The 72,089-nt window shown below is 36.4% G+C and overlaps 2 protein-coding genes across 3 annotated transcripts; both read left to right on the top strand.

Moving 5' to 3' along the window:
- The first annotated feature begins 857 nt into the window (after nucleotides 1-857).
- On the top strand, nucleotides 858-18,242 carry LOC126367203 (netrin receptor UNC5C-like). 2 transcript variants are annotated; one of them, XM_050010626.1, is made up of 10 exons: nucleotides 858-1,156; nucleotides 3,527-3,979; nucleotides 10,618-10,796; nucleotides 11,353-11,431; nucleotides 13,160-13,330; nucleotides 14,425-14,583; nucleotides 14,853-14,987; nucleotides 15,508-15,643; nucleotides 16,395-16,510; nucleotides 17,185-18,242. In XM_050010626.1, the coding sequence occupies exons 1-10, from the start codon at nucleotides 1,078-1,080 to the stop codon at nucleotides 17,349-17,351; spliced, it is 1,674 nt and encodes a 557-aa protein (XP_049866583.1). In that variant the 5' UTR covers nucleotides 858-1,077; the 3' UTR covers nucleotides 17,352-18,242. The 2 variants fall into 2 exon arrangements, with proteins under 2 accessions (XP_049866583.1, XP_049866584.1); XM_050010627.1 differs by having other exon boundaries at nucleotides 14,425-14,568.
- A 3,738-nt stretch (nucleotides 18,243-21,980) lies between these two features.
- LOC126367200 (peroxidase-like) lies at nucleotides 21,981-30,246 on the top strand. The gene is made up of 12 exons (XM_050010623.1): nucleotides 21,981-22,276; nucleotides 22,845-22,984; nucleotides 24,242-24,406; nucleotides 24,942-25,129; nucleotides 25,538-25,733; nucleotides 26,705-26,902; nucleotides 27,356-27,500; nucleotides 28,115-28,271; nucleotides 28,576-28,743; nucleotides 29,090-29,288; nucleotides 29,794-29,899; nucleotides 30,021-30,246. The coding sequence occupies exons 1-12, from the start codon at nucleotides 22,149-22,151 to the stop codon at nucleotides 30,130-30,132; spliced, it is 1,902 nt and encodes a 633-aa protein (XP_049866580.1). The 5' UTR covers nucleotides 21,981-22,148; the 3' UTR covers nucleotides 30,133-30,246.
- Nucleotides 30,247-72,089: the final 41,843 nt, after the last annotated feature.

Genomic DNA, 72,089 nt, shown 5'->3' on the forward strand with positions numbered 1-72,089 from the left:
GTTATTAATGGATGATCTTTAGATAAAGCGGCGTTAGTAATACCTACAAAACGCAAAAATAAAGAAACATTTTATTTTTTAGAATGAAGTTAAAATTGGAACAAAAGCTTTATGGAAATAATGACTATGAGAAATTTTTTTTCTATTCTATCTAAACTTAAGTACAAATCCAGATCAAGAGTGCTAATATTGATGTAGCGCCATCTGTAATGCAAAAGCAATTATATTTAAGAAAGCTTTGCCCCAGATACAAGTCCTTGTTACTCCATGCCCCTATAATATTCAACCCTGTTGATGCAAAAACTTCTACTCGTAAACTGTAGATGGACGACCGTTGCTTTTGTTACCGCCATCTAGCGGAATCAGACTAAACTACGACGGGAGTTTACAAGCTAAAGACGAGCTTTTACAACGGCTGCAAAAGCTCCTCGCTCTAAGCGTAAAGCTTTGATTCTTGTTGTAACTAAGTGTACAGAGATGGCGTTAGTAGTACTGAATCGTTTAAAGAAATAGTTCGAGCTTCTAGGCTGGTATGACTTTGTAGGAATTCTAAAAATAATTGTATTCATTATGATAACTTGTATCTTCATACGAGGTAATTTCTTTTAATTAGGACATCTTTATGTTATTACGACATCTTTCAGACTTCTATTTTAAATAATTCAATCAAAAACATAATAAAACAGCGACAATTGATCAACGCACATAACTCACTGACTGTAAAGTGTCACAGTGTTCCTATAAACAGCTTTTTAGCGTTTCCCTGTGATGTTTACACATGACTACACCATAAGAATAGGATGCCCCATAACTACGCTATGCAATATACGAGGGGTCATTCAGTATAGCGGGAGCGCTCGAGGCTTCCACACGCGTCCATTCATTCACCCCCATTCATTCATTCTTTAAATCCCACACCACGTGTTACGAATACGAAACGTAACTTGAGAAAAACAATTCTAATTTCAAATAAATTTCTCAATTATCAACTGAATGGTTACTAAATTAATGTCGTTAATGAATGAATGATATTTGTGAGTTTGAATTTGGAATTTATAATTGGAGTTTGTGGCAGTGATGTGTGTGAAAAATTGTAGTGAGATTGTTATTTTGTTGATAATTATGGCAGTTGGATATGGAAGTAATAGTAATAGAGGTAAGATATAAGTATCTTTATTTATCTTTAAATATCTTAAATTAAAGGGAGAAACTGGTAGACCAGTTAACGCATAGACTATACTGTCGGGACTAGAAAGTTGTGGCACAATATTGACTAAACTTTTGTGTGAATCAAATTACTATTATTAGATAATTAAGTAGATGCAACAGCCTCCGTGGTCTAGTGGTTAGAGCGTTTGGCTCACGATCTGGAGGTCCGGGTTCGATTCCCGATGGGGACATTGTAGAAATCACTTTGTGAGACTGTCCTTTGTTTGGTAAGGACTTTTCAGGCTTAAATCACCTGATTGTCCGACAAAGTAAGATGATTCCGTGCTTCGGAGGGCACGTTAAGTCGTTGGTCCCGGCTATTAGCCGTAAAAATACCTCCACCAACCCGCAATTGAAGCAGCGTGGTGGAGTATGCTCCATTATCCCCTTCGGTTGATTGAGGGGAGGCCTGTGCCCAGCAGTGGGACTTATATAGGCTGTTTATGTATGTTATGTAAGTAGATGCAAATTACGACACATCTATCTGTACAAACGAAACTAGTTTTGCATAAAGACTAGTCCAGCCTAAGTCTGGTTTTGTTTATAAGTATTCTACTTTGTGCCTAGCCATTACTTAGTCGGTACTAATACTACATAGCAACATAACATAACAAATACTTTATTGCACAAACAGGAAAAAACAAAATACAAAACAAAAGAGAAATGACTACTACTACTACTTACGTGCCTTACACGCAAGTAACTTGAAACTTACCACTATTCCCCCTTCATCACGCTCCATCAATGAATAGGAACATCCGTTTGAGGATTATATTTCACGATACTGGTTATTATTGTATAATTACATTTTGCATCGGTGAAACAGGATGGGCGGAGAAATAAAATTATACGTACTTGAAACTTACCATTATTCCCTGACTTACGAATTCATTTGTAAGTAAAAATTACTAAAAAAATATTCAAAAAGCCAAAAGGCTGATTCTAAAAACTATAATATAAGAGAAAACTATTCAATACGAATAATTTTAATTAATAATTTTGACTTACGGATTCATTCGAAATTACTTACGAATTAAAAAAATACAATAAGCTCGTAAGAAATTAATCATCATCATCGTCAACCCATTAACGTCCCCACTGCTAGGGCACGGGCCTTCCCTATGGATGGATAGAGAGATCGGGCCTTAAACCATCACGCGGGCCCAGTGCGGATTGATGGTTATTAACGACTGCTAATGCAGCCGGGACCAACGAGAAGAAAACTTTTTTTTTGTGGTCACCCATTCTATGACCGGCCTTTGCAAAAGTTGCTTAACTTCAACAATCGCAGACCGAGCGCGTTTACCGCTGCGCCACTGAGCTCCTCAAGAAATTAATAATTTTGACGAATTAGTTCGTAAGTCAAAATTATTAATTTATTACGAGCTTATTGTTTTTTTTAATTCGTTTTAAAAACTTGATAGATTATCATCTCCGTGTACCTACCCTAAAACTTGACTTAGGGCTCTATGACACTACGACACTATGGTGACGCCACGTCTGTCGTGCTGTATGCAGTTGTATTAAAAGTTACACATTGTCCGTTGCATAACTAATAAAATACGCGTCAACTGCATACTGCTTTGGTAGCGTCACTGTGGTGAAATTACCATGGTGTCTTTGTGAGATATGGCCCTAAGGATCTTGTCCAATATTAACTACTATAGGCAATATGTTGGGAGCGAGTTTGTGGGGTTTTTATTGTATCAACAATAATACATTTACTTACTTACTTATTTAACAGCACTACACTACCTTATAGGTGCTATTAGAAAGAAAGAAAAATGATTTATTCAAATTTTTTGTCATCTTCTTCTGTCGTGTGGATTGTGAAGTGAATTACCAACCTCATTAACTCTGGTGTTATTATGGAGTCGCCAAACGTCCCTGACATGACTCATGTAACGATTATTTACATCAGTAAGTAGTAACCAGGACCGACAACTTAACGCGCCTTCCGAAGCACGGATCATCTTACTTTCGGACACTTAGGTGATCAGCCTGTAATGTGCTAACCAAACTAGGGATCACAAAGTGGTTTTTGTGATATGTCCCTACCGGGAATCGAACTCGGGCCCTCCGAATCGTCAGCCCAACGCTCAAATACTGGACCACAGCGGCCGTTTTGTCATTTATCATTTTTTCTAATCATTTTGTGGTCTATCTTTATCAATCTTCTGTCGACTTGTAATTCTACTTACCCTAACATTACGAATAACAGTTAGTAATTGACAATATATCATCGCAACTTTTCTTTTTTTCTTTTTGGCTTAGTAAGTCGAAAATTTAAATTACGTTACTACCAAACTTGTTTCAGGTGCAGAACACACAACTGAGAAAGAAACTCGGCCAGAATACATCCACCCTGATGACCTCCTATCATTTGACCCTTACCTGTCAGACTTCAAGCCTGTCGAAGCTGAAGACGACTATATACCTCTTCCAGAAAACGATGAAACCATAGACGGACAACCAGTGTTCCTAGCTGAACCCAAAAACTCATACGTGCTTAAGACCAAACCAGCAACTTTATTATGCCGTGCTGCTAATGCCTTGCAAGTTTTCTTCAAATGTAATGATGTAAGGACTGACAAGACTATACAGTTTGAACATGTAGATCCGCAGAATGGAGTAAGAGTTGTAGAAGTGGAACTCAATGTGACAAGAGATGAGGTTGATGAGTATTTTGGAGGGAAATACGGGTGCGAATGCTATGCGTGGAATAGCAAAGGCAAGATACGAAGTCAAGCTGTTTTTGTTGAACTAGCTTGTAAGTATCCGTAGAATAAATGTTATTACTTAGAAGTCACTGCAAAGAGATTTCTGATTCCAATGTGATCTGCTTATTTCGAAAATGTTCCCCAAGAAGTCGAAATAACAAAAAGGTCGTCATACTGTTATTGGAAGCATTATAAAAAATATTTAAAGACAATGCTACTCATATTTTACTAATCATTTGGTACTAATTAACTATACCTACCCATTGATATATTACTCAACTTTGTTAGAATGCATGACGCGTCTATTGACAATAAATGGCAAAATAGGTGATTGATAGCATACATTATAATCATAACTCAATTCATCGAAGGAATTTACGACGTGCCAAATATAAAATTCAAGGCATAATCTTTTACGATTGCACTTAAAATACAAATAGGCACTACATTTCATTAGAAGCAAATAATGACTCTTATATACCCATCCATACATCCTTTCTCAATAAAAAAACAAATTCCTATCGAAGCGGATGTACAAATGATGAATATGTAAATCGTATCATTAGGGAACCGCAAGTTTTTATTATGTATGCGTACAATTTATGTATGGGTTCATTTCATGTATGGGTATGTTGAGTGGATTTCAATTTGCTGCTTTTAAAAGCTTTATCTTTCTTATTTATGGAGGTCGAATAATTGGAAATCTTTATCTAAAATGTAAATTGAAAATGTTGAGGTAGCCGAATTTGATCATAATTTTATTCATCTTTTGAAATGAGTTTCGTTATAACTCTTTCCTAAAACTTGATTTGTTGTTTTTACTACTGTGAACTAAACAAACCTTATTACACCTATTAATAATCTGAAAATATTTGACTCTTAAGTTATATGCTATGCCAAAAACGTAAACCTGCAAAAGTGACTAATCAGGCCATTTGGCCTTTCACTATGTCTGTTTTTTATAATTATTCAAAAATAGCGAACAACTTTTCTATATATTTCTCATAAATTTCACCTTCACACCAAAATGCCAATTCTATCTAACATATTAAAAAAACAACACGATTTTAATAACTAAACGCCGAGTGCTGAAGAATCCACGTGAAACGTCAAGGAAATGAAAAGAAAGCACTCGAAAATAATCGACGGCAGGAAATTAACGAAAATCCTCAGTACGAAGACAAAAATAAAGGAGGAGTGAGGACAATTAACGGTCGCACCCATTGTCCTGAAATAGAAGACCCACGCCGAGGGAGTGATTCAGAAATGATAGAAAAAGAAGCCAACTTTAATTTTACTGTGACTACTTATTTTCTTATCTCCAAATTATTTGGTAGGCGTTGAGCTAAATATAGAAGTTGAGCGGCACAAAAATGTATTGCTTTAACACATAACATTTTTAGGGATTTTCTTAAAAATCCAATCCAACCACGTAGTGGATATAATAAGAAAACAAACAAAGAATTAAAATCCTTAGATGCAATTTACATAGAAGGTAGATACAATATTGAAACTGCGGTGACGAGGACTATTACAGAAAAAAGTTTGCTAATTACCTATTAAACATTGTACTAAAATTGCCAAAGATTCTTATACGAAGTTCCCCTTTTTACTTAAATAAATAAATATACAGGGTATTAGTGACATCGTAACGAATACTAAGGGGGATGATTCAGACCATGATTCTGAGTTCATATCAAGTAGAATTTCCTGTCAGAAAATTTATGAAAATTTTGGCGTTTTTTTCAAATTAATTTCACTTCTATAATTTTTTGACGGAAAATTCCACTTGATTTCAACTCAGAATCATGACCTTAATCATCCCTCAAAGTTTACGATGTCACTAACACCCGGTATAGATAGCAACATTGCTAGTAGATTAACGCACATACGTAGAGCATAAATCTGAACATTTGTATCGATCCAAACCAGTTGGGTCCCCTCTATGGATTCGGTTTCATTATTGTAACTGTATCAAATATCGTGACTAAGAGTTCCTGAGTGGCAGGATTCCCGTTGGCCAAGGTTCCAATCCAGTTTACTGGTCGATGAATATTGTTATTATAACGTACTGGCTTTTGTATGGCTGCCGTCTTTTATACGCTCGAATACCTTCTTAAACTCATAGCCGTAATCCCTAATAGGGTGGGCAGATCCACAAGTAATCAGAACACTAGACGCCTTCTATATTTTGTATTTGCTCCCAATCTTGCTAGGTAATCTGGGGAACAGAAAATACAAGGTATTACACATTTTGCCTTCTCTCGGGGACCAGGTGGTGTAATGGTTAACACGCTCGTCCCGGCTTAAAAAGAGCTGCGGGTCCAGGTTTCGTCCGAGTCAGATTTCTTTTCATTTTAGTCATCATTTACAAGGCTAGGCGTGTTAGATTATCATTCTTAAGGTGATGCATTTCAGTCAGCTAGGTAACGCTGCGTCAGCAGATGGCGTTACTTCTGCAGTTTTCGTATTTTTTTCCATTTATTCGTTTAGTGTTGAGTTCTGACCCAGTGAAATGTTAGGTGGCGAAATCTTACATACATTATCTTTAAGTTAAGCTACAATTTTAAAGTATTTACTGCAGATATCATATTAAAACATTGCATCAAAAGTTGGTGTCATTTCAATTTGTGTACAAACACGAAGCTGTCACACACACATGCGAACTAGGTTAGCTATTAAAAGAGATGCATAATTTGAAGTCTACTTCTAACTTCTAAATGGCGCATTTGGTAAAGCAGTCGCCGCCATTCTTAAGTTTCACGGTTCAAACCCAAGTGCATGTTTTAATTGTTTTTACTTTATGTATTTTTTTTTACAATTGAATTTGGCGAACCCGTCTATTTGTTACGGAATTTTCAAAAAGTATCACTTTTACCAATAATAATTATAATTATACAATAATGTACTTTGCACTAAAGTACCTTCCGTAATTTCCGTATTTTTTATTTTGTAAAATTCTAACAGGCATTAATCGCATCAGTGAACATGCGGCTAACTAAAAAACTACTGAACCGATTTTCATACGGTTTTCACCAATGAGTAGAGTGATTCATGGGCGTGCTTTAGGGTATATAATTTATACAAGTATTTTTTTTTGTATAAAATGGTTCAAAAATGATGATGAATGTCAAACATAATTATCGTTACAAATATAGCCGACTTGGAGCTTTCGGCGAAAACGCTGCCTGAGCCCATTGAGATATAACAAAACAATGTATGATTGAATTGTTCCTTTTTTGTAGGTCTACCGAAAAGTCCACAATATGTCATAATAATTATATTGTGTATAAAGAATTGTGTATATGTATTGTATGATTTTACAAATAACGATCACAGTACAGTAATAATAAGGTAGATTTTTCCTAAATTGCGTCGGTTCAAACTTTGACGCATCGCGTTTGAAAGATGTAATAGCGCTTCAGGACGTCCCGCAAGCACGGCGCTGATGTCGCAGTATCCGCATATAATTATTATGACTTGTCATTTAGTTCCAATAAAATCCGCGGGACTTCATACGTATGTCAGTGACAGCTGGTTATAGCATGCGGGACACTTAGCAGCTAATCGAATTCTATGTTGTTTTCGCGCCCAATCCAGACGACTTGCAGCGCATTTCTGGACTTATATTTGCGCGTGGTGTTTATTATTAGGTTAGTTAGTTCAGGTTAGGACGTCTTTTTTAACGAGGACGTTAAAAAAAGACGAGGCTGGGACGTATTGAAGTAGTATTTCCATATATACGCGGCCTGAAATGGGCTGTTTCGGGGACCTGAACTGGTTGCTGTCGAACTTATTATCACGTTTTCTTGATTAAAATTCATAAATAAGTCAAATAGAAAAAAGATTTTCGTTAGTTTTAGATCTGTCATGATGTCTGTGATGTTTGTTTATTATACATAAGAATTTCAAAATTTATCTTATTTTTTTTTCCCAAAGGGCAAGGCAAAGGGAACTATGCCCATACAGCCATGTCTTGTGTTTTTTTTTCTTGATGATGATTAATGAAATGATGAAACCTAAGCCCCCACACAGACTCCTACTCCGAACCCCAAACGAAGTAAGCGGCTTGTTGGCGCAACAAGCCGCTTACTTTGTTTACACGGGGTACGGGGTACACTTTGTTTATTGAATATTCCGATTTAATAATACTATCGGGAATGTTTTCCGACTAACTTAATGTGATCATTAACCACAAAATACCACTTCGTATTGATTATTTAGATTATTCAATGAAGAAAGCAACCTTCCCATTCCCGGTCCCACCAAAAAGTCCGCGGCAAAGAGAATATAAATAAATCTGTATGTTGGATGGAAAAACAATTAATTATAAATGACTACTATTTAGGCCGGCAAATGCAACAACTTTTTTTTTGATTTGGTTTTCCCCGAAGGGTAAGGCAAAATGAACTATGCCCATACAGCCATTTCATTTTATGTATTGATTTTTTATTATAATATATGTCCTCTTTTAAAACACGGTACTTACCCATTATTTAAAATGTTTAAATAATATGCGTTTCTCAGATTGTAGTATTTTTAGTTTTTATTTATTCATACAAAATCTCTTTATAAATTGTCACTGACATTCTAATTACACTTGTCAAGTAGTCAAAGCCTTTAGAGAAAAAAAACTATCACGCACACAAACTAACATTGACACCACTACACGCTCAGCAAATACACTGTAATCTGCACCACTACAAATGTAGAATTGATCAAAATTGAGGGTCTGAAATATGGTACTTCTCGTATTCGGATCCAAAATTTTTGTTAGTTTGCGAAAATAATACACCAAAATATTACTATTTATCGGTTTTATAACAATATTCCTCTATCCGTTTTCCTGTAGCACTGCATCAACTTTTGTATGGAAAACGAATCACCTTAAGTAACATGACACTTTTGCTTTCCGCTTCGACTACCTTTTTAAGCTAATCGCTATCGATGCATCTATCACATATAGTCAAACAATGTGTCTTATCTTTCCATCTATATGCCTTATACTCTTTGTATTAAAACTGCTTCCATTTATAACTATCGTAACTAGATGAGGGTCTTCACGCATCAACGGTTCTCGAAGGGTCTGTCGCTGTGTATTATTTAAACTGACGACATTTAGTTTTGTCGCTGTGGCATGTATCTTTCGAAAATAAAACAACAGAGGTAAATTATTTTGGATGGTTGAGAAAAATTCCTTAGTGATCTGAAAGGAACGGGAGTTTGACAAAAAAATGATAAGTAATTAAATAATCATCATTATCATCAGCCCATTAACGTCCCCACTGTTGGGGCACGGGCCTTCCCTATGGATGGATAGGGAGATCGGGCCTTAAACCATCACGCGGGCCTAGTGAGGATTGATGGTTATTAACGACTGCTAACGCAACCGGGACCAAAGGCTTAACGTGCCTTCCGAAGCACGGAGGAGCTCGAGATGATTTTTTTCTTTTTTTTAGTAATTAATAGCATTCGTTAATGATTCTGTTATCGTAAATGAGAGTGATAAGTTGCAAAATAACACGCTCGTAATCCGTATTAGGATAGACAGATAAATTTAGTATTAACGTCCTAATATCAATATAATGAACCTTATAGCGACATTGGTATTAAGCCGTAAATTAGTGAGAACGAGCAAAAGAGTATCCTAGTTTTTTTTTACCACTTGCTCGAGAAGGAATAAAAGTATCTGCCTAAAGAAACAAAACAAATTCATAAAGAAAGTTCCAAACGAACATACATCAACAATAAAGGTGAACTAACGAAAGTAAAGAATAGATCTAAACCAACCATAAAGTACAAGCCAAGCTTTAAACCCAACGAACCGTTGCAAGTAACACTTGAACACAATAAATTGCATCCCCACCGTACAGAAAAATGGTAATTTTAATGAGTGCACCCCAAACGCCTCGTTATTTGGAGGAAGCGTTTCCGCTCGTTAATTCGAACTTGCCATTTGATAAATGCTTACCATCGGTGGTTAGGGTGTCATGTTGAAACTGGTTGGGAGTAGGGGAGAACATGTATTTTCATCTATGTGTAGATGTATTACACTAGATATTCAGGTGTATTAGACTAGATATGTGTAACTCGGAAGATGAATAGCGATGTTCGTTTACATTGTTCTTGCCTATAATTTCATGTTTCTTACAGCACTGAAAGTAAGTTTATCAAAATATACTATCACAATTGAGAAAACCCTATTCAACATCGTTTCATTGCAGTTTCAAATAATCTTCGACATCTCCGTAAAATTAACCTTATCATAACTCCGTTTTTAGACGATTTACCATGAAATAGATATTTTATAATTGCCAATAACATAACTAACCTAGCTTAGATCTAGCCTACTGTTAGTCCAAAAATAAGTGATTAGATACATTATTGTTATAGATACCTACTACTATAATTAATGTTATCAACAATTTAAGATATGTGATTTCTTGCAAATCTGCTATAGATTTCAACACTTCACTTCAAGTGTTCAAAATTTGTAAAAAGTTTTTTTTATAGAATTCAAGTTAATGTAATTGGGGCACATATACAAAAAATAATTTAAGACTTGCATTTTATAACTTTACAATATGTGTACTGTTGGTATACCTATCTAAATAAATAAAAAAATAAAAAAGTTAAGATATTACACTATTTAGAAAACAACACGTTGATAAACTATTTACCCCCACAGATATAAAGAAGCAATTCAGTCAGCAGCCCCAATCGGCGACTGTGGAAGCAGGCAGGAGCGTCAGCCTAAGATGTTCCCCTCCCCCTGCCGTACCCCCCGCTACCCTCAAGTGGACGAGAAACGGAGTCACTATCGAACCTAGTGACGAAGTCTTGGTACTGCCCAAAGTGGGGCTACAAGTAAGTGCTGGAACATTTGACTAGAGTATAGTTAAAGTGGAGATGGCAAATCAAAGAAATGTAGGAAAGCCACCAGTGAGATGGATTAATGTAGGTACTCTTAACATTTTCAAGGATAGTACGTCTATAGCCGATGCCCCGATATCAAAATGTCAATCACAAATTAATAAAAGATCAGTGACCCGTGGTCATTGTCTTTGAAAGTGTTAAATTTAAGTAGAATGACTGAATGAAGATTAATATGAGATAGAATTAGAAAACATAAACTCGAATATATCTTTATTCAGTTGGTTATACCAGGAATGAAATAAAAAATAAATAAAAGAAGAAGTATATGAAGTATAAAGCTATGAAAATTTTCTCCGGAAGAAGAAAATATATTTGTTTGTTCAAATTGAGGAGGTAGTGTGTCTAAACTCACGTTTTCTATATAAGTAATAAACACAGCTAACATACATATACACACAGCACACACACACATACAAAAGCAGCTAACACAACACGCACACACACAGGTAAGAAAAATAATTTAACTAATGAAATTTGTGGTGTTCAGGATATGGCCAACTACACATGCGTAGCTGAGAACATTGCAGGAAGACGGGAATCTGATGTTGCTGTTCTATCCGTCTATGGTAAGTTAATATTTAAGCTTGAGAGCGAGACAAAAAACAACTCAAACAAACTGCCCATTCAATGTATCATATTGGCAAATCGTACTAAAGAGATAAGATAAGCCAACGAAACGTACCTACTCGTAATAATAAAAAATAATAAAAAAGTTTATGTGTGGTTGTGTTTTGCGTGTGTTGGTTTACCTACATAAACTGACACCCGTAATTCTTAACCATCAAGTAGCAACTCTCAATATTGATGTCCCATGTCCTTCTAAAGCATCTAATGAAGGGGGATCTCCCCCTTTCATTGAAATGTAAGCTCGTCGACATGTGTATCCTGCTGATCCTAACCTACGGTGCCAAAATATGGTCACTGACAGCATGTCCAAAGTCCAAGCTCAAGGTCTGCCAAAGAGAAATGGAACGCAGTGTCCTAGGCGTCAAACAAATCGACCGTGTGCGAAACACTACACTGCGCTCCAAAACGGGTATCACTGATGTAGGGAAAACGTCCGCCAAACTGAAGTGGGACTGGGCCGGACACGTTTGTCGGATGCATCCGGAGCGATGGGCACGGGTCGTTACTCACTGGATACCTCAGGGCGGGCATAGATGTGCGTAATTGGCCGGAGATCGCGCAAAGTCGAGAGGAGTGGAAAAGTCAAGGGGAGGGGAGGGTTGCCCAGCAGTGGGATTGAACAGGCTATATAAGATAAGATGTCCTTCTATAGTGTTAGCTGTGTGGTAGATGACAAACTTTATCAACCCTAACTCAAAAAGTAGTAACCGGGAGCATTTTCTTTACGTACCTTCTGAAGCATGAATCATTTTACTTTCGGACAATGCGGCGATCAGCCTGTAACGTTCTAATCGAACTAGGAATCACAAAGTGATTATTGTGATACAACTCCACCGGGATTAGAACCTAGGATTTCCGGATCATCAGCCCAACGCTCGACCAGTGGACTACAATGGTATTATTACACAATATGACAAACTGTGTACTGATAGCCTATTAGGTCATCGCCTGAAATAGCCAATCAATTATTGATCGATGTTGTTCTGGAAATAAGCATTTGACGTCTTTTCTAAGTTAACATAAATTAAATTATCGTTTAATTGACACCTATTTAAATATTAAATAAATTTAATTTAAAAAAATACCAAAAAGATTCTTTATAAAAAGAGTTTGCACAAGTGTTTAGAAGAAGTTTTATTTGCATTTTATCATAAAAACACGAATTACTTGAATCGGAATATAAATTGGTAATTTCTACCCCACAGTTCCTCTATCACATATTATTATGTTGTCCAAATTAATTGTTCGTCTCAAACCTGGCACCTTAGTGAACTGTCATAAAATATTATATTGTTCATTTTCTTGTTGTCATTATACGATCGTTCAAACGTTCAACTTATTACTACTATAGTTAGTTACGTTGAGTCAATAAGTAATATTTGCCTTTCTTAGTGCTCTGTACCTGTACCTTATGTGTGATTAGTTTTTTTTTAATTTCAATTCAAAAACAAGACCGAATGAAACCTTTTTATTGACCCTATGTTATCTACCGCTTATGGTCTATGTGGTTACCTCTTAATACACAGGCATTTAATTATTATCTTGGGATCATCATCTCCCTGCCGATATCTTGTCTTTTTCACAGGGTTCGCTTACCTGACAAGATTTGACATTATTATCTTATGATGCCTAAAAAATATACAAGTGATAGAGAATATTCCCAACAGTGAATGGGGGTTGGTCGCCGTGGTCGCCATGGTTACCATGCCGATGTGGTACTGAAAGCAGAGGGAAAAGACGAACCAGATCCTGTACAGAGCCTGCCCCAGCTAACGGTGGCGCGCCTTGCAGAGGACAATCTGCGCAGACTGATGGAGAGTGCCTTAGCTGTCAGAATGGTAACTATATAATAATTTAATGCACACAGGATAAACACTAAACACAATTTTATAGTGAGAATAATTTTATAGCCCGTGGATCTTGAAGAGAAGTAAAGTAACTTACGGAAGGCAGCATCATCATCATCATCAATTTAAGAGCCACGCTCTTGTCGGTGCAGCATTTTCCATGCTACTTTTTAGGGAAAAATAGGGCAGTGGTTTCCCTCTTGCCTTCCGCTCCGCAGTACTCTGTCTGATGCAAGTGGGATGGTGCCCAGAGTAGTCTATTACAAAACCATACTAGGACTCCTGTCCTCCGCCTCAAAAGTCCTCTTAGGGAAGGCAGATGGATAGATAAATAATTTATTAAGTACTCTAAATTAGTTTTAGTAAAGTGATGGGTAGAAGGAAAAACAACGGAGTCATGTTTTTATAATGTAAAATACAGAAACTATTTATTATTTTGCTTTTGGTATAAAAATGACCACAAGGGAATCCAAATTCAAAAATTTCTTTATTCAGTAGGTAACATAGTTACACTTTGAATCGTCAATTTTACACAACGAACGTCTCATCCGCCTAAAACTACTGCAGCTTCTCACAACCTGTATAGCCGGGGAAAAGAAGCTGCAAGAAAAACCTCAAACCTCAAACAAACGAGCACTCTTCCATGACTTTTAGCGTTAGACATTTCTTAGCTTTGCTGATTGGTATCAATAAACAAGCACCATTACGCTACTGCAGAAGAATCTGTCAAATTTTTAAAATTAATTTAATAGTTTTGATCTTTTCAAATGATTTGACTAATTTGATCCAATAACGCCGGGAATTTGGATGGAGTTATTTCCTAAATTGCTTTATGGTGATGCATTATATTAATCTTAATTTGATTCTGTGATTTGGTCGAACAACTTAACTTGCTTGGGAGGTTAGGAGTCTAACATCTTTATTTAAATACATTCATTGAAACAATATTTTTTATTTTATCATGTCCCCACGCTATAGGTACGTTATAGTACAGGATGTTAGTACTATCGCCTTTTAGGTACTTATAGACAATCCATCATATAGAAAGGACGTAAGTAGATAAATGTTTTTCATTGATCTATTAGGTAATTCCTGGTCTCCGTGGGGTGCATGGTCATCGTGCAGTATAGATTGTTTGAGGATCCGTAGAAGACAGTGTACAGGCAGCTGTTCTGGAGCCACCTTTGAACATGCTCCGTGTGTTGATGGCATGTGCTCTTCTGGGATGAGTAAGTCAAAATTTTGTAAGTGTTATGAATCTTTTGCACCATATGACCCATTTTAAAATTTTCGTATATCTTCGAAGCAATGAAAATAGCAAAGAATGAAATCCGATGCCTTGTGAATCCATAAGTGCTTAAGCGGTAGCTCTCCATCGTTCTATAATGCACAAAATGTTTCACAATACGCGAATTTTACAGCAACCCGTGTCAATTTTAGAGCTTTATCGCTTTTCAGAATAGTTTGATTAAATTCGTTTTTAATTTCCCCGTGTGGTTTCTCTTCACTTTAGATATAAACAGAGATGATACAACTCTCTACGTTGGTGTGGGCATCACAGTGGTAATGTTGATCGCTGGAGCTGTCATTCTGTTCGTCTGGTTCAAGTACAGAAACGGAAGACCTGGATACAGTTCTGCTAGAATTGGTAAGTTAACTATGTAATATGGCTACAGAAGATAAGAAAAAACTTAACCTAGCAAATTTTCTTTTCTATTTCGTAATTTCTTGGAAATCTTTTTTTTGCCTTTTTTTTGAAAATAATAAATTTAGCTTCACAATTTTACTTTTACTTTTAAGTTTTTGGAAAATATATATTTTTACCCTTTTCATTATAACTTTTGTTTGGTTTAGTGGGTTTTGTTGAATAGAAAAAAAAATATAATTAATTTATATATGCTCAATTGGACTGTAATTTACTCAAATGAAGTATTTTTTTCAAGGTTTATGAAACCAACTTTAATCGTACATTTTAATGGGTTGAAACATTTTAGTACATTTAGTAATGATGTATTTCAGTCTAGATATATATATATAGCAAATAACATTTATTGATATTTTTATTGATTCATTTATTTTATCATTGCGAGACGCGATCTCCTACCTATAATGGGCTTCAGCGTCGAAATGTATGATTTTCATGTTATATTTGTACAACATTAACACAGGTATACCAAAGACATATCCAGGCACAGGGACAGCAAGAAGTAAAGGGAACGTAGCGCCAGACCTTACAAGAACTTGCAACGAATACTGGATGCAGGGCCCTGATAATCATTATGACTTGCCACATGTTAGAGATAGGTAAGTTACTTCACAGTGTTATTCTAGTAAATAAAGATCTGAAGAAAGGTATATTTGAATAGTAAACATTTATGGTAAGGAACATTTGTGGTAAGATACAAGTACTGAAGAAGTTATGAATGAGGATGTTTTTGATTTATTTACAGTAACTATAAAAGCCATATTATTTACTTTTATATCTACTCGTACGTCATTGTTCACGTGTGATGATTTTTTGACTGTTCAGTTTATAACAGACTCAACACCTTCTTTTATTGTGTGGGTTATGAGATGAATTACCAACCTTATCAACCCTGTTGTCACGGTTACTATTGAGCCACCAAAAGCCCCTGACATGACTCATGTAAGACTCTGTACTTACATCAGTAAATAGCAACCGGGACCAACGGCTTAACGTGCCTTCCGAAGCACGGATTCGGACGGCACTTTCGGATAATCAGGTAATCAGCCTGTAATATTCTAACCGAAATAGGGATCACAAAGTGATTTTTGTGATATGTCCGGGATTCGAACCCGGGGATCCGGATCGTGAGTCCAACGCTCAACCACTGGACCATTTCGGAAGGCATGTTACGCTGTTGGTGCCGTTTCGACTTATTGATTTAAGTACGTTGGCTCAATAATAAGCCTAACATCAGGGTTTATGAAGTTGTTCATCCACCCTTGCTATAGAGGATTTACATACGTAATTACACTTCTAGTAGGTATTAAAACTTGTGCAGTATTCAAACTTGATTTCATTCTTTCCTAGTTACTCATCACCATTTGGCAACAGAAGTAGACAACAGTCATCGATTGGAAGTAATCACTATGAGATGAAACCATACAGTCCATCTGGTGATTCCGCGTCCAGTTGCTATACTAATTGTAAGTATCACTGTACGAACATTCATTATTATCCCTACACTCTCCTATAATTCTGACAAATTATATACCTTCTTCATTGTCCTCATTTGCGTTAGTGTTATCGCCACGTTCTTAATTGTCCAAATTATAATAATTTTTAAACGGGTCTTTCATTAGATGTAGTGTTTTAAATGCCTTCATGTATTCGTAATGGATGTGTTAAAACTGTGAATTAATGATTCATGAATGTGAACTATCGTTTGTTTGTTCGTATGCCTTAATAGTTGTGTCTAGCTCTTTGAAAATGTGAATGACGAATATCGACGTCAGCTACATTGATTTTGATTCAAAATTCAAATATATACATATTCGATTTTTTATGGAAATGATATAATTTAGTTCTTACAATGAGAATCAATTCGCATCTTACGAGAAATTAAATCAAATCACATCTCGTGTTAAAACTATTGCAGAAGATAATAATTTAAATTATACCCATCAGTATTTGTTATAATATGACATTAAAAACGGTTTTTGGTTGTCTCAAATAAATACCTACAGTAACATAGTACAGTAATAAAATGCACTTGGGATGTTAATACAGTAATAAAATACACTTAGGACGTGAATAAACAAATTAAAAACATTTCCTACCTTAAAAACTTCATTGTAATATTTTTTTATGTATATTTTAGCAAGGACGATGACGTCACGGTCCAGTGAGTGTTCGTCATCGCAACTAGCAGAGTTGGTGACAGCTTCGCCGTCGCCTATGTCCAAAGTGGACGTCGCAGTCACTTTGCCACCAGGTTCTTTGGACAGCAGCTATAGAGACAAAATTTGTTTGACTATTGTTAAATAGTTCTCATCTAAGTTATAATACTTTGTTTTTAATTAAATTAATGACGTCTTGTTTTCGTTTTTTGAGGACGGTTCTAGAAAATCGAATGAGTTCTTTTTTCGAAACGTTTTTAAGACTAATAATGTTAAATTGCATTCTATTATTAAAGACTGGTTAGGCATGATTTTGGAAGCGATTGTACATTGTTTTTAAATGTATAAAATTCGGCAGGGTTGGAATAATTTCAAAATAAAAAATCTATTGTAACTTGCCAGAAAGCGCCTTACGTTATTGCTTTGTCCGGCCAAGTTATGCATCAAGCAAATAAGACATAATTTACGTGGTGAAGTATATATCTAGATTCTGGTTTTACAGCCAAGAAAAATACGATGATGTGTCTATATCTGTTTCTACATCAGTTACTCATTCAGTTTTACTTTTTTTATTCCTAGAACTAGTAATGGCCAGTTTTAGGGTTGTAGTTCACTTATTGAGTCCGAACATCACACAGTTGAAACAGTCACACGATCTTACATTCTTAGATCGAGATTAATGACTAATCCTCACCCATTTTAAGCTTGCAATTGGAAGATTCAGTCACTTGGCCTACATAAAATAATTTGTTCAATTGCTGTTACTTCGTCATCGTATTTACAACCACAATTTTGTTAGTTTTTATTCATTTACTATTGAAGATGATTCACACATGATCATTGATATGTATAAGGTTACTTCTAAGGTCAATTTCTATGTCACTGCCTATATCAGCTAAGACTGAATGTTCATCTTTGTCAGTTCACCATATACTCAATTGCATTTAATATTAACTAGTATTTATTTTAGTTCTCCTATGACTACTGTTTGTTATTACTTATCATATAAGATCAACGATGTAAATATTGTAATTAATAAACTGTGATATTTTATTAACATTAAAATTGTGTATAGAAACTTCTGGATTTGAAATTTTCTTAAAAAAATTATCAGCTAGTGCAGCGTTTTTGAGTCACTTGATACTCTATAGTTGATTAAGAGAAGATTTATACTTATAAGTGGGTAGTAAACAGTCTGTTGAACACAAATTAATATACCCATTTAAACATACATTCGCTTTTCGACTTTTCGCTATCTGCCGTCATTTGTTTTTTCAACTCGTTATAATCTGAGACCCTTCAAGGCTAGAGTGAATAGGCATTTGCTAGGTAAGTGTAATCCACCCTTGGTCTTACCTTACTTACCATCAAGGGAGATATTATTTAAAAAATAGAGTCGTAAGCAACCACAATATAATACAATTTGCAGTCACATTTAGTAGGAACTCTCGCGATATATCCAATGACAAAACCAAAAAGAGAACATCACAAGATAATAATTCTCAAGCAATCTACGAAGCAGTGTAACACAACGAGTTCTTTGTAACTGTAAAAGTTGGAATTTTCAAAAAGGAAAAAATAACGGAAATGACTTTGTGAGTTACAAAGTGTCCCATAATAACAGCATAAATGTCTCACCGAAGAACGTTCATAGTTATTTCTGAACAGGTCATTAGTCAACTGAAAGTAAAACGGGTACAAAGACATAAAACTAAACACATTTGTCACTTAGCTAGCACTAATTGGCACATTTTAACCTTTGAGATAATTGCAGGAACTATTGCGGATAGTGAGGGGCTCAGCAAATAAGTTCGTAAGTACATATATAGACCATAATGAAATATGGTACAATCAGAATAGTAAAAACAAAACTGCAGACTGTTTATCTATTTTTATCTGAAATCAGAAATTATTTTACAATTTATTTGATTATGTAACAAAAATTTGACATAAAAGAGAATTCATTAAATTCGGGTACACGATTAATAGTTTCGATGAAAATAGCTCATGGTTTGATGCTTACATTCATAATTCGTGAAAATAAGATAAAGAATTTGATTTTTACTGTGTCACATTAAATTATTGTAGAAGTACGTGACGAATCTGGGGGCACAATAGTGCCCCCGCCAAGACGAGCAAAGCGGAGTGGAAGGGAAGGTAAATATTAATAATAGGTAGGTACTTACTTATTTGAATTTTGAGAAAGTACCTAAACCCTAAAAATAAACTATATTATTTCCTTGTAATAATTATCTGAACATTATTTTAAGTTACTCTGATTGTGATCGTGTACAAAAATGTTCTGTCAAACTACTTAATGATAGAATTAATTTAAAACTAACCCTTACGCAAGCCACCCTAAAAGTGTTATCTTTTAGAGTTTATGACATTCCTTTAGTAACTGCAAATATTATCAAAAATATAAAAAAAATCGTTAACTAGGTAATATTCATTCGACTTTTTGGGTTTGAATTAATATTTTGACCATAGATAATTGATATCATTTTGATTAGTCATAATATATGTAGGTTTTCAGGTTTCCCCTATTGGGACTTAAACATACCTGATGAAGGGAGGGTATGTACTTTACACCTCTGCCTACCCTTTGGGGATACAGACGTGATGTTACAGACGTCACTTAACCAACGTAGTTACAGTCGTATGACCGAATGTTCTTTTAAAATCCAAACGCCCTGTTTAACCTCTGTGGTTTAACGGCATCATTCAAACCATGTATTTAGTTTAAGGATATAATGAAAAAAAAAAAACTATCGCGTCCGAAAATCGCGGCCTTCGTAGTTATTGTGTCTCAAGATTTCACGAGTGACGTCATACCACCTATCTAAGAATATGAAACAGGCCATAATGATCCTAGCCTTTTGTTTCTAATTCAGTTCATATTGAACACAAATAGATCTGTTCACTAGCAAATATTATTGTCTTTGCGTGTGCGTCATACCAAATCCTTTGAATAATAAATGAACGAATTGGGAGATTATTTTAGGAAGAATTTTCTTCCTCCATTCGGTTCTTTATTAGGGTGTTGCCACATTGAGGCAATTCATTTTAAAAACCAATATTGCTATTTCACATAATGTCGACATTGTGCACTTGCTTTTCGCAAATATGACATAGCAATTTATTTTTAACATGAATTATTGCTTCAATGTGGCTCTTTTAGACCCCCTGATTGCACTCTCGTTCGAAGCTTCATCTTAAACTATAGGAGCCCATAAAGAAGTAAGCAAGCGTTAATTGAAAAGTTTCACCGTATCTTAAGCGTTTGGATCATCGCGGGTAATTTACGCCACAACTTGCTTCGGTGATTTATTATGTTTCACAACTTGTATATAAACCTTAAACATGAAGCTTAAATCTTGAGGGGAGAATTTTATGCGGTTGGTAGGAGCTCACGATGCGGAGGCCCCGGGTTCAAATCCCGGTGGAGACATATCACTAAAATTACTTTGTGATCCCTAGTTTGGTTAGGAAATTACAGGATAATCACCTGATCGTCCGAAAGTAAGATGATCCGTGCTTCGGAAGGCACGTTAAGCCGTTGGTCCCGGTGACTTCTTACTGATGTAAGTATGTACTCGATACATTGGGTCATGTCAAGGGTTTTTGGCGGCTCAATAATAACCCTGACTCCAGGGTTGATGAGGTTGGTAATCCACCACACAACCCACACGATAGAAGAACACTCGAAGTGGAAACCAGCCCAACACTGGTTAGGTCGCATACCTTTGTAACCTATTTCTCGGGAGTGTAGGTAGGGTTTCCTCGCGATGTATTCCTTCAAACTTAAACTGATTATTATGTCGAATGTACAAATACTACGCCTTACTGAAAAGTTACAAGGAAACAATAAAGTATGGCTTATTTACATTTACAAGGCTGCGACATATGGATAAAATATTAACAGTATTATATATTTTTTTAATGATTCCGTGATTCGAAAGGCACGTTAAGCCATTGGTCCCGGTTATTAGCCGTAAAAACACTTCCACCTAACTACTTTGAAAACTAATATGTAAGGAAATATTTACTTACTTTATGACACATTAAAATCACGCCCGTAAACCCTAATGGGGTGAGCAGAGTCAGCTTACAGCCACTATTGATACAGCCAGCTTATGTCCTATGATAGATATGATGAATATCATGGCGACAAGGGACCAGCCTATTGCCCTTAATAATTGTCCATCAAGTTAGAAAGGACATAATCCCTCTGTCGGATTTTACGACATGCCCGGGAAGACAAGCAGTCGAACGTGCTCTATGTTTTTATTCGCTCCCAAAACAGCTAGAAGCACTTATTTCGTCGCTGATGTCTCTAACTGGCGTATTTGAAGTTTTTGGCGATTTTTGCTACCTTTTGCTATTGTCAAAAAGACATTATTTTAGTAAGCTACTGCAGATACGTCAGTTTGCAAAATAAGCCACAATTTTTGATAAAGTATAATATTTATATAAAGTTATTCATTAATTTTGAAAAAGAAAATTACAGGTATAACTTAAAATAAAATTAGTATGTGTCTGCAGGAATCGAGACCATTAACTTAAATTAAATGGAATGTGAGTGTGAGTATGTATTTACTAAAGCTAAAAAATAGGGAATATTCTTGTTCCTCCGTAGTCTAAGTAAAAAACGAACAAAAACATTAGAATTTAATTTAGTGTAGCAGTGTGAACACGTTCTTATAGCATTTTTTTATTTAACGCGAACTATCTTAACGATAATGTTTTAAATATAATCAGTCGCTTCAACGACATCATAGGGTTAACTATATTAATATAACTAAATTACAAAATTTGCAATTACAATTTAAAAAGCAAGAAATGTAGTTTAGAAATTTACCAAATTATTATATTCGTAATAAATAAAATAACTTTGCTTTTTTAAATATATTTTTTAATTAAAAACATTTTGAAAGGAATAAAAATGTTGTTAATATTGCTATTGATGTTTTGTGACATTTCGCTTGGTAATAGGAAGTTCTATGACACTTATTCTGGAAAACCTATAACAATGGAAGAATTGAGGACACATGATAAGCAGAATAATACATTGTAAGTATAAAACAAGTATATAACTTATCTTCTATTCAAAAATCCCTTAATTTATAATGTAACATCTTCTACACGTAATATGATTTTAAGTTGCAACTATTGAACAATACGGTTTACTTTTTCTATATAAAAATATAAATCATATTAATAAAAACTTTTTAAATGGTCAATTTAGGCTTACAATTTTTACTTAAGGTGCTCCCAGGATATATTGTAAAAAGAATATTTTAGTCATTAGTAATTAGACTAAAATATTTCAATAATAAGTGTGAATTATATTTTTTTTTTAGTTTGCTATCTACGTTTGTAATCTATTTAGATGTCCGTCCATGATTAAAAGTAATATTATTATGAAGTATACATAATTGTGACTAAGTATACGTTTTAGACTAAAATATTTTAGAAATAAATGTGAATTATAACTGTATTTTTAGTTTGCTATCTACGTTTGTAATCTAATTAGACATTAATAACTAAAAATAATTATTATTCTGAAGTAAAAATAATTGTAACTGCGTATACGTTTACGTTACGTTACGTGTATAAAAAATAATTTTGGTCATATTAGCTGGTGCGCCATCGAGGTGGCTGACTGCAACCCTAAAGAAGGAAGGCGTCTGGATGGTACCTGCAACAATCTGAAGCATTTAACCAGGGGAGCGACGCATACCCCCTTCTACAGGGTCTTACCTGCTGTATATGGTGATAGTAAGTACCACATCTTTATTTTTTATTTTTTTAACGGGACTTATTGTAGTCGTCGCAGGTTATAGAAAGAAATAATTCAAATTGGGCATTCCGTCTTGAAAACCAATTTTGCCATTCGACAATTGCTCATATAGGAGTAAATATAATATCATTGTCAAAAGCAATACTGTCTTATGAAAACTCTTATTACGAATTCTTTTACAATTGTATAATTAGGCTCCTGAATTGGGATAAGAAAACATTATCTCACGACTGTATTCCATGTTGGGGTAGTTTAGAGGTACATCCATCACAAGATGAGCTAATTACTCACGCTTCAACTAGGCTTGTTAGACCAACATGATGGTCGGTAGCCGTATCGTAAATTTCTGATGAGTCGACTTTGGTAGTGAAAAACCTGATGTAAGTATTTATATCAATTAGCTCTAAGGTTTATAATTTTCGTAGAAAGAGACGGAAAGTGATAATTTATAAAAATAAGTTTTATAAATATGACATTGAACCACAATTTTCATGGTAAGTTGCATAAACTTCCTATTATTCTAGTTGAGGTTTCTTTATCTTGATCGGAATTTTGATCAAAAAACAGAAGTTAAAAAATATATATTATAATAGTTAACTGTTATGTAAAATTCATCAAAGCAAATAAAACTATTTTGTTGTTGATGAAAACTCAAATAATATTATGTAAATGCAGTACAAATAATGAATATAATTAAATACATTATTCAGTAATTCATTGTTAAAATAAATACACATGTGAACAGACTAAATCCTTGACTACAGAAAATAATGATAGGAAAATTTTACAATTCCATAGTATTTATCTTCGCCTTATAGTGTGAACTACGTTAGCGTCTATTTGAAAAATCACATTCTTATATGACAAAACCTTGATTTCTTTCAATCCAGAGGGGTTACAAAAGCAACATCAAAGCAATTCATCTATAAAAGCAATATTGCTATTTGACGTCTATGTGCATTGCGCACTTACTTTTTACTATATGCGCAAATGTCAAATTGCAATATTACTTTTTTAGATGAATGGATTGGATGTGGCCATTTTAACCCCCCAGGAAAATTCGAGACCGTTATATTTACCTGGATTAAAACTAACGTCTATTGCATGTTTTAGTGCATAGTCAGAAGGATTCCGTTCGTTTTGAAACATTGATAAAAACAATTTTAGAGATATTATGTGGTCCAGACAATTAACCTTGTGACCTTGAAGACTTAATAACATGTTTTCCACCGCAGATTTCGAGCCAAGAAAATCTGTGACAGGACAAGACTTGCCACTAGCTCGACTTGTACGCACTACTCTGCTAGCTGAAGGCAAAGTACCAGACCAGATCTTCACTCAACTCCTCACCTACTACTGGGTGTTTATGTCTTCTGATATTGCTGCTCTTCATGATACTGGTATTTTTTTTGACGTGACTCATTGTACATATATGGCATTTACAACTTAGGGAGCGTTGGAGGCTCCCACCCGGTACAACAAATTAAGATCACAGGCCCGAGAGTGCCGCCCAGTGTCACGCAAACCTCGACTCGTAGCGTCCTTTGAAAAGATTGTATCTAAAGAATTAATCAACCATATAGGGCTGATAGCAATAAGCAGTAAATGAGGTAAATTCAGCGGGGTCACCCCTGAAATGGCTCATTTAACGATTACTCCCTTACATCAGTACGTAGTAACCGGGACCAACGGCTTAACGTGCTTTTCGAAGCACGGATCATCTTACTCAGTCTGTAATGTCCTAACCAAACTAGGGATCACAATGTTATTTTAGTGATGTGTCCCCACCGGGATTCATACCGGGACCTCCGGATCGTGAGCCCAACGCTCAAGCACTGGACCACAGAAGCCGTTGGATTTTTTATGAAAATATTATTTTCAAGGTCAAAATTACGTGTTAAATTATAATTGTAATGATTTCTACTTTATTGACAGTGAACTACATTGAATGGATTCCCTTCTGCTGCACTGAAAAAGGCAAAACCGAATATATGTGCACTCCTAACAAAGTGCCCATTGATGACCCTGTCCATCGATTCTCAGGCATTCGATGCCTGAACATGACGAGGCCAGTTTCTTTCCAGACCTCAGGATGTATTGCTAATAACACTAGTCCAGAAAGGGTATGCTTTGTTGAATACATAATTTTGATTAGAAATCAGGAGAATTAAAACACTCTGAGCGAGAAAAATCTCAACAAAAACCCAAACAACAAGGTGAGAGTACTTAGTTCATCTTGCAATGAATATGCCTCAGACTACGCACGCACTTACATCAGTAAGTAGTAACCGGGATCAACGGCTTAACTTGCCTTCCGAAGCATAGATCATCTTACTTTCGGACAATCAGGTGATCAGCTTGTAATCTCCTAACCAAACTAGGGATTACAAAGTGATTTTTAGTGATATTTCCCCACCGGGATTCGAAACCGGGGCCTCCAGATCGTGAGCCAAACGCTCGACCACTGGACCACAAAGGCCGCGTTATAATCCATAAGAATATATGACGATGATAACAACAATAAATTTCAGATAAACACAGCAACGCCAATAATGGATCTATCTAACGTCTACGGAAGCGTTTTAAACGGTTCACTTAGAGCTCGAACATTCAAAGGTGGTTTATTGAAAGAAGAAGTAGAAAATGGTAGAGTTTGGCCACCGAGCGTCCCAATTGGTGTTTGTCGGTTGAATCAGCGTCCTGCTGAAACAAGATGCCATGGCACACGTAAGTCAGAGAACACTATATAATACACAAATTACCTAAAAAATTCAGATTCGTCTATACCGTATCGAGTAATTTATCTGATGTGTGGTCTGATGATAAACTACAATAAAAAACCGAAATGATGATGCCTATTCGGACGGAAACAAACTTAAACAAAATTTTGGTTTAACAGCTCTTAAATTAGTACCGTCCTTCACTTACAATACGTGCAAGAAAGAGATGCAGCTAGCTTTAGTTATTTGGAAGTTTGTTTTTTGAATTGTTCATTGTAAGTAATAAGTATTATTAACAACACCTGGATACATAATACTTCCATGTAGACATAATAATCCTGACAATGTTTTTTCTTGAGTATTGAGTTGACACAAGTATCAGTTTATTAATTAGTAGTAAGTAGGTACTTAGACGTATATATCATCATTGGCCTTATACGTCTGTATCAGACGATTTATGACGTCATTACCTCGAAGAAATGCACTTTGCACTGGTTAGTTATTTAAATTATTCACTCCAGAAGGATAACAATAAAAATAAAGGATCTTCCTTATCTTATCCTATCTGACCTAAAGTGTCCCACTGCTGGGCAAAGGCCTCCTACCATTTCTTCCAGAACTCTCTTTCCAGTGCTTCCTCCAGCCAGCCTTTCAGGAAAGCATCAAAGTCGTCGCGCCATCTCCGCCTGCGTTTGCCTCTATTCGGAGACCATTTTGTGGTGGTCTTAGTCGACTGGTCGTTAGGCATCCGACAGACGTGACGTGACGTGAAAAATAAAGGGTATTGTAAGAAATATAATCAACGTACACAAAATATGGCGAGCGGCAGCGAACGGGCGGGCGGACAGTGCGGTTAATTGGCGCGCGATTAGCACCAATAGGTGGCGCGCTTATTTTGTTCTTATTTTATTTCTTCGAATAAACAGAAGGTTTTTAATACTTCTTCAATTATTTAATGTTATATGATGTTTATTTTAGCTGATGACGTCACCAATACTTTAGCCGGTATCAATCTTGTTGCCACGTGGTTTTGGAGACAACACAACAAAATTGCCAGAAAACTAGCTAAAATTAACCCTTGCTGGAGTGACAACCGACTCTTCTACACTGCTAGAGATATTAACATCGCCAGCGCTTTGCAGATTTACATGTATGAGTTACTGCCTGCTGTTATGGGTGAGACGTGATTTATATTTCAAAAATAAATGCACTATTAGAGACATACTGTGAACTGTTATTGCAATTTACTCAAGAACAGCGAGTAAGTGAGAGCATCTGAGTAAAGAGAGCTCTGAAGGCTCTCACCCGGTACAACGTTTAAGACAACTGGCCTGAGGGTGCCAGTAGGGCGCGAACCTCGGCTCAGGGCGTCGTCTGAGAGGAAAAACATTTGATAGAATTAATCGACCCTAGAGGGTCCATAGCGATAAGCACTGATTGAGGGAAGTCGTCGACCACACCGGCGGGGTCGGTATCAAGGTCCTGAAGTGTTTGGTGTCGCGAGCTGATTAGCTGCCTCTATGGCTAGAGTAATCGGGTCGTCGGAAAATATTCAAACCTATTGTTGTATAATTTACTAATATAATGCAATGTATGAATATAATACAAGATATATAATCTTTGTTTTAGGTAGGGAAAATTTAATTGTTGATAATGTCATCAACGGTGGGCTGGGATTTAGAGATTTCTATGATCCAACTGTCAAACCGCAGTTGTCTTTGGAATACCCGTATGCACTGCGATGGACGCATCTTATACAAGAGTCTACTATAAAGTGAGTTCATTGATATTACATTTTAAATATAGAGATAAGTCAGACTAAGATTAACAGTCTTTGCACAAATCGTTACGACTGGTGATAATTATTGTCTTTTTAAATTGTCTTGAATTATTATTGTCTTGAAATATTTCAAATATTTTAATAAGTACATAAATATTTTACTTACATGAACATCTTTCACTAAAGTCTTCTTTTTGATGTACAAAATGTTGTAATTCTGTACAAGTCATATCTATTTCAGTCATATCCAGTTTGGTTAGGACATTGCAGGCTGATCACTAGATTGTCCGAAAGTAAGATGCCGTGTATCCGTGTTTCGGAAGGCACGTTAAGCCGTTGGTCCCAGTTACTACTTACTGATGTAAGTACGTAGTCGTTACATGAGCCATGTCAAGGGCCTTTGGCGGCTCAATAGTAACCCTGACACCAGGTTTGATGAGGTTGGTACTTCACCTTACAACCCGCACGATAGAAGAAGAATATTCGTTCCTCCATTCCTTAAAGAAAAATGATGACTCGATCCTTTCGATGATACCAATTTATGGGTTGGTCTCATGTTGTGACTTTCAAAGAAAGCACATTTTTTGATATGCTTGTGTTATTTGCAGAATGTACGATTCCAAAGGACATTACGTGAAACAGTTTCCAATGGTGAACCTAACTTTGCGCACTGGGTACTTTGCTGTTGATAATAATATAGACTATATAACACAAGGCGCGTTTAGACAACCTAGTGCCAAGTTCGATTACATTGTTGATCCGGATGTAAGTATAACATTTATTATACATTGTTTTAAGTTTACGCGGTTATTATCATAATTAAAGCACATAATAACGGGTTCTTACCGCGTTTAAACCCCATCATATCCCCATTTAAACGCGGTGAGAACCCGTTATTATGTGCTTTAATTAACATTTATTATAGTTAGATACAAAATAACACGTTTTATTCTATTCATAATACCTAATAAATAATACCTAAAAAAAAAAAAGACGAACCGTCAAGTCGTTTTCATTTGACAAGCAGAGTTTTATGCTAAGCGTTGCACCATACGTTTTTTGTTTACAGATGACCGGAATTGGATTAGGTCCGCATCAAAGGTCAACAGACATTCTAACTAACGATTTAGCAAAAGGCCGGTATTTTGGTTTCCCTCCTTATGTTGAGTACAGAAAACTTTGCTCCGGCTTACGTTATAAAACTTGGAAGGATTTAAAGCCCATTATTAATCCTGAGGTAAGCATCTATAATTGATTTGCTACGAATTTGTGCGATCTTTTACAGACAGAATACCATCCATAGTGTCAAGATCAACTAGATCTGATATGATGATACGGTAATATGATATTTTATTTTTGACGTGACTTATTGTAGATTTGCGGCAGATGGCATTAACTACTTGGCCGGACAAAAGTAATATGACATGGTGATGTGTTCAGATGTATATTTCTAAGTCCCACAAAGAATTTTCTTGCTCTGTTATTCTTCGCTCTGTCAGAAAATGGATCTCCCTTTCATCTAATGCGTCTTTGACGCAGGTTCATCTATAAAACATTTTCAATCAAACCCATATCTCTTTCAGCATTTAGAGAAACTACAAGAATTATACAAGAATGTTGAGGACATAGATCTAATGGCTGGCATGTGGGTTGAAAAGTATATTCCTGGAGGTTTTGTGCCACAGACATTTTATTGCTTAATCATAGACCAGCTGCGTCGAAACATGGTCGTCGATAGACACTTCTTCGAAAGACCGACAAGACCTAATGCTTTTACCTTTCGTGAGTCATAAATTCTGGATTACTAATAACAATGAAGAAGTTTCTAGTAGAAATATAAATTATAATTATAATATATATTTTTTTAAATACTAACCGTGACACTAGGATTTAGGTGGTCAATCATTTACCTCAAATCCACGGGAAAGAAGAAGCAGAAATTGAAAACGTCGCATCAGATTTTCTTAATTTATTATGATCGACTAAAACATACTGCAATTTCTATATAGTGCATAAACTTTGTTAGACTTTATGTTTAGATTTTTTATTACTGTCTTAAAAGCATAAACCATTTTCACTAAATAGAAAAATGGAGGACCGAAAAGGATGATAAAGTGGAGAAGGTCTGCTCAGCAGCGGGATTGAAGCAAGCTGATTTATGACAGAAAGACAACAAGAGTATAATACAGACATTATACAGACACACATAAAATCAACATGCAACTAATAATATTACTACTAAATTAAGTAGAAGCAGAGTGTTAATAACATATTTTTAATTTTGCAGAGCAACTCCTAGAAATAAGGAAAGCTACCATAGCTCAAGTGCTCTGTGACGTTGGAGACACTGTCACAGAGATTCAGCCACACGCTTTCTTCAGACAAAGTCTAGGGTAAGATCGAAGTTATACTATAGCCTCGTAAGGCTCAGATTTCCAGAAACAATACTAAAATAATGGGGTGTATACAATAATGTACCTTTGGTAATAATAATTATTTTATCTTCGTTTTCAGCAATGAAATGCGCAGTTGTGATCAAATTGAAAAGGTCAATTTGAATGCTTGGAAGGACATTTCATGCCATTACAACCCCGGCAAAGTCGAAATACCAACTCTATATTCGTAACATACTTGATATATATTTAACGGAAATTGTATTTCTATTCAACAGCATAATATATCGTTAACATGTTTAAATAAATTGACACATCTCTTGTGAAATAAACATAATGTTGTATTGTTACTTGTTTCAAATATTATTAAATTTGGATTAAAATTTGACCTGGTTTTTACAAAGTTATCCTCGATGACAAGTAGCTATTGTCAATGTTTAGGTTTGTTGTCTGTTTGTCCTCATCTGCTCGTCCAGTAGAGGTGTAGAACATAACGTAGCATCACAACTGTATGCCGAAAGGGGTAGGGCTTCGGTCTTCGCCAATTATGTTTAAGCTCCATTAAACAGGGCGAGCCTATTGCCAAACGGCTGCAAATGCTAGGAACTACGTGATATCAATCATCTACAATCTAAGCATGAATAGAGATATGCGTCAGTAAATGAGTTTATTCTACAATCCCTATACAATTCTCAAACTCAAAAATTCAAACCCATCAATATTGAACAGTCTTACTGCATACAGATCAATATCAGAAAAAGCCTTTTCCAAAAAAAGGGAATGCAGACATTAAAAATTTATGTTCTTTCCCAGTCCCCTTGTTTTTTAAGGGAAATTGCTACGATCCCCTCTCGGACGCATTAAGTAAACTTACTTTGCAGATAATAAATAGAGATGGTAATAAAACGATATATTATTAAATTTGTTACTTTTGATCTTCATAGGTAAAGATGTTTGTATGACAAAATTGAATTTCGTATTTTTACGCACACTTTGTGATACCCCATGTTTAGGGAGTGAATTTCGAGAGGATAAACAATATTTATACGTAGGGCATATTTGCATGAAAGAGGAATTTATATCAATGAACTGTTTTAAGAAAGCAACACAAAATATTCTTTGAGCGTAGGTATGGACCATTTCGACCAATAAAAGTTTACTTTATGAGAGTTCTTTGATCGAAAAGTGACATAAAAAGCAACATTTTGTAAAAATAAACTTATGCTGCACAGTTGTGAGTGAGATTTCCTGTGGCACGAAGTCTAAAACTTTCTCAATTTACTTCATGGATACATTTCAAGTTACAATGACTCATTTATATGTTTATCAATATCATCATCATCATCATACGACGCCCACTGATGGGTATAGGCCAAGGATCTCCACGACGATCAGATCGATCGATATATAGGTATATTCATATTTAATTTTTTTATTGTTTATTGATAATTATATTTTGGCGGCAAGGAAGTGCTGCCGCCACAGGATGTTTTCGGGGTACCGAACAGAGCATAGTACCCCGCTAGCCACAAGTTGGTAGTGTGACTAGGGATCGACGATCCAACAGTGTTGTGTTGGAAGTTGTATATTATATGCGTCTTGCCGTGTAAACTTCGATACCGCGTTTCAGGACTGCTTGAAGACTGCATTATTGAATGTGGCGCCATCTGTTGCATGTGAGCGGAACTAGGTGGCCAACTAGTTGGGTCCGCTACAATATAAATGAGTCATTGTAACTTGAAATGTCAAAACGAATGAAATGTGATAACTGTGCAGTCCTACTACGAGAGTAAGTTTATTTTTACAAAATGTTGTTTTTTTTTTTATTACACCAATGTGTATTTTGGTACACATACAACAGTCATGGAGACATTTCAAGGTACAATGACTAATTTATTTTATATTGGTGTATTTAGGTATACATAAATATAAAAAAATAGCATTTAAAAAAAAATGGTTATATGTTTGCCAATTACATGCGTACACATTAAATGTATATTACATACATACTACATAAACTCATGCCTATTTCCCACCGGGGTAAGCAGAGACCGAGGGGTCGAATTCTATTTGCTTCGATTCTCACACACTTCTCTACACGCACACATAACACATAGATGCATATTATTAATGTACCTAATAAGTATCGTTGACAGTAATAGCTAATCATACAACAAAAATTGTATCTCAGTAAAATTAAAAACATTTTTTTTATTTATTACAACAATTTTTAATTGTATTTTTTTATTAATGTTTTCAATGACCTGTTTACTTTCGGAGGTATCTTCTTATTGGCAGATGTGTTTGTAACTTATAACTAAAATGATACACGAAAGAGACAAATAACCAGCTATTATTACTTACAATTGTCTTCAGTCTACTACAAGTGTACCTAAACGACAGACCTTATACTTCAGCACCTCGATACCGACTCCGCCGGCGTGGTCGACGATTTCCCTCAATTAGCGCTTATCGCTATCGACTCGCTAGGGTCGATTAATTCTTTCAAATTTACCCTTAGGCCTATTGTCTTAAACGTTGTACCGGGTGAAAGCCTTCAGCGCTTCCCATTTTCCAGCCAAGTAGTTAATGTCATCTGCGGCAAATCTACAATAAGACACGTCAAAAAAAAAACAACAAAAAAACACGACAGTCCGTAAGTAACAGGCTTGTATATATTGACTCGTTTCACTCTACCAACTTTCTTTCTTCGGCTTAGGGGACATCTCGTCCCAGTCTTGAACTGGGCCCAGGGACGAGTTTGCCCTTTTCTAATTTGATAATGGATAACTGGGCCCACTATGATTCAGTTGTTGGGACGATTACACCATTGATTATTTTCTAGGGGTTTCTTGGGCCCTACGTGATGCTGCCTCTAACAATGGGAAATAAGATACAAGTGTAGGTAGGTACATTTGTTAATGAAATGAATTAATTCATATAAAATTCATATAAATAATCGCCACTTATCCCGTCAATTGTCTTCTATCTCAATTCCACATTAAATTTCAAACCAACCTCACTAAAGCCTTCGCGTCATCGACCTTTCGAATATCCGCTTGAGAGATTCCCTTTTCAAAATATTCCCTGTTCTTGATGTTCTCTCAATGCTATATTTCTACAGAATCTTCAAAGCTACCTACATATTGATATAAAAACATAATAAAATCTCCCTACACTCAGCGTTAATCACCTCACGACCCATTAGCTCCATTAGAGACACATTTGAAAACAATAAACTTGGGATATTCACGGCTTAAGTTTTACGATTGTCATTAGATTATTTGTATTGGAACAAGAGAAAGAGATAGCATGTTTAATGTGAACTTTGTTGTCTTGATAATAAAAAAATATGTTCACATAAAACATAACATAAACAGCCTATATACATCTCACTGCTGCGTACAGAACATGTTCTTAGCTATAAAAATAAAACTAAAAAATACTTATCATCAGGTAAGTATCTGTTGCATGCTCCGTGGTCTAGAGGTTAGAGCATTACGCTCACGATCTGGGGCCTGTTTAATAAAACTTACAATTGTAAATTACAACGACAATTTGATGTTCATTGCGTAGCTAATATGAAACTGCAAAATATTCGTGATCACAAACTTCGCAATGTACATCAAATTGTCACTGTAATTTACAATTGTAAGTTTTATTAAACAGGCCCCTGGAGGTCCGGCTTCGATTCCAACGGAGTCATTGTCGAAAATTACTTTTTGAGACTCCTGAAAATACTTTGTTTGGCTAGGACATTACAGGCTGAATTACCTGATTTCCCGAAAAAGTAAGATGATTCCTTGCTTCAGAAGGCACATTAAGCCGTTGGTTCTGGGCTCATAGCCCAAACGCCTCCACCAAGTTGTAATGTAGCAGCGACGTGGAGTACGCTCCATCAGAGTTTTGATCATATTTAACTGTTTTCTATTTCTAGTTTAGCGTTTCAATATTTATGTTTGACCTCAGTCAAATAGGTAAGTACCCAAAAGTGATTTGCATGCATTCACATCAAAATACGCGATTTATTGCTGACGTTTTTATTCAAAGTACTTGCTGAAAAAACATCGTAACAGCAATTCCAAATCGAAGGCACAAACAACTGTCATCTTTACAGAATGCAATAAAGAAAATATCGCACGTTTAGCCCGAGGCAAAACAGCGGTACAGAATGGCACTTCACGCAAACAACAAACCCAATAAAAAATAAAACTAAAATTGTCATACGCACTGTCACATTGTAAGCAGGGCTGGTCAAACGCAGGAGGAAGAGGGGCCGGAATAATGTCTGGATTTGACAGGTTATTTTAAAAAAAAAATATTGCGTGATCGTTCAAGTACTTATTATTATTTAGCATGTTTTTCATAATGAGCTCTAAACGTGTCAGATTTGTTGATAGTTCTTATTATTATAAAATAATAATTAATTATTTAATAACATGTTTTTCAATATGATGTGATACGATTTTCCAAGTTAATAAGGTCTACATTGTTTATTCAGTATTATCTTCATATAAAATGTTTTTTTGTGTTTGATTCGACATCCTGTTAATAATTATAGAATGAAAAATCACACATAGTTGTAAGTAATAAATAAGTATCTTATAATAATTATAGTTTTTTTTTTAGATAAGTATATTTGTTTTTATTTGTAAGTACCTTATGTAATTATTATTGTATGTCACAATATGACTAAATGTGCTGATCGCTAAAAGCATTACTTTCATCTATATACCTAATTCAAACACATAATAACGGGTTCTTACCGCGATTAAATCAGGGAAATCAGACACTCAGTCATCCTGTGATCATGGCACTTGCAACACTGTCGAAATATCGGGAGGCTCATATATTATTCCTGATTTAAACGCGGTAAAAACCCGTTATTATATGTTTTAATTATGATAATAATCGCGTGAAATTAAAACAATCTATATGCCTAACACATTTATTACAATAAAATTTCATTTCTTTTCAAGTAGTACATTTATTTTTATTCAATGTGTGTATAAATATGCATTAACTTAACTATCCTCGACTTTTATAAGCCTACTGGAAGAATGTCTAAATCTGTTGTGGTCATAAGTCACTGTGGTGACTTGTGTACAATAAATTATCACTACATAGTATAAAACAAAGTCGCTTTTTCTGTCCCTATATCACTTTTTACGCTTATATCTTTAAAACTTCGCAACGGATTTTGATTTGGTTTTTTGTAATAGATAGAGTGATTCAAGAGGAAGGTTTATATGTATAATAAAATCCATTAAATACTGGAGAAATAGTGTTATTTTTGAGGTTTTCATGGGTCGCTAGTTAACTAAATAAAATACAACCCGAACTGACCAGCTCTGTCTAAACCAAACCGTTACAATCCCACAACTTTACATTTACACATCACCTAACTCTTACCACTAATCTTATAGAAGCCATTTTAAACTCCCCATCATAACATCTTACTGCGACATCTTAATGTCACTGTCATTCGTAGATTATGCAAAGTGGTTGTAAGATAATTTCTTTTTCTATTACCATAATGCGCGCGAGTGTTTGGTGTAACCAAATTGTCGTGGGAAAGGCTAACATGGGTTAGCGGTTTAGACGGCTTAGAGTTACGTAGATGGTAGATTGATTTTGTATAGGAATATTTAAAATTGCATATATGTTATGCAATCCAGGCTCACGGCTTTATTATTACCTCAACTTCGTAAAGGCCAGTCATAGGATGGGTGACCACAAAAAACAAAGAAAGTTTTTATATTGAGCTCCTCCGTGCTGCGGAAGGCACGTTAAGCCGCTGGTCCCGGCTGCATTAGCAGTCGTTAATAACTACCAATCCGCACTGGGCCCGCGTGGTGGTTTAAGGCCCAATCTCCCTATCAATCCATAAGGAAGGCCCGTGCCCCAGCAGTGGGGACGTTAATTGGCTGGTGATGATGATGATGATGAGGGTAACTTCCAACTAGTCAAATCGGCTTGTACGCTTGTACCGGCTTGATAAGACCTGCGGACAAGTCCGAATTAGATTTGTTTCGTTGCTCAGCTCGAGCCAAAACATACAGGTTAGGTCACACACCTCCTAAAATGCATTTCTCGAGAATGTGGGTTTCCTCACGATGTTTTCTTTCACCGCTGGGCACGTGATAATCATTTATGATCCAAACATGAATTCGAAAACGAATTCGACAATCATTGCTTTAAGCCTGTGCTGGATTCGAACCTGCGAGCTCAAAGTGAGAGGCAAGCGTTCTACCACGCCTTTAAAGAGGACATCAAAAAATGTCTTCTTTAAAACATCGTCACCAAAAACTGAATACTCAAAAGACCAAAGCCGTGGGTTAAGCTAGTCCAATATGCGGGCACGTTCATTTGTTTATGGACACGTGTGGTGTCAAATTTCAGTCATATCAAGTAACTTACGTTTTGTTTTAGTCACTTTACAAACAAGGGTGTTGATGCATACTTTGTGGAGTCTTCCATATTGTTTAAACTCAGTTTTGATAGGTTTTGTGGGAACGTACGAGTGGAGTGTTGAAATGTAAGGGTCATCATCACTAATTCAAGAGCCACGCTCTTGTCGGTGTAGCATTCTCCATGCTACTTTTTAGGGAAAAATATCACAGGGGATTCCCTCTTGCCTTCCGCCCTTATGTCTTTAAAAATATTTTTAAACTTCTTGAAAGGTGAACCTATTTTTTGTACCTTTGATGGGTTTGCTCTTGGCCCAAGACTTGCCCGAAGGCATTGAAGGGGCTTAAGGTGGAGCTCGCCCAGAAGTGCTCACTCTGGCCTTGAAAGCACCCGGGTTATATGCATTCGGAAATACAGAAGACGGCAGAGAATTCCACTCCTCCATGATAGATATGGGCCAGTACTGGTTGGAGGCCGAGGAAATGGATTCTGGTAGGGCTCTAGCTAGGACATCACCGATTGAGAAATTGGTCAGTGTGCTGCGGAACGGAAGGCGATCGGAGCAACCACCGTTCTACACGCCCTATCTATGGAGTAATGAAGGCGATTACTCCACCGACAAGAGCGCAGCACTTAAATAAAGAGAGAGATACTAGTACTCATGCAGACGCGTTTAACAATATAAAATTCAACTACATAAATACATTTCAACTTACTTACTAAAATAAACGAAAACCTACTTAATAAATTATATCTCCTTCCTTCCCTCACTCTGACTGAACTGAAGCGTCGTCCCTCACAATCTACTGAGACAAGAAAGTGTTTTGTTTTAAATTAAATGTAAGGAAGATCGCTCACTGCTAAATCGAAGCGAGAAGGCGTTCTCTCCTCCACATGGTTTTAAGTACCAACTTTTTCAAACAATTTTCAGTCACAGATTTATCTATCGGGATTTCTTCCTTCTGGTTTAGCTATACAATGGTGCTATTCCTGTAAATACCATCTAATTTTATTTTAAGTTATATCTGTCATTTTCGTATCTGCCGAAACGGAAAGGGACGGGTAATCGACAAGCATAAAATTTATGGAACACACGTAAATTTTAAGCACAAATCTAAAACAACCGTCTAAAAATTTTACATTGGCCCGACAGAATTAAGTTGACAGCACACGTCAAACGGGTTGCATACCAGCGAGATACCTTTTTGGTTCGCCCGGGTTATTCATTAATTTACTCATTCGTCCTAAAATTAAGAGCTGTCAATCATCCGTCCCTTTCCTTTTCGGCGGATAAGAAAATGACAGGTATAACTTAAAGTAAAATTAGGAGGTGTCTGCAGGAATCGGGGCCATTGGTGTTGATTCCAGTACACACCATCTAATTTTATTTTAAGTCATACCTGTCATTTCCTTACCCGCAGAAAAGAAAAGGGACGGGTCATCGAAAGGTATAAAATTTTTTTTAGGCAGAAGTTTAAAAAAACAAACAATATCCTGACAGAATTAAGTTGACAGCACATGTTAAACGGACTACATATGCGCGAGATGCCCGGGTTATTCATTAATTTTAAAATTAACAGTTGTCAATCATTCGTCCCTTTCCTTTTCGGCGGATAAGAAAATGACAGGTATAAATTAAAATAAAATTAGGATGCGTCTGCAGTAATCGGGGCCAATAAAGTACGTGTGGAACGGTAACTCTTCGCCGGCAACAATTTGTAATACACAAACATGGTAAGCATGAGATTTTTATATGGAATGCCTGGTGTGTGGTCTAGCCTGGTGCCCAGATGGGAGCGAAACTCGTCCCTGGATCTTATTTCTGAAAGGTTGTTTATGTCCTGAATTGCATATAAAATGCTCAAAAGGGCATTACAGGTTGAAAATAGAATTCCATTAAAAAAGTTATGGATGTCGGGTATTTTTTTTCGATTGGACAGTTCACAACTGGTCGTGTAAGTATATAATTTACATTTTCACCTGGCAATCGCCTCTCCTTTGCTATGGGCAACCTGCTCAAATGTCGCATTCGAAATATTTGTCAGACAAAAGTAACACGAGCATTCTTCCATTAGTCAAATTAAACGTAGCGTTGTGAGTGTTCACTTCAGAGATATATTATTGTTTAAGAATCATTAGTAATATTTTGAAGTAGATTTTAGATTGGTAAGTACTGCGTTTATTATGGCACGAGGGCAACTTAGTTTAATGAGACTTTGCACCCTCAGAGCTGTTGACTTAAATGCTGAAACCCGAATCTGAAACCATTCTCCTACAGTCGCTTCGCCGTTGAACGGTCCACCGACAGATCGTTACGTATATGAGTGTTTCCACGACAGTACCTTTCGACTATGAACAATTCGCCGACAGAATGTTTCGCTTGCGTGTGTTTGACGATAGAACCTTTAGTCTATGAACGATTCGCCGACAGAACCTTTCAACGGTACACGAGCCGCCGACTCCCGTTTCATCGTCGAACTGTTCGCCTAAATATATAGAAAATTTTCAATATTATACTCATGTTCATATCACTCAATGGCCATACCGGGCAGCTTCGCAGCCAGGGTCACTACCAACTTATTATTCTTCCCATTAGTCCGGCCAAGTAGGTAATGCCATTTGCGGTAAGTCTATAATAAGTAAAATAGAAGAAAAAAAGACACATTAGAGATCTTGTCCGTGCGTCACCCAACAGGGTCCACATAATATCAGCGTCGTGGTTCACGCCGCGACTTGTGCTGAGTGAGGCCCTTTTATATCAGGACGTCCACCACCACCTTATGATCATTTCGACAACCATCCGTCTTGCTTTTTTGTAATTGTTTAGTGGAAATTTGATATGATGATGTTGTCTTTATTTTTGTGTGTGGCGCCCTTTTATAATAAACTATTTCTATTCTATTCTACTTTTTACGAAACGTCAAAATGATTACTCATCTGTGAGTATACGTACAAATACGCGCAAGTGCGAATAAATCTAAGTCTAGGTATTAATAAACTAATCTCAGCCGAGACTGCCCTCAAGATCATGCTAAGGTCCCTGTTTTATAAGAATCTTATTAATCCACCCTATGAGAAATACTTATACCTACACGTCTGACGTCATCAATAAACGTGGTAACACGTCATGCTCTTTGTTATGTGCTTCTTAATTAATCGTATCACAACACTAATTTAAGAGCCACGCTCTTGTCGGTGTAGCACTCTCCATTCTTGTCTATCAAAGACTAATTTCTTCACTTTCTTATAAGACATGACGTTCGGCTTCTCTAAGTACCTGACAGAGGCAGCAGTAACTGTCAGTACTGTTCAGAGGCGGAGGACAGGAGTCTTTGAAATATACTTCTCTGGGCGCCATTCTACTCGCGTCAGATAGCGTACTCCGGAGCGTAAGGCAAGAGGGAAACCACTGCCCTATTTTTCCCTAAAAAAAGTAGCATGGAAAATTAATCATATACCGGTCCAAAATGTAAATATAATACTGTATGTTCCTTCTTCTTCCATCGAGTGGGTTGTGAGGTGGAGTACCAACCTCATCAACCCTGGTGTCGGGGTTAGTATTGAGCCGCTAAAAGCCCCTGACATGGCTCATGTAACGACTACTTACATCAGTGAGTAGTAACCGGGAGCAACAGCTTAACGAGCCTTCCGAAGCACGGATCATCTTACTTTCGGACAATCAGGTGATCAGCCTGTAATGTTCTAACCAAACTAGAGACCCCAAAGTAATTTTTGTGATATGTCCCCACCGGGATTCAAACCCAGGACCTCCGGATCGTGAGCCCAACGCTCAACCACTATAAAATAAATAATAAAAAATAATCCAACATAAACGCTGTCATTCCATGAACAGATAAATTTGGCGCCGATGTCTTCGGACAGTTCGGACAATCCGCATGTCAGTCGTCTCTTCTAATTGGCGACGAGCTCTCGTGCTTTTTATAGAAATGAGCTGTGGGTAAATATCGTTTTAAGTAAACGGGTAAAGTAAGTGATAAAGTTAATCCCAAAGTTAGCTAGTTAGTTAGTTAGTTGGTATCATTTTTTGATAAAATACTAACCCTATACATTATATTAATTATTAAAATAGTTAACTTATCTACATATACCTACATTCATTCCAACACAAACACGCAAACAAACCCAACCACACACACATACACACACTCAAGAATACCTATAATTTTACGTGATTGTCTTTTGATTTTCTTCTTTATCGGATCTTTATAGTGTTAATAGGGATCAGTCCATCGAATAATATAACACCAGCTGTCCATCATCTAAAAAGACACAATCAAATAATGTTAAGTAATATTATTTCATGCCGGTCATATTTTTTAGTTACGTTTTATTACGTATAAGTATCTATGCCATCTTCTTATCGTGTGGGTTGTGAGGTGGAATACCAACCTCATCATCGTTAGATGAGCCATATTCGGGGGTCTTTAGCGGCTCAATAGTAACCCTGACACCAGGGTTGATGGGGTTAGTAATCCACCCACACCTCACAACCCACACGATAGAAGAAGAAGGTATATAAATGTATACCTAGTATATTTACAAATTATAATTATAAAATATACCTTTAGTAGTATTTCAATGGCATCTAATATTAACTTTTGGGTGTAAAGTTGCCCATCTCTAGTTGTATCAGATTTAATAGCGAGCGGAAATCTTTGAAATTGATATTTCCTAATGTCGCTGGTTGGAGATGATTTATAGACGCTTAAGGTGATCCGTTTTCCATACAAAAGTTGATGCACTACTACAGGAAAATGGATAGAGGAATATTGTTTTAAAACCGATAAATAGTAATATTTTGGTGAATTATTTTCGCAAACTAACAAAAATTTAGTACCTGAAGTACCATATTTCAGCCCCTCAATTTTGACCAATTCTACATTTGTACTGGTGCAGATTACAGTGTATTTGCTGAGCGTGTAGAGGTGTCAATGTTAGTTTGTGTGCGTGATAGGATATTTCTCTAAAGGCTTTGACTGCTTGACAAGCGTATAAAATGCCGGTGACAATTTATAAAAAAAATTGTATAAAGAGAATAAATGTAAATAAAAAACTAAAAATACTACAATCTGAGAAAAGGAATATTGGAAAAATATTTTTATTTAGACGCATATTGGTGCTAATTCCTGTAAACACCAGCATTTTTTTTTTACATTTATTTTTATTTAATCTTATCGCATATAAAAGTAAGTAAGTACGCAATGCAAACAAATGTCAAGTAGTAATATTGCTTTCTTAGATGAATTGCTTCTATGTGGCCATTTTAACACCCCAGGTTAAAATGCCCACATAGAAGAATATTTTCTATCACATCACAACAATGTCCCTACTCATACTCCTCAAAGCTTTCAATTCCACTGCATTTGTTTGGTTGTTTGGGTTATTTATGTGAAATAAAAATAAAATATTGTCTGTCCATCTCTAAAATACCAGCGATGTTCTGCAAACGACAAATCGGTATTATTCCCGACAGGTTCGCAAAATGTTATTTTGTTTTTGAAGTTTATTTTATTTATTAGGATGTGTTTGGACGTGAATGGATTACGGTGGACTTTGACTATTTTTAGGTTTTAGTCCATTTTAGTGGAACATTTTATGACATGGTTTTTGTTTTACTGGATTTGTTTTGAACATGGGGCTTAATGTTCCCATACAGATTGTTAAGAAACATACGCACTCTTTTTGACAATAGTTAAATTGCCATTTGAAGCAAATCTACAATAATTTAATCAAATATTTACGCAAATACGCGCAATCAGAACCTGCAATTCTGCATGGAATAATGGTCCGTGACACAAAACAGATAAGATCGATTTCTGTATTGTTAATTTGAAAAATTCCGATGACGTCATCACAAGAATTCGGCACAATGTTACTTGAATTTTTCAAATTATTGTAACAAAAACTATATTGCAATTTGACATTTGCGCAAATAAAAATAAGTGCGCAATGTCAGCAAATGTCCAATAGCAATATTGTGATTATATTTTCAACCACCTTAGGTTAGATCACATACCTACGAAACGCATTTCTCACAAGGAATGTGGGTTTCTTCAAAATGTTTTCCTTCACCGCTAAGCACGTGATAATCATTTATGAATGAATTAGTAAACAAATTCGAAGATCATTGTTTTAGGACCATCCTGGAATTCAAACCTGCGGCCAATAAGAGTCAAGCGTTATTCCAATAGGGCTTTCACGGGTGCAAATAATAAAACGTGCGAGTCAAAATACAAAATTAAATAGCAGATGTCATATCTCTTCGAATATTCTTTCCAAACAGAAGTTACAAAGGCTTAAGATTTCCAACAAACATTTCAAATGCTCGAGCACCTCTAGATCGACCATAGACATTTCTAATAGTCCTCAAGTCCCCTTGAAATTGAAGCAAACAGTTTTACGCCATTGTCCACTTCGATTCACATTGTTATTTTGACAACAAACTTACGTTTACACCAGAAAAAGATAGAATTCAACCTTAAAAATATCGCGATAAAGACCAGACGAATAGCAAACCCGGGGACGTTTTTCGTTCGTGACGTAACCATGGAAACGGGAGCCGTAAGAGATTTTTTTCTATTCGACTATTGTAATTTAATTTTTATTACAATGAATATAAGAGTTGTAAAAATAACGCGATTTTTCTTTGGAAAACAAATTGTGGAAAATCCCTCCTGATTATTTTGATGTGTAGATTTCTCTTGTTTATTCTGTGTTTGAAAAACATAATGCAAAATAAGTTTGATAGCATATTGAATTCGACTTTGTGAGTTTGAATCATAATAATAATTATGTAGCTACTTATTGTATTGATATAATTTGTTCTCCAGGATTTGTGCCCTGTAAATAGGAGTCCAGGTGGGGTTAAAATGGCCACATCGAAACAATTCAGCTAAGAAAGCAATATTGCTATTTGACATTTGCGCATAATATAATAGTATGTGCGCAATGCAAACAAATGTCAAATAGCAATATTGCTTTTTTAGATGAATGGCTTGGATGTGGCCATTTTAACCCCCCCCCCAGGTTGCCGTAGGAGTACGCATGGGTGTTAGTGAGTTGATATCAAGTGAAATTATCTGTCTAAAAATTCATGAAAATTTTTTTTGTTTTTTTTTTGTTTAAATAATTTTAGTTCCATACTTTTGCGACTAAAAATTCCATTTGACCAATGTCAAGACTGACTTGACTGGGATGATACTCAGAATCATGGTTTCAGTCATTCCTCAAAGTTTTCGTTACGATGTCACTAACACCAATTATAAGCTGTTTGTTTTATATATAATAATGTTTGTATCTACCTTACTTAACCTGCTTTAACCTACCTACTTACTTAATTCTTGATTTTTATAATTGTAAAAGGGTAAATAACTTAGCCACTATTAGGTGGAGACTTGTAATTAGCCTTTAGTTATTGTCTGGTTATTATGTTAGAAAATGTATATGGCCGTAAGTCTTCCTCAAAATAAATAAATAAATAAATAACGAATATTTTGCTACTTTATGTACCTACTAATACAAGTATATAACCAAGTTAGTTTAGTTACAAACTTGTTATTTTTGTGTTTGTTATATTACAAGAATACATCGCGGGTCACGACGGAAATCTAAATTGTGCTCGCTCCACTACAAACGAGTTAAGGAGAGTGTTCAATGTCTTAATCCATATTTTTGCATAATAATATGATTCTTCTTCTATCGTGTGGATTGTGAGGTGAATTGCCAACCCCATCAACCCTGGGGTCAGGGTTATTACCGCCATAGGCCCCTGACATGACTCATGTAACGACTACGTACTTACATCAGTAAGTAATAACCGGGACCAACGGCTTAACGTGCCTTCCGAATCATGGATCTTTTTACTTTTTGTACAGCAGGTGAAGATGATGGTGATGATGATCGAGTACTAGCCTTGTCTCGTCCCATAAGTCCACAAGGGGCTTAACATTGAAATATCTTGGACAGAATATTCTCAGGCGCCGTTATCTAGTTGTCCACAATAAATCGTTCAGCTGAGGATGTCCTGCTGTGACGGTCCATTTCCATGTTCTTGTGCAAAAACAACTTGTTTTGGACTTTTTGTGTATTTGATAAGAGCCATCAGCGCTCCCCATTTGCCTGGCGAAGTTTATGCCATCTGAGGTAAACTAGAAGATATGAATGAAATTATTATTATTAGATAGAAATAAGAAGATATTAATGCATGGGATTAACTGTTTGAGAACTGATATTAGGCAGCTAAATTACTCAATTGTATACCAATATTTTATGTTTTTTTTTTAAAGAACGTCTAGGGCTCTGTGCCGAGGTTTTTCTTGCAGCTTCTTTTCTGAAGAAGCTGCAGTAGTTTTAGGCGGATTAGACGTTCGTTATGTAAAAATTGACGATTCAAAGTGTAACTATGTTACCAACTGAATAAAGATATTTTTGAATTTGAATTTGAATTAAACCTACGTCAAAAATTTCGTTTGGATAATACATGAAATCAGAAATCAGAATCATTTATTCAATGTAATTATCATGGATAAACTTGTTGAAGGTCAATGTAACATTTTTGAATTTACGTCATTTCGCAAGGTGTTATGGCTGAGGAGAAGAAATGACAAGAAACTGCAACAGCAACACATCTTTTAAAAACCAATGAGGATATACATTACAAGTTATTTAATAACTAGAGGAACACATTCAATACCAGACATTTTTATCATTTAGGTAGTCATTAATCTTATAATAAGCTTTTTTTACATAAAGTAAGCTTCACGTGAGCTTTAAATTTATTTTCTGACAAATTTAAAATATTATCTGGTATTTTATTGTAAAAACGTATACATAACCCCAAAAAAGATGAATTTAATTTACTTAATCTAGAATTTTGAATAGCAATTTTATGTTTATTTCTTGTATTGTAAGTATGCCTTTCACAGTTTCTCGGAAGGAGAGATAAGTTTTTACGTACATACATAATGTTTTCATATATATATTGACTTGCGACCGTCAGTATATTTATTTCTTTAAACAGCTCCCTCAAAGAGTCCCGACAACGCAGCTTATAAATAGCGCGAACTGCTCTTTTTTGAATGATGAAAATAGTTTCTACATCAGCGGCTCGACCCCACAGCAAAATACCGTAAGACATTATGCTGTGGAAGTAGCTGAAGTAGACAAGTCTAGCAGTGGGTACATCTGTGAGTTGTCGGATCCTTCTGACGGCATATGCTGCTGAACTTAGCTTGCCCGCTAGTGATACAATATGTGGGCCCCATTGAAGTTTTGAATCTACAGTAATTCCTAAGAAAACTGTGTGTTCAACAAAATCTAGTTTCTCGTCGTTAATTTTAATGTTATTATTTACTTTCTTTACGTTTGGTAGAACAAATTTAATACACTTCGTTTTCTTAGCATTTAGAACTAGGTTATTTACTGTAAACCAACTTAGAACCTGCGACACAGCGCTGTTTGCTTCGTCAAATTCCTCTAACTTTCTGTCGATTTTAAATATAAGAGAAGTGTCATCCGCGAACAGCACAATGTCAGCTTGGTTCTGTAGCAGCTGTCAGCAGTGTTCTTGAGTTGGCAATACCTACAGCAAACCCTAATGGGCTAGGCAGAGCCACAAGCAGCTACAGATAACTTACAGCCACTCTTGATACGAAGTCCTAAGATGGATAATATATGATGAATCTTATGATAAGAGATCAGCCTCGCTCATAACTGGTTGTTCATCATGTCGTTTTTAGAAAGGACACATACGTTTCAAGACAGATACGACTTAAGACTTAGACTAAAGAAAATTTTCTCAGTTTAAAGAGCTTTATTCTCATAAAAAAAAACTATACATAGTCACTTACCTTGAGAACTAAATATTTTAACAAATATAGCTTCAACTTCTTTCCTCTGTTTTGGCACAAACATAAGCTCACGGTTACATCTTAGTGGCAGTCTGAGGTACATCCATCGCAAGATGAACTAAGTACCCACACCTCATCGAGCTTTCTGTTAGACTAACGAGTCGTATCGCCGTCTATAATGGTGTTAATGGTCGAGTCAACTGTTTTAGTGAAAATTGCATTTAAGAGAAAATAAAATTAATATTAGTAGAAAATAAAGTTAATGACTCATTGGTGCAGTACCGGACTCCAGTACCGGGGTTCAAATCGGAGAAGTAAGCCGGTGAAACACAGGAGGACAGTGACTATTACTATTTTGAATATTGCAAAATAAAACTTGATAGCTTTCACATTTAGTTGTTTTGTATAGTGCTTTAGTGTTTATTTGCCTGAGTCATTAACTTGACAAGAATGATTTTGACTGTATATAAAAGTATAGCAGGCAGAGTTCAGGAGTTAAATCGCATGGGAACACCGCCCATGGCATGGTATCCCCGTCAATTAACGGATTATCACCGGAGCCGATTACCGGATTCTGTCTGGCTATTAGTCCAAGCTGTTTACCATTTTCATTTATCGACTGATTGCTAGGTATAGTTGAATTTTTTAAATATGATGTGTGATTATATATAAACATTTATTTTATTTATTATTTATTTATTTATTTACTTTTCACGACTTTACAGTGAAGAAGCGCCAAGGCGCCGTGAAACTTTAAATATAAATAATAATATAATTAAATATATTATGAAACATACGTGTAAACAATACACAAACATATTTAATTTTCACACATCAGTCATCATCTCGCCACTCATGATATAGGCTCGCGTTTAACCACAATGTCACTGATGGTAAGTCACGATATGGTCTAAGGTGGGTCACACTTACTATAGGTAAAGTTGATATTTAAAAATAATATTGGCTCGCGTTTGACCACAATGTCACTGATGGTAAGTGACGATATGGTCTAAGGTGGGTCACACTTACTATAGGTAAAGTTGATATTTAAAAATAATATTGGCTTGCGTTTGACCACAATGTCACTGATGGTAAGTGACGATATGGTCTAAGGTGGGTCACACTTACCATAGGTAAAGTTGATATTTTTAAAAATAATATTGGCTCGCGTTTGACCACAATGTCACCTGATGGTAAGTGACGACGTGGTCAAAAGAAGTTCACGTGCACCTAGCAAATGCCTATTCACTTTAGACTTGAAGATACCCAGATCATAACGAGCTGGAAAAACGACGACGGCAGACAGTCGTAAATATTAGTTCAAAAAATTATTAATGTATTTTTTAAAAGGGCTTATCAAATTTTCGTAACCCCGTACATTTTTTGTAATTGTGAGAAATCATTAAAAATAAAGAACTATTAAAAGTATCAAATATTGTCGCCTGATAGTGACAACCACGTAAGCGCTTTTTTTAATAATCACTTTAATTATCTATTTTTATTTATACAAATACATAAAAAAAAATATATATATAAATTATTTACGATAAAGTAAAATTTAAACAGGTTAATAGCGGTCCCTGGGTGAAATTGGGTACAAGTACAAATAGGGTACTAATAAGGTATTTACCCGAGGGTAAATACAAATTTACTTTATTTTACCGCACACATACGACTCACGCCTATAAATATTTTATTTGCAATTAAAATCATTTGATATGGGATTTCATTTGAAATGGGGGTCCGGTATTTAAAAAAAATTGGAAACCCCGAGGAGGTTAAAAACGCCACCTGGAAGCTAATTATCTAAAACAACGGCAATATTGACATTTAACATTTGTTGACATGCACATAAAAATAAGTGCGCAATGTCAAATTACAGAATTGCTATTTTAGATGAATTGCTTCAATGTGGCCTATTTAGCCGCCCTCCCGGGTCTGCATGACAACCGCGCCGCGCGTGGTGCGAATTATATTGAGCGCTTCGACCAATAGCCGTTTGATGTCCATCTACGTAGATAGAATTCGTATCAATTATTGGTCCAAGCGCTCGATATAATTCGCACCGCGCGCGGCGCGGTTGTCATGCAAACCCGGCTGATCTACACAATCAACGTTCACAAACTCAACCGCCTGAACTTTACACTTAAGTTCCCAATACCCGCAAGTGCAATACAAATAGCATATTCCATACTCCATCATTGGAGTGTTACTGTCGACGTGTCTTGTACAAATAACAACACGTCACAGTAAAGTAGGAATGTGTCTCGAGAAACGACCGGCAGCCATCAATTACTGAGACACCGACGAATAATAATGTGTGGCCTGGAAACTAGCGGGATACATTGGTCAGACAAACATCCCTACACGCCCGAATTAAAAAAAAAACAAAAACACACACAAAAACAAAAAGCACTCAACAACACTGTACGTATTTAGTTTTTATACGTGGCTTGATAAATGCGCAAATGTCAAATACGACCGGTTGCCATACAACCATAAAGTTGAAGTTGAAGTTGAGTGCTGTCCTGAACCTCTCTCTCCTGGTACAAAATTTAAGACAGCAGACCTGAGGGTACCAAGTCGGGCTCGAACCTCGACTCAGCGTCATCAGCAGCATAGTCTGAGAGGATTGTATTTTAAAGAATGAATTGACGCTAGTGGACCGATAGCGATAAGCACTGAATGAGGGACATCGTCGATCACGCCGACGGATTCGGTTTGTGAGTATTGTTACGAACGATACATATCGCTAGTGGGTTACCGTCTTCCAGGCAAAGCCATGTCGCTAAGCGACGTAACTTGTGTAAAGAACTGGTGCCTAGAGAAACCATTCTGGCAAAGGGATTCGCTTGCGCTCGAGTAGTGGTCTTAAGGCCTGTACAGTCAAAGAGCTTAAGTGCAGTCACTGAGCCCAGCGAATTTTTTATAAACAGTGGTGAAATTATGAACTATTAGTTGTCATAATTATAAAATTTATGTTTTTGTAGGTGTTTTTGATCTATTACAGAAAAGACATGTAATCAGGAGGACTTAAGTGCAACCACTTAATTTATTACTTTGCAAGGATTGGACTTTTGTGCCTTATAGTACATACTGTTAAATTACAAACGTCATTGTTTAACTATTGCATCTGGAAATGTGAACCATAACAGGGTAATAGAATAGAACCTTGACCACAACGAGCGAATTCCATATCCATATCGTTTTAAAAATGCAAAAAACTTGCAACATGGAATATTATTTACTTCTTCCAACTATTCAATTTCTAAGCCATGCATTAAACTGTTAAATGCTACTTAAATTTTCATATCCGCTCGAACGCTTCTCTTATGATTCCCCCAATTTCAGAGCCCCACTCAGCTGCCACCGTAAGCGTTAATTAGTAAGATCCAGCGATTTGCCTCAAATTGGCTGAGCTCTGCGTCTGAGTCGAACTTGGCTAAGTCGAACAATAATACCGATGTAAACCTTAGCAATCACTCTGTAGTAAAGCAGGATTCATGGAATGTGTTAGTCGACAATTTTACCTTCACATTAAATACAGGTTTAAGTAAACCATTTGCTAGAGCAGCGATGCCTTAAGTGGGTTCAATGAGATCTAGGGGTTCTGTTAGAAAAGTCATTAGGGATCCGCGAAATTATTGTTTCTTGGACATAATCAATATTTTTTTTTATCACATTAAAAGTAAAAGAGAGGAATAAAGTTGTGGGTTGGGGCATGATGGAAAAGATTATATTTCTTTAATTCTTGTTTACTAAAAACGTTTTATGAATTTAATACATGTTCCATTTTAAAACAACCGACCGCCATTTCCCTCTCATTCCGCAATCCTTTCTTCTCTCTCGCTCAGTCCTCGCTCTCTCTGTCACACACCTTTACGTTATGGTTTCATTCCTACAATCCGCCATCCTGCTCTCAATCTGTCCTTAATAATCCGTGATCATCGATTAGATTGTCGATCGATTAAATACATTTTGTCGAAATCGGTAAATTTGTTTTTTCTCTAACATGCGTGCCACGTGATTTATTTCGTATTTTGACAGAACGACATGACTTCTTTGGGTTCACATATTAGCACCAATCGATAAAACGACATAATTATATCGTCAGAATCGATAAAATGACCGTGGCATATCATGTTGCGCATGTTAGCCCTAATGATCAAATCAAATCAAATCAAATCAAATCAAATCAAATCAAATCAAATCAAATCAAATCAAATCAAATCAAATATACTTTATTGCACACAACATACAAAACAAATCAGATAACGCGTGACTTATATCGTAATGTTGTAGTGTGTGCGTCTCACAGTGCAACGTCACTGGTTTGAATTCTAGGTCTAGACCACTGTATTTGACTTAGAAATTAGGTTCAGACATTAAGATAAGAAAGAGTACCCAGTAGGGTGTTCGCGCCCAACTGGGCACCCTCAGGCCTGTTGTCTTAAACGTTGTACCAGGTGAGAGCCTCCAGCGCTCCCCATTTGTCCGGCCAAGTAGTTAATAATGCCATCTGCGGCAAATATACAATAAGTTACGTCAAAAAACCTCACGATACTCTTAGTACCGTTTTAATACCCTTTAGAGAACGGTTATACAGACAACCTATATTCACAATTGGATAATTTCTGTCTTCGGATAAGTATTTTAACAAAATACAGACGCTTATTTTATGCCTCTTAAAATATTTTATTTTTTCGAAAAAGCTTTATATAACAGAAAAGAAACATATTTTTATCAATTATTTTAAGTTTCTCGCGAAAACGGTTGGTTACGCGACATTTCGCCCAGTGACGTCACATTTCAACAAACAAAAAAAAAGGGTGCCGGTAGAGGTAAAGATATTACAGGCCTTAGAGCCAAGATTTGCAGAGTCCAGTCAAATACCATAGACAGATATTGCAACACAAACAGATCAATATCAATACGCTAGGCAGGCTAACATTTGAGGTATTGGTCTAGGCTAGTCGATGCCCAAAGCATGGACCGATGGGAATTCGGCAATATTAGATTGATTTGTGCTATTAATTTCAATATTAGCTCGTCTTAGCAATATTCGGTTGCGTACGGGTTATGCACATTATAGCAACGGTGCAAAGGAGGAGGTAAATACGTTTGAAATATTTTGTTCATCATCATCATCTCTCTAGCTCTCTCTCTATTTAAGAGCAGCGCTCTTGTGGGTGGATTAACTGCCATTCCTCTCTTCTTCCCGCCAAATAATAAAAAAAAAATAAAAAAAAAAATGTTTATTACTCTCACCACAAAAATGTACAACTTCGTGCTGTCTTGGCTTAGAACATAAAATTTTGTGGGAGCTGGTTCTTGTTAAAGGCTTTACGCCTGTGCTACAAGTAACCAGGCCCCGCGCCTTGGATATAAATGATGACTCTAAGGTTACAAAAAGAAACATATACTATGGTGAAAATTGAGAAAAAAAAAGAAAAAAAGTGAAAATAAAGTAAAAACGGTTGAATCAGTTTTAGTTAAACTAGACTTAAAATTAAATTAATAACTAAAACTAAAACTAAAACAGTATCACTGTGTGTGTGTGTGTGTGTGTGTGTGTGTTTGTGTGTTTATATTTATGGGTGAAATATTTTGTGATCTCAGGTAATTGGAGTGAGAAGCGCCTCGGTGTCATCATAAGACAAGCCCTGTAGCCATGCTACTAATTTTCTTTTGCATTCGTATTTGTTGAGTGTATTTATGTTAAGAGTAGCATTTATTTGATTGTAAAGAAAGCTTCACCTCCCGATACGACACGACCTGCACCTTTTCTTTTATTTGTTTCATAACATGTTATCCTAGGTCTACCCCTTCCTCTCTTCCCTTCAATTTTTCCTGACGTTCTTCGTGCTTATCTCCCTAGCATTATCCCGTTTTTCACATGGTCCGCTTACCTAACCTGAAGATTTGACAGATCCGGTTTTTTACAGAAGCTACTGCCTGTCTGACCTTCCAACCCGCGAAGGGAAAACCAGCCCAATACAGGTTAGGTCACATACCTCAGAAAAGGTATTTCTCGGGAATGTGGGTTCCTTCATCGCTGAGCACGTGGTAATCATTAATGATTCAAACATGAATTTGATAACAAATTCAAAAATATTGGTTTAGGCCTGTACTGGATTCCAACCTGCGACCTCAAAGTGTGCTACCAACTGCAACGGTCACTTTGTAAAATATACTATGCATAGCATTCTTTAGTTGGGTAATAAAAGTCACAAAAAAATAAAAAAATGCTGCGTTTATATATACAGCTAAATTACCTACAGAATAAATGAAGCAACCCTTATCGTGGACGTAACCGCCGATAATCATTTATAAAAGAGCTAACTTCAACCCGTTAATATTTATCGCGTTATACAATAAAAAAAGAAAATGGCTGAAGACCAACCCTGTATGGCTTTTCGTAAAACCGAAGTTGACTTTAAATACACGCTTGGAGTAATGAACAGGAAGAATAATGCACGAAAGGAAGCAATATGTAAGCCTAATAACAGAAAAACAAACATCTGTAAACAATAGTCACCTAAACACAAAGAAAGGAAACACTTATCAATTAAATTGAGGACAATGAAATCGATACTATAGACCGAACAAAACTATATCACCTACTCAATGGAACAAAATAACACTTCATCATAGCACGTTCAAAATTTGAAATTTCCAATATGGCGGATAATACGTCATATCAATGGCGCCTAATGACGTGTGGCTTGATAATTAAACGTCATTTCACGCGTCAAGGGCTGTTGGGGTTTGAAACACACGGAATTCGACGTAAACATCTATGTTTTTCACAAGTCCTATATTTTATTTTTCTTTTCAAATGTACCGTTGCTTCTCTTTATGACGTAACTGGCTAAGTAGTGAATACATCTGAAGCTTTTTTGACAGATGGCATTAACTACTTGGCCGGACAAATGGGGAGCGCTAAGAGCTCTCTCTCGGTACAAAATTTAAGACACAGGCCTGAGGGTGCCCTTGGGCTTAAAACAATTTGAAAGATTTAATCGACTCTAGGGGGTAAGCGCTGAGAGAGAGAGAAATCGTCGACCATGCTGGCGGGGTTGTTTGTTGTGAAGAGCTGATTGGCCGCCTCTATGGCTAGAGCAATGCGGGATCTTAACGTCCCTAAGCGGGATGTATTCGGAAGCCGCAACTACCAACGGAATTGGGTGGTGCAGAGCAGAATCGAAAACATCCGAAGCAACACTACAATAAATCAAGTTAAATAAAAAAAAAAACTCTTGTCAATGTATCGTAGTAATGACAAATTCTCTTTTGCGTCGTAATGGCTAGAACCCATTACCATAAAACTGACTTTTCTAAGTTCGAGTCTGACTTTTCAAAACTTAAAATCTTAATAGGCAGAGACCACAGATTTCACTTACTACGATGGGTATCGATGATTTATTTCTTCGCTATAATATGCATAGCGTCGCACTGAAGATCATCGCTGTTTTTTTATCGCCTTTAGGTATTACATCCCCACTCTCGCTTCTTCCACTCTCATCGAAGGCTAGAAGATGACTCATACATAAACTCAGAAGAAGAGACTACGGAATTCCATTTGCTTCGATCCTGACACACTTCTATTGCTCCACACTCATCAATCGTTTCATATACCCACGCCGGTTCAGAGTAGATGTTACTGAACGTTTTCTAAGGCATCTCCAATTTGGTTAAGGAAATGACAATGTTTTAAAAAATCGTCATCCACTAAAGCAGTGTGTAGTAAACTAAACGCGATACAAGGACTCAATAAATATCACTAGCCGTCGATACAGAACGGAAATGATGTCGTTTGTGATATCGACAATGTTTGAGCCCAAGCTGTAATGGGGACCGTATTTCAAATTTTCGACATTTGAAATTTGACTCTGTTCAAATTGTTTGCTTAACGTGTAGTGTTTAGTTGCTAGTCAATTTGTATGTTGATATTGTCAATACATGATAATTGAAATATCAATGTTATTTTTATACAGTTGACGACGTAAGCGGGATTGAAAGAAAAACTCAGGTAAGTAGGTACATGAGTGAATTAAAAGGTGAATACCCTCATTGATTTAAAAGATGTATTGCTGTTTTGCAGTTTCTTGTCATTTCTTCTCCTCAGCCGTAACACCTTGCGAAATGACGTAAATTCAAAAATGTTACATTGACTTTCGACAAGTTTATCCATGATAATTACGTTGAATAAATGATTCTGATTTCTGAAAATAAACATAAAAAATGATGGTATTTTCATCTTATCCTCCTCATGCAATCGCATTTTAACACAGAAGTCGTGTTAAACTGTCAGTAGATCATTATAATAATAACGAAGTGCAAGGAAGGATTCTCGTACTGACAACATTTCCTGTAACCTATAAAAATCTGCTTAAGCCAAACATGTCCAAACATCCATCAGCATTTAGGACATGTCTACTCGCTAAATGACTTCATAAAAGCCACATAAACTCGGTAATTTATAGCTCCCATTCAGGATTTGAATGAAACATGACGTTGGTAAGGATATGCGACGTTTACGAAGCAATAAAGTGTTTATTGTGCTACAGCATTCGGTTCAATGGCGAAAGACGGAGTTGAAGAGTTGGCGTCGTGATAGTTTTTCTGGTTTTGTTTGGATGGTTGTTTATGACTGACGGTTGACTGGTCGACGATTTCCCTCATTCAGCGCTTATCGCTATCGACCCACTAGGGTCGATTAATTCTTTCAAATATTTTTCCTTTCAGACGACGCCCTGAGCCGGGGTTCGCGCCCAACTGGGCACCCTCAGGCCTGTTGTCTTAAACGTTGTACCGGGTGAGAGCCTTCAGCGCTCCCCATTTGTCCGGCCAAGTAGTTAATGCCATCTGCGGCAAATCTACAATAAGTCACGTCAAAAAAAAATGTTTATGACTTCTGAAAGGCGATGGTTGCTGCAGTCAATTAAATTCTGAATATAACATACAGTGACTACTTTATTCATTGTTTCATTTCTAAAATACTAGTGACCCGCCCTGGCTTCGCTCGGGTGCAATGCTGAGGAAAACATGAAATTATTTACGAGATCACATTAAAAACCTCAAAATAACAGTATTTCCCCACTATATGATAGATGTTATTATACATAATTATAAACCTTCCTCTTGAATCACTTTATCTATTACAAAAAACCGCATCAAAATCCGTTGCGTAGTTTTAAAGATTTAAGCGTACATACATAGGGATATAGGGACAGAAAAAGCGACTTTGTTTTATGCTATGTAGTGATTAGATGACAAAGTCACTATTGTCCTATGATTCATAAGCTCACGGGCATGCTTCTCAAACGAGGAGCGCCGCCGGTTTGAATCCGGGTATCGTAATTGCACCAATGAATTATTATTTTATCTTAAGTACAGTTTTCATTAACACAGTTGGCTGGACCATTATAACCGGCGATACGACTCACTAAACTATTACGTTGGTCTAACAAAAAGCTCAGTGAAGTCTTGTAATTTGTTCATTTTGCGATGGATGTACCTCCAACTACCCCAATTGTGATGTACTTAATTAATAACCCTGACGCGAGGGTTGATGTGGTTGGTAATCCATCTCACAATCCCCACGATGAAGACACACATCATCATCTCCATCAATCCACCCTACGTATTCACAACACACAAAATTACAGCCAACACATTATAAGTTACCTTCTAATTTTCCAACCGCAGAATAGAACCCATATTTTCTTACAAAGAAGCCTTTCATTAGAACTGTAGAACCCTTCGTAATCCCTAGACAGTGAATGGTTCCTGATTGCAAACCCCCCTTATGTTGAAATCATAATTCTGCATTGAAGTATCCCCTAGTGACTACTCAAATTGCAGTGAAAATTGTATATTTTTTATAATCCTCATAATCCCTACCTGGTAGGTAAGTAGAGAGAATTTTTGTATGAAGCAACTTACTAAGTATTTACTTTTAAACAGAGTAAAATGAAAATTATTATTGAAAAATATACCTATAAGTACGAGTATTGAAGAAAAACGAAATAGTAAAATAGAGTCAAACTAAATTCCACATCTAAAATTCATCGTCGACGATAAAGAAAAAGATTGGCTTTACATGTCAGTCGACTACATAAGATCTCTAAATCTTGTAAGAGGTAGTCTACATGTTTTAGTGAAAAATATAATTAAAGTTGTTAAGTAAAATGAGATTGATTTTTATCATGTTAGATCGGCTTTATTTCTAGATTATCATTTTATAACTGATTTCAGATCTCCAGATCTATCACCAAAAAGAGCTGAAAAGTAGTCACGAAGAATGTAACTAAAAGAGCTTTATTCTTTTTTCAGAACTGTCTGAGCCCCTCGGAGCTGTTTTATATTAGTTCTCCTCAAACGCCTAAAGCCAGTTAGTCCAATTTCCTTTCGAGCCAATGTTTTCCGTGACCACTAATTAAATAACTTTTTACAAGCTCCAAACTTTGGTGCCTGACCAGCCAATCAGGGCAGAAGTAAAAAGTCGCATTTAACGAAAGGAAATCGTAGCACACTTCACAGTGATATACAAGGAGTAAGACAGGTTGCTAAATATTTGATAATGCTTTGTCAATGCGTGCCAGTTGTCTATAAATTAATTAAACACGCTGTCACTTACAGTTGATAAAGTAGGTATTAAGAAAATTATGTTATTAAATATGTTATCAGATCTTTTGCTTACTTCTTTTTAATAGAGCCAGAATGTTATGTACCGTTGCCTTGCATAATATTACCGGGTGAGAGCCTTCAGCTCTCCCCATTTGTTCGACCAAGTAGTTAATGCCATCTGCGGCAAATCTACAATAGGTCACGTCAAATAAAAAAAAAACTTGCATAATATAAATTACTTTTGAATGTGATTTTTGTCAACAAAACTTTTTTCCCTTAAAAAAGCTAGTGTTAATCCAGGAAAATATTGTGGCCTCAATTTTTAACTTTGCGGCTCGAAATTAATTGACAGATATTGAGGTTTTGGTGAACAAAATCAAAATACAATATCATGATCTTCCTGGTATTATCCCGTTTTTCACAGGGTCCGTTTACCTAACCTGGAGATTTGACAGGTCCGTTTTTTTACAGAAGCGACTGCCTGACCGTCCAACCCGCGAAGGGAAAACCAGCCCAATACGGGTTGAGGTTACATGAATCCGAAATGCATTTCTCGGGTATTCTCACGATATTTATTGGAAGTTATACTACTGTAATTATAAACTGTGCCTTCGTCGTCTAAATCACATTAACTCGACTAACTTTTAACCCCCGTCGGTAAACAACGCGACAAGCAACGGAACTGTGGGCACAAATAAAACACTAATTCTTCCTTCTAAGGTATGTATTTCAGTGGAAATCAAGCGATATATTCTATTGTAGGCGCAAATATATTACATTGAAGTAACATTACACTTGTATGCTCACTAAATATTAATGATGATGTTTATTATGTGGTTAGTTGCTCAGCTGGACTGAAATGGTATCAAATGAAAAAGTGCTGGAAAGAGTTGAAGAAAAGAGAACCAAGACACTTCCTCTCTTCCCTTTAACGTTGCTGTGCCCTACAGGGTCCATGTTGTAGTTTTTATGCCTATGAAACAACCCATTTTACTACATGGAATGCAATAAATAATTGAGAATTGAGAATTAAATACAAAGAAGAAAATGTTTTTCGTTAGTTTTAAATCTGTCTTTTTGTAGTAATCAGAATGTCATAATTTATCTTGAACTTGGTACACGACTCGATTGGGATATACCTAGTCGTGAGCTTGTGTGGTTGTTTGCCCTGAGCGTTTTCTTAGCTTGCAGTGTCTTGAACCTTCAGTCCGTCGACGACTGAAACAGGAAATTAACTTTGGCCCTCTCGCGTGACAAGTTTATTAAGAATACTTTTGTTGTTCATCCTTTTTTATTTCTCCTTTTTTTTTCCTTTCTTCTTTAATTTCCTTGTTTGTGGCACTTCTCAAGTGATATTTCATAATCTGCTTTTGATGTCCAAAATGTTGTTTATGAGTTGCAAATTCTGAGAACTTTTTGTTCTACACTTTTGCGACGGATTTCACTTGATATCAACTCAGAATTATGGCCTGAATCATACCTCATATTTTTCATTACAATGTCACTCACAATGTATAAAATGATTCTTCATTTGTGTCAGGATTTTACGACGTGAGCGGGTAAACAAGCAACTGAACGGGTCGTAATGATTTTGATTCGCTCCCAGTCAACATACAAAGAACTTATCACATAACTTTGTATTAAGTTTTTTGTAAGTACCTACAAAAAATTCAAAAGCCCATCTCAGACACGTAGTTATTTACAATACTGCACAGTTGCCTTTCAAAGGGGTTTAACGGCCGTAAACGTTTTGAAAACCTATATTTTGTGTGTCATAAAAGTGTTCAAGTGTTCCTGCGATTCCATACATTGTCATACTGACATCCACTTCTGAATATTGCACTGTTGAAGCTTCACGGCGAATATCTGTAATTTTTAGGAAGATTACAACGCAGATAGGACGTTAGGTATAAAAGTTGGTCATGTTTCGTCCGCGTGAAAGAATGAATACGTTAGTAATAGTAATAATTGATTTCGGAAAACTAGAAAATGATTGAATTGTTTGCTATAGTTAAGTGCAATCACTTACGCAGGCAGGCGGCCCAAAGTAAAAAAAATATTTTTCAATAGAGTGTCCGCGGTGTGTTTATACATTATTATATTCAAAAACATACATCAGAAAGACACAACATTCATCACATAATCGAAAACCCAATATAAAATAGATGTGTTTTCTGTATATTACAGAATAGTATATTGGGTTCAATTACGCCGGCCAAGGAGAGTACTAGCACACAATTTAACATTACATTACGCCATTATCCCCAAAGGGGTAGATAGAGCTGTATAATACACCCAATTTTCGCCAGCTATGTTTGAGTCCTAATAGGGACGGGTCTATTGCCATTAACCGGGCGCGAATCCTGCAAACCACGTGTTAATAATTCTCTAGTAGAGTCGATTTCAGTGGTTTAGAGACTGACCCAGGAATCGAACCCGTGACACTACGTTGCAAGTCACGCGTTTTCCGCACAAGGCTATCACAGATTCATGAAAGAGTGCTGTCTAAGGCAAATTATAATTTATATACTTACTAGAACTTTTTCGATTTTACGAGACTTATTTAAGTGTTAAAAAAAAAATCTATCGCGGTAAAAAAAAACAAAACAAGATGGCCGCCATACAAAGCTTCGAACTAATACAGGACACGCGAGCAGCTTGCTGCGAGCGAACCACGCGACATCTAGTCTAAAATATAAGCTACTTACACAAAGGCCCCGATTCCTGCAGACACCTCCTAATTTTACTGTAAGTTATACCTGTCATTTTCTGATCCGCCGAAAAGGAAAGGGACGGATGATTAACAGCTCTTAATTTTAGGAAGAATGAGTAAATGAATCAACAACCCGGGCGAATCAAAAAGGTGTCTCGCTGGTATGCAAACCGTTTGACGTGTGCTGTCGACTTAACTCTGTCGGGTTATTAGCCAATGTAAAATTTTTAGACGATTCTTTTTATGTCCTTAAAATTGACGTGCGTTCCATAAATTTTATGCTTGTCGATTACCCGTCCCTTTCCTTTTCGGCGGATAAGAAAATGACAGATATAACTTAAAATAAAATTAGATGGTATTTACAGGAATTAGCACTATTATTAAACTGCTCTGTTCTTGATCTTCCAAAACCAGAAAGAGCACGATACGAAGTAAAATATTCGCTTTTACCTAGTGCAAAACCATTTCAATATCTTAAAATAATCTATGACAAGTCGTCGGTAAAATTTCCCGGAGTGTCAGACTTCCGTAACATAAATCAGTTTAACGTCTCTCTCGCAGTACGAGGAACCAGTGGGCATTGAAGTTTTCATAGTCATCATCAGCTACCATCACACAAACTCATTTTATAATAATTATAATAAGTTAGTTTCTAACTAGTCAAATCACTTTTTTTATACCAAACGTTAAAACACACAATTACGATCGGACTTGTATAAAAAACACACTTTTTATATCGTGTGGGTTGTGAGGTGGATTACCAACCTCATCAAACCTGGCGTCAGGTTTATTATTGAGCCACCAAAGGCCCCTGATATGGCTCACGTAACGACTACTTACTTACATCAGCAAGTAATAACTGGGACCAACGGTTTCACGTAGTGGTAGGTAACACGGGTCATCTTACTTTCGGACAATCAGGTGATCAGCCTGTAATGTCCTAATCAAACTAGGGATCACAAAGTAATTTTTGTGTAAAAGCACACTGTGACGACATAAAAACGTGATAAAATGACAGACTTATTATTATAATTCACACACACAAACACACACACACACACATCTTATCTCATAAGTATTTATCTTTATTTTAACGTTGATTATTTTTGTTAAAAGAAATGAATAGATATATGTACTATCAAAGTTGTAATACCGATTAGGAAGAGCGGGGCTTCCTGACACAGGTCTTTAAATGAGGCTTACTTGGAAGTCCCAATAACGAGGTTATATATTGATGTATATTTAAAGTAAATAAACTATTTTGATTTGATTAGATAATTCAAGCACATATTAACGGGTTCTTACCGCGTTTAAATGGGGATTATGAGACTCCCGATATTCGCTTACTCGTATCCCCATTTAAGCGGTAAGAACCCGTTATTATGTGCTTTAATTATGATAATAACCGCGTAAACTTAGAACAATGTATAGACTTATTATTGTTCACAAATAAGTATAATAGAAAATGTTTTTCGTCAGTTTTAGATCTGTCTTTATTTATATTGGCTAGGATAATACCCAATTTAGGACGAACTATCTGAAGTTGGTATGTGGAGAAGAAACTATTCTGGGATTTTATAAAATTAGAGATACTTGGTCATTGTGAGCCGAATTTAGTGGTTTAGAGTTCGAACTGAGATTTTTACATTCAAATTATTCCCGAAAACAGAAAAACCGACTACTGGTTGAGCGTCTATTACAAAACTTTCCTACTGCATTTCACACGAAATTAGCATTCTTTTACAGAATTAGTTTCGTTAAACATGCATTCACGATGTTTGAATCACGCAAGAACGTATTTTAGTACTTAAATAATTAGCAATTGTTCCCGCTCAATAATTTTGATTACTTAATGATGCTAAGTTTATTCCTATTAGTTGCTGTTAAGGCCCGCCTCGACCGCTCTGCCGACGCTCTCCTCTCGCTCCAATCCCGCAGGGAAGAGTCGCTGCCGCAGCTTCTTACGCCGATGACACAGGTGTTTTTGGGATCTTCATGAAGTAAAACCGCCAGTAACAACTTCACATATTTATAATGAATTATTAAGAAAGATATATTACAAAATGAATATAAATGTCGTCATTTTGACGTTAGGACGACGCGCCCGTTACGCGCGTGCGTTGTTGCGGTCCAATCCCGAATATGGCGGCGCTGGAGTCTTCCTCGCCTCCCGCTGCCCCCTTGTAGTGACGTTCCACGTCCCACAAGTGACATATGTCACAATCATTAACAGTTGCAATTGTAAGAAACTGTTGCATTCAGGGCTGTGTTAAACTATGCTGAGGCCTTGGGTACACAAGAATTTGGGGCCCTTTTGACAATGTGTCTGTGTGTGTGATTTTTGACGTGTCTTTAATTTTTTTGTTACGACTTTCAGGTGAAATCAGACTAAGGACAGTCACAAAGAGTATGTTTTGATTTGACGTGATTGTTAATCAGTAAAGCCCAAAACGTCGTTCAATGAATCCATAACATAAAATATAAACAGCCTATATACGTCCCACAGCTGGGCACAGCCCTCTCCTCATTCAACCGGAGAATTCATCTTTCTTTTTCAGACAATCATGTGTCAATGAATCCGTAAGCCACTAAACTTACCCTTCGATTTTGAAACACAAATGACTTACCGCAAGACTATGATTAAAAATTTTCCACCATCAGCCAAGTTACCATTTCATGGTTTCCGTAATAACAGGGTAGGACCCTTCTGCGAATCAGATGGATATGAAAAGTTTATTTCACAACCCATAATTTTGCCCCGTTTTCTTTGTCGATTCTGATTATTCCACCTCTTGGGGTTGTTTTGGAACCGAGCTATGTTCAAATGATTTGTGATTATAAAATCCTTCAAAAAAAAATCACTTTCCTTTTGATATCGGAGCAAATGAAATTCCTAGTCTCTGCTTACCCGGTAGCGGTAGGCAGAAACCATTCTGCTTCTCATCAGTCTTCATAAACCTTATTAATAATTTAGATTAAGTTCTCTTAGGGGCCTCTGCGTAATGATTTCGTCCCCACACAAGCCCGGAATATGGAAACGACATACAAATAAGAATTAATATATTTTATTTATCAATCAATCAATAATACTTTGTTGCACAACGACATATGCAAAGGACATAAACATACAAATAAAAACATAAGCACAATAGGCGGCCTTATTGCTAACAGCAATTTCTGCCAGGCAACCTTAGGGCAACCTTATTTATCACACAGGACATACAGATAGTGAAGTGGGTTTCACTTCTTATTTGCTAGGGACAAGTCTGATTGTATTGTTTTTTATATTTCTTATAATCAGAAACATCTTAAGTGGGGTAAATAACATACATACAAAAACTCACGCCCGTAATCCCTAATGGGGTGGGCAGAGCCACAAGTAATCAAAGACAACTTGCAGCCACTGTTGATACGATGTGGGGTAAATAAATATTTCGATATTTAAAAAAAAATGAATGACTCAAGTCCGAGTATAGATAGGGACAACATACATAAACTCACGCCTATTTCCCACCCGGGTAAGCAGAGACTATAGGATTCCATTTCCATTATATTTTTTTTGTTTAGGGACAACCCTGGCAAATAAGAAGTTAGGAAGCTGCTGCTGTATTGAATCCGCTAAGAAACAAGCAGAAAATGTTTTCATGTATGTTCACCGGTTTCAAGTAACCCTCAATAATGAACTCCATTTCCAAAACCTTTAGTAGGGAGACAGCTTGCCAACACAATAACCAATTTCGAACCCATACAAGTTCATCACCAAATCAGCGACACCCTACGCTCACAATACGTCAGCTACTCCAGTTGGTACGAAATTAAAATACCCCGTATTTACCTTTGACTCAGCAGTGGGGTAAATTGGTAAATTACCCGCACTCCCGCTGTTTACCGTGCTCCCCTTGCACTTTACAGTGGGTATTGATTTGACGTCATTATAGTTTCATCACGATTGGGTACTTTTACAATGCGGGATTTTGTGACCGTTTTCGATTTTGCCTGTAAGTACCTTATTTAGTTTTTTTATATTTCCTCAAAGGTGCACGTCCGCATGGCCCGTTCCTTCCGGCATGATGTTTTTAATATATACCAGGATCCCAGATCAGAGCCCTCAGCACTCCACATATGTCCAGCAAATTGTAAAGAAATTACGGATACTTTAAAAAACCACTCTAATCTGGCGAGCATGCATGAAAACTTAGATGAGAGAGGAAGAAATGAAAGTGCTGTGTCAGGATCGTAGAATTCAGCGGAATCTACTCATCTCAACGGGAAAAAGGCGTGATATTATAATATTATGTATGTATTTCTTTGCATACAGTAAGAAAACCAAGAACTCCTGGTTAAAGAATCAAAGCTGTAACTTCTGCAAGTAATCCGAACAGACAGACAAAGCAAACCAACGAAAATTATATGCTGGAATATTATTACTCCAAGGGCAATAACTCAACAAAGATCAGATATCTACGTTGAAAGTTATCCAGACCCTTCTTCCAGAATGGCGTCTCCAATTATCATGCCAAACACAACATAATGCCCCTTGTCACCATAGTTGTACTTACTATAGTAATAACTGGTAACCAGTCACGGTTGAGGCTCTCCTCATTTGTCCGGCCAAGTAGTTAATGCCACCTGCGGCACATTTACAATTAGTCACGTCTAAAAAAGGTCGAGGCTCACTATTTCCATGAGTCGTTGAGTTAGCACCATCAATTGCCGTAGCCAGACTAATGGACAGCGCAGATTTGCTCTCATCTGGTACAAATATTAAGACACAACAGGCCCGAGGGTGCCCAGATAAGTGTGAACTTCTATTTGGGGCATGTCTGACAGCATGTAATGGACACAATGTTGCTGTAAACCTGTACGCGACCGGATTTGACCCTCAACTCTGGTACTGTCTTCATAATCAGTTTAAAAATCGAACATTCCGCATTATTTTGCTTGTACAGGTTTTCTTGGAACGGGCGCCAACGCACCTGCTAAATACATTGTTATGAACCTCGAACTACCAATATTTTTTTTTAATTTGAATTTTGATCATAATTGCACTCTTTCGGCCAGTTTCACAAAACCCTAAGAAAGTACATTTTATTACAACAAATCCTTTTTTTTAATATCTAGGCTGAAGTTTATATTTTATAATATCGAAGCGAAGGCCTTTGTTTACGGAATATACGGAGCAAAAATAAACAAAACGTTATTCAATCTACCCTCCTGTTGTAAGCAATCACTTTGTAGGGAGGCGATGGATTGTTGGGCCAGAGCACTAGCGGGAAACTGAAGGCATTATTTTAAATCATCTGATTTTTCAATTGTTGAAACAAGATTTTGAGTAGTCTTATTAACTAATATCTCTTTTACGAATTTTTTTCTAGTTTCTATTTTTTGTCAATTTCTTATGAAAGTCTTATAAGTATTGTGGGTTCAGAGTGATCTTTTATATTGCTTGCTCAAGGACTGATTAGGTAAGCCTATTACAATAGTTACATTTCAAAAGATATAAGTACGAACTGCATGGCAACCTTTATCTACAAATTGAGAGTACCTTGCTCAACGCTACTCAAGCCATTTTTAGACTATCTGACTTGGTATGGGAAATTACCTTGCAATAGCGAAACAGCCCACGTGACGAGTTGAAGGCCCGTCCTCCTGTCACTATTCATTATAATTACCGAAACGGTGTGCTGACTGTGAAGATAGGCCACATAAGACATCTCCGGGCGCATCAGCGTCGTGCCGAAGTGGTCGCCATGGTTGAAATCGGTCGCAGATCATCATTCTCATCATAATCACAGCTCACCCTATATCACGTTGGTCGAACACAAAGCTCGGTGATGTGTGGGTAGGTACTTAGTTCATCTTGCGATGGATGTACCTGTGACGTTTTGACGTTATTTAGATTTTAACGCTATCGCTTGTTTCGTGGCCGTTCAGCCCCTACACTTCACCTTCCTCTGACGTGACATCTTACGACTGACATCCTCCAAAATCGCAGCGACGTTCTTCCAAGACAACCAAACAATGCATTTCGGGGTCCATTGATGGTCTACATACCTAGACGTTTTGTGAAGACATTTTGTACTCAATATCCAATGCAGGAGAATTTAAAATTCAAGTGAGTTTTGCTAGTTCGGGCTCTGATGGATTAGATTTTAAACAGTTTTCTGTGACGTTTATTTGTGTTTTATCCGTTTCTTATTGGATGAAGTTTTAGGAGGAATTTTGTTTATTTTGTCGAGTTTGTTTTGTGTTGTTCTGCAAAATCCCTTCCGGGAATATCCCGAAGTACGTTCGGTGGGCTACCTTTGCTTCGGTTGAAATTATAAAGAGTACAATGCTTCTTGTTTCAAAATCTCCCTTGACAATCATCGTATTTTCAAATATAAACGATACAAACTAACGATTGATAGATAAGCAGTTTCTATTCAGAAATGCGATAATTGGAAAGGGTCATAAAGGAAATGGAAGGACTGTACGGTCAAGAGTATTAATATGTAATACACTTTGAAACCATGTCACATTAACTTTATTGACAAATTAAACCGTAAGTGCGTGTTCACACCAAACGTATAGTCAGCCGCCGATTGTGCGCAGGCTCACTATAAGCCTCAGTGTGAACGTAAAAATAAATGGTATTTTTTGTTCACATTAAGCTTACAATACGCTGTAGCTGACAATACGCCATTGGTGTGAACAAAACAGTCGGCTTGTATACGTTCACACCAAATGCGTACGCTGAGCGGCCGACTATTTTTCATATAAAAGAGCTGAGTGGCTTGACTGAACTGAATTGAAAACAATCCGCCGGCCGATTTGAATCCAATACGCTGGCGTTCAGCCGCGTAGCCAATCAGCGTCCGCGGCGGTAGTGACGCACTTTATTAGTCGGCCGCCGACTATCAGCGTCTACGCATAGCGTCATGGCGTATTGTCGGTTTGGTGTGAACGAAAAAGCGAATATGTATGGAATTACAATACACTGCGTAACGCTCGCTCACTGTCGGCGGCTGACAGTCAGTTTGGTGTGAACACTGCCAAAGTCTCATTAAATGTCAAATATGATAGTGCGACAGGGTTAAAGTGGGTACCTACATAATATTCCTCATGACTGTAACCAATAATGTTCATTCCAAATTATTTTCATCAATACATCGTATATACCTACGGATGTTTGTGTGTGTGAAACGGAATCTTGAGAACCACTGAATTTATTTGCATGAGTTTTTTACTATTATGATCTGCATTTTCTGCTGTAAAATTGAATGAAGGTTTGAGTCACTAGTATAGCTGGTTAGTCTGTATTAATTAAAAGACTTGTCCATACTCCGACATCGAGTTATACCGATTGGTTTGCTTTTTCGAATTATACATTATCGTATCTTGGTTCTTCAGCTTCAATAAGTTGATGAGATTTAACACAGGTGCACTTATATCCTTACACACAAACTGTATCCAGATTTAAAATCCTAGGGTGGCACCCTTCACCGCCACTTCAGAGCTGTTGTCACCCAACCAACACAAGTGGGTATTATTGCAAGAGCCCTCACAGTTGTGAAAAATTTCATCGAGGTAGGGGAGTGTGACGTGTGACGATTTTACGCTTAGAAAAGTTACAAGCCGAGGATTTTAGCTTTTAGGGTAAGTTTCGTCTTGTGTGTTAAATTCTACTTACAGGCATGCTTTATTTGTAGCTCACGCACCGCCGGCGTAGTCGACGATTTCCCTCATTCAGCGCTTATCGCTATCGACCCACTAGGGTCGATTAATTCTTCCAAATCTTCCTCTCAGACGAGCCGAGCCGAGGTTCGCGCCCAACTGGGCACCCTCAAGCCTGTTGTCTTCAGGCCTGTTGGCTCTTAAATTTTGTACCGGGTGAGAGCCCTCAGCGCTCTCCATTTGTCCGGCCAAGTAGTTAATGCCATCTACAATAACAGGTCAAAAACATTGTAGCTCACGTGAAACTTAATTTATGTTAAAAAGCTTATTATAAGATTAATGGTTACCTATATGATAAAAATGCCTGGTATTAAATGTGTTGATTGATTTGATTTAAAAGATATGTTGCTGTTGTAGTTTCTTGTCATTTCTTCTCCTCAATCATAAAACCTTCAGCAAGTTTATTCATGACAATAACGTTGAATAAATGATTCTGATTGTTATTTTTTCTGTTAGTATGGAAGTAAATAGCATAACAAACACATACTCTCGTACTCCCTGTTGTGCGCAGATGTAGATGGTGCAAGCTGGTTGGTTAGCTTTCTGATGAGGGTAGGACTTTTTTATTATTTTTCAATTAATTGTAATGCTTCAAATAATAACCATGCCAAAAATGAACGTAATCCGACGAACTTAGATACCCTGAGTCTGACGAGGAGAAGGATGCTAAACAAAGAATATTCAGGACTTCAAGGTTTACTACGGTCACTTCGAATTGGCGTCACATGTACGGCCACGAGTAATATGTGTACACTTTGAAACCATGTCACATTAACTTTTTTGACAAATTAAACCGTAAGTCTAATTAAATATCAAATATGATAGTGCGACAGGGTTCTAACGTGGGTACATGGTATTGCTCATGACTGTACACTATTTAACACACCACAATGGACGCGTCATCTTCGGAGACAAAAGAAAAATATTAGAATAGCAGTAATTCAAAATTCCTTCTTGCCAAATTTCGGAAATACTCCATAAGTTTTGTGATTTTACAAAGAAATAAGTATTAAAATAAGTATAAGACTGGTTGTATCTTTGTTTGGGATTTTAACAACTTTTAGGGACCGTGAACTTATGTCCGTTTTGAATACTTTTGTGTTCGATGTTAATTTCAACAAGATATCTCCACGCGATTTCGAGAAACATAGCCATAACAGACAGATGGACAGACGGACGGGCAACAAAGTGATCCTAAAAGGGTTCCTTTTTTACTATTGAGGTTCGAAACCCTAAAAACGCGAGCGACTTGAAGGCACTCACGAACAAAATGACTAGCGCATTTCCAACGTTTTTGACGGTCTTCCCCACCCATCTCGTCTCAGGCACAAAAGGACCCATTAAAGTGGTAGACTGCAAACACATGCATTTGTATGCATTTCCTCGCATTCAATCCGGGTGAATGGTGCGCGTGCCATTCGCATTGCAACAGTTTAAACGTATGCAACCATTTGTTTTATGTGCAGCGTAGGGTAGATGCGCTGATCGTCGGCATTTTAAAGAATATTATAAATACATATATATTTATTTTATTTATTTATCGTTAATTTCAGGTACTAGTCCCATAGCATTACAAATTATACATTACATATCAATACAATAAAAAATAAAATAAAATACCATACAATAAAATAAATTAAATTAAATGCATATAGCATCACGCTGAGGTAGAGTAGTATATATACAATATATACCCCACTAAATACACTTTAAAGTGTATATTATTATATATAATATAGTGTAGTGAGGTGAGATGATTCCGTGTTTCGGCGGGCACGTTAAGCCGTTGGTCCCGGCTATTAGCCGTAAAAACACCTCCACCAACCCGCATTGGAGCAGCGTGGTGGAGTATGCTCATACCCCCTCCGGTTGATTGAGGGAAGGATTGTGCCCAGAAGTGAGACGTATATAGGCTGTTTATGTATGTATGTATGTAGTGAGGTAAACCTAGCTCAGACGCTGGTTAGGAGCGGAAAGTCGCCGTTCCTTATGTTATGACTATGCAAGACTTCTTCTAGTTCACTTGAAAACAGACTAAGATTAAAAAGGTGCTTTTGTGTGTTCTTTTTGAGCTCGGTTACATATATCTGGTGCTGTGAGTATCAAACATCATGGTTAGTCCAACAGTCTTTGCTAACTGGCCACTTGTTGCGTTATTTCTCTTCTTTTCACATTTCTGATTGCAGTTTTGTTTATTTTATCTCTGTGAATTTAATTAATAGTGTACAATATTATAAGAAAACATAGTTATAGAGTGTCACCCCAGCTATGTTTTTAAGTCCTATGTAACAGCCCTCTGTTACTATTGCCATTAGCGGAACACAAGTCCTGGAAACAACGTGATGTCAATTATCTATGGTCTAAACATTAGTTTAAAATCATCAAAATAAAAAAAAAACAAAATCAAAATAGTTTATTTGCTTTAAATAGTACATCAATATATAACCCCGTTATTGGGACTTCCAAGTAAGCCTCATTTAAAGACCTGTGTCAGGAAACCCGCTCTTCCTAATCGGTATTACAACTTTGATATATCTATTTATTTCTTTTAACAAAAATAATCAACGTTTAAATAAAGATAAATACTTATGAGATAGGATGTGTGTGTGTGTGTGTGTGTGTGTGTGTGTGTGTGTGTGTGTGTGTGTGTGTGTGTGTGTGTGTGTATGAGTGTTTGTGTGTGTGATCATGAAGTTAAGTTCAGTGGTTTAGAGACTGAACCGGGAATTGAGCCCGTGAGTCACGCGTTCTCCGAACAAGGCCATCACGGAATCCTGTAGGTATTTACTATGGTTTACTACTATTATAAAATGTTATACCTATTTTTTTGTGCAGGATTTACTTCATTACATAAATACTGATAAACCAAAAAAGAACTTAATAGTAAAAATATATATATACTTGCCCGCTAGCAATTTAGCATTGCTGCTTACCGAGTGAGAGAATAAAACTGTTTAATTCTTGTATAAGTCTAAAACGGGACCGCTTACCTCACTTGCACGTTGTAAATGTTTCTGATGTGAAAGATTTGTTTGTGTAGCACTTTGAAACTATTATTTAAATTTCTTATTCAATTGTTGTTTGCAGCGTAAAATACCATGTATTTCGTATGTGACTTAGCTTAAATTCATGTTTTCGATACTGCATAATATAACAATTATTACTCAAAATAGTAATAGTTTATTATATAATAATATATAAAATACTACACCTACATACTATATACACACTATATATATAAATGTAAATATATATATATAACTATTTATACTTAGACTAAGGGTGGTATTAATAAACTAATCTCAGCTGAGACTGTCCTCAAGATCGTGCTCAAGTCTCTGTTTTTACATGAGAACTGTCACATTGACATAGTCTTGAGGGCAGCCTCGAAACTGAGATTAGTTTATTAATACCACCCTAAGAATACTCTATGGATAAAAAGTGCTCTTTGACTCTCTTCTTAAAAAAATCAATAATAGTAATTATAATATATTATGTAAACTATTTAGGGTAAGTTTATTCTTGTGTGTTTGAAATTCTACTTACAGGAATGCTTTATTTGTGCCTATTTTTTTTTAGTTTGGAAGTAAATATCATACCAAATACATGCTTTCGTACTCCCTGTCATACGCAGATGTAGATGGTGCACGCATATCAACGGGAAAATACAAATCGTATGGCAATAACTCTTTTTTTATTTCATTAAGTAAAGAAGCTCATCTCCCGTCTGTTGTGAGACCAATAATCGTTTTCATTTTATATAGTTGAGGTAATGAGAAATACGAGCGAAATAGACGCCTATATTCAATGCTAAGTTCCAAGAAAATCGCTGTTAAAGCTTGTTATGAGATGTTCAATTAAAATGCTTAGCCAGTAAGAAGAATTTCTGTCCATTTATCTTGAATACGTCACGCGCGAGAGAAATGAAATATTGCTATATCCCGGAATTATTACTCTGTAGGTACTAATACAAGGGACACATTATAGAAGCAAAGATAGAAGGAAAGAGAGGAAAGGGGATACCAAGAGGAGTTTACATGAGGTATTATTACATGGAACAAATTAAAGAGAAACCAAACGTCGTGTCTTAAAAGGATGTCAAAGAATGGCCCTTGATAGACAAGAATGGAGAATGCTACATCGCCAAAGAAAGAAGTAAGAAAATATTTGTTCGGCTAAAAATACATTATTACATATTGTTAAGTGTAGTTATTAGTCTTGGGGGAGGCCTATGCCCAGCAGTGGGCGTCGTACGGCTGATGATGAAGTGTAGTTAGTAATTAACCCGGCGTGGTCGACGATTTCGTGGTCCACCCACAAGGTTCGATTAATTCTTTCAAATATTCTTCCTCTCAGACGACGCCCTGAGCCGAGGTTCGCGCCCAACGGGGCACCCTCTGACTACCCCAATGGATAATATAATCGGTAGCTTTATATTATATGTATGTCGCCTATTATGTAGGTACCTATTTAGAGTACGTTCATAAAAAAATAACTTTAGTGCATCTCTCACGAAATGCCAGCATGTCAAGATCAGCAGATTTCAATCGGTCCAGTTTTACGATCGCCTCATTCATCATATACAGAGTGTTAGTGACATCGTAACAAAATTTTGAGGGATGATTCAGACCATAATTCTGAATTGATATTAAGTCGAATTTTCCGGCGCAAAAGTATGGAATTGAATATCTAAACATACATACATAAACTCACACCTACATATTTCCCACATAGGTAAGCAAAGACTATGAAATTCCATTTGCTTCGATCCTGACACACTTCTCCGCTCTCCTCCCTACCTCTCTCTTTCTCTTTCTCTTCTCTTCTTCTTTTCTTTTCTTCTTGACTT

The sequence above is a fragment of the Pectinophora gossypiella genome, chromosome 5, assembly GCF_024362695.1.
Source record: "Pectinophora gossypiella chromosome 5, ilPecGoss1.1, whole genome shotgun sequence".
Taxonomy (NCBI): domain Eukaryota; kingdom Metazoa; phylum Arthropoda; class Insecta; order Lepidoptera; family Gelechiidae; genus Pectinophora; species Pectinophora gossypiella.

What these genes read in the sequence shown, in the direction of transcription:
- LOC126367203 (XM_050010626.1), top strand. Translation starts at nt 1,078, where the DNA reads ATGTGTGTGAAAAATTGTAGTGAGATTGTTATTTTGTTGATAATTATG. An exon ending in TGCCCAAAGTGGGGCTACAA is followed by an intron (nt 10,797 to 11,352) that starts GTAAGTGCTGGA and finishes TGTGGTGTTCAG; the next exon opens with GATATGGCCAACTACACATG. An exon ending in ATACAGTTCTGCTAGAATTG is followed by an intron (nt 14,988 to 15,507) that starts GTAAGTTAACTA and finishes ACATTAACACAG; the next exon opens with GTATACCAAAGACATATCCA.
- LOC126367200 (XM_050010623.1), top strand. Translation starts at nt 22,149, where the DNA reads ATGTTGTTAATATTGCTATTGATGTTTTGTGACATTTCGCTTGGTAAT. An exon ending in AGCCCATTATTAATCCTGAG is followed by an intron (nt 28,744 to 29,089) that starts GTAAGCATCTAT and finishes TATCTCTTTCAG; the next exon opens with CATTTAGAGAAACTACAAGA. An exon ending in TTCTTCAGACAAAGTCTAGG is followed by an intron (nt 29,900 to 30,020) that starts GTAAGATCGAAG and finishes CTTCGTTTTCAG; the next exon opens with CAATGAAATGCGCAGTTGTG.